At 41.0% G+C, this 72,089-nt stretch overlaps 1 protein-coding gene across 1 annotated transcript; it reads right to left on the bottom strand.

The window, feature by feature from the left end:
- Nucleotides 1–27,057: 27,057 nt before the first annotated feature.
- Nucleotides 27,058–71,522, bottom strand: LOC122799839 (colipase-like). The gene is made up of 3 exons (XM_044069167.1): nucleotides 71,205–71,522; nucleotides 59,502–59,624; nucleotides 27,058–27,384 (listed from the first exon to the last, which is right to left on the bottom strand). Exons 1-3 carry the CDS (start codon nucleotides 71,310–71,312, stop codon nucleotides 27,154–27,156), a joined length of 462 nt encoding a protein of 153 aa, XP_043925102.1. The 5' UTR covers nucleotides 71,313–71,522; the 3' UTR covers nucleotides 27,058–27,153.
- Between the last annotated feature and the right edge of the window lie 567 nt (nucleotides 71,523–72,089).

Genomic DNA, 72,089 nt, shown 5'->3' with positions numbered 1-72,089 from the left:
TGATTCTCAAGGAAAGGGGGAATCTGTATACTGAGACAAAGGGTTACTATACAGAGAGTGGACCCCTGAGGGAGGGCTAGAAGGTGAGAGAGTACAGCAGTTGGTAGTGCCTAGAGCCTACCATCTGGCACTTCTAGCCATAGCCCATGATATTCCCTTTGCAGGTCATATGGGCATAAAATGTACAAAGAGGCGTATTATGAAGAACTTCTATTGGCCTGGAATTTCCAGAGATGTAACAGGGTACTGCAGGACCTGTGAGCAGTGCCAAGAGGTAGGCAAGGCAAGAGACAAGGTGAGAGCCCCTTTGATGCCTTTGCCTGTGACTGAGGAGCCATTTCAGAGGGTAGCTATGGATATTGTGGGTCCTTTGAGTACCCCAAGTTCCACAGGGAATAAGTATATCCTAGTGGTAGTGGATTATGCTACACGATACCTTGAGGCAGTGGCTTTGTCCTCCATTGAGTCAGAGAAGGTGGCAAATGCATTGTTAGAGATTTTCAGCAGGGTAGGTTTCCCAAAAGAAATACTGACTGACAGAGGTGCCAATTTCATGCCAGACCTTCTGGCTTGTCTGTGGAAGTCCTGTGGGGTGAAGCACATGAAGACCACCCCCTACCATCCCCAGACTAATGGTCTTGTTGAGAGGTTAAACTCTACAATCAAGTCCATGCTACAGGCATTTGCAGATCAGTTTAAGAGGGAGTGGGACAAATATTTGCCCCATCTGTTTGCTTACAGAGAAGTTCCCCAGGAATCCAAAGGTTTTTCACCCTTTTTTCTGTTGTTGTATGGGCATAGGGTGGGGGGACCTCTAGATTTAATTTGAGAAGAGTGGGAAGGTGAGTGCAAGTCTCACAAGGAGTCTGTTGTGGCATACATCCTAAACCTCAGGACAAGGCTCAGGGATCTCACGGGCTTGGCCCAGGAGAACCTGGCAGAAGCCCAACAACCAAAAAAGGTGTGGTATGACAGGAATGCTTGAGCTAGAGAGTAAGCTGTGGAGCAGCAGGTAATGGTTCTCATTCCTGTCAGCCACAACAAGTTGCAAGCAGCTTGGGAGGGTCCCTACAAGGTGGTAAGAAAGGTAAGTGATGTTTACTACATGGTGTAACTGCTAGGTAGAAGGCAGTGGCACAAATTGTACTATGTTAACATGATGAAACCTTACCATGATAGGGTGGCCCTTGTGCTGAGCATTTGCAGTGGATTGCAGGAGGAGTCTGAGGGAGATCTGGGGACTGATCTCCTCAGTGAGGCTTGGGCTGACACCTCAATGGAAGGAGTAGCAATGTCCCAGCAGCCATCTCCTACCCAGGTTTGAGAAATCCGAGCAATGCTGCAGGAATGTGAGGAATGTTCACTGGGAAACCAGGGTCCACCCACCTGGGGCAGCACCAGGTGGATACAGGACCCCAAAGGCCTATTTGGCAGGCCCCTTATAGAGTGCCTGAGAGAGTCAAGCAGACTCTGAGAAAGGAGGTACAAGAGATGTTGGAACTAGGGTGATTCAAGAGTCCAACTGTCCCTGGGCCTCCCCAGTGGTGCTGGTGGCAAAGAAGGATGGCAGCACCAGGTTCTGTATGGATTACAGGAAATTAAATAGTCACACAGAGTCAGATGTTTACCCCATACCTAGGACAGATGAGGCCCTAGAGCAGCTGGGTGGGGCTAAGTATCTAAAAACCATTGATCTTACCAAGGTTTATTGGCAGGTGCCCTTGACTCCCAGTGCTAGAGAGAAGTCAGCCTATGTGACTCCATTTGGCTTGTATGAGTTCACAAAGATGTCCTTTGGGATGAAGAATTCCCCAGCAACTTTCCAGAGGCTGGTAGATCATATCCTAGCAGGAGGGTTTGCTCTTGCTTAACTAGATGATATTGCCATCTACATCCATTTCTGGCCAGAGCACCTTCAGCATGTCAGGGAGGTGCTGGGCAGACTACAAAGGACGGGGTTGACCATTACACCGAGCAAATACCAGGTGGGTATGTCAGAGGTCTCCTACTTTTGGACATAGAGTGGGGAGTGGTAAGATAAGGCCAGAACCTGCCAAAGCAGAAGTCATTCAGGCATGGCCTGCACCTGTTACTAAAAAGCAGGTGAGGGCATTGTTAGGGACAGCAGGGTACTACAGAAAGTTCGTCCCCAGTTATAGTTCCATAGCTGCTCCCCTCACAGACCTGACAAGGAATAACAGGTCAGATAAGGTAGTGTAAACCCCAGTATGTGAGCAGGCATTCCAGAAGCTAAAAGAAGCTTTGGGTGGACCCCCTGTGTTAGCCAGTCCAGATTACAGCAAAGAATTTGTTGTGCAGGTGGATGCTTCAAACCATGGGGTGGCGGCTGTACATAGCCAGATTTCTTCAGAGGGAAAAGAGCACCCAGTGGTTTATCTCAGTAATAGGCTCCAACCCAGGGAGGAATGGTATGCAGCTGTAGAAAAGGAATGTCTAGCCATAGTGTGGGCACTGCAGAAACTTCAGCCTTATCTGTATGGAAGGAAATTCACTGTTATGACAGATCACAACACCCTAACATGGTTAAACAGAGCCAGCCAGCAAAATGCCAAGTTGCTAAGATGAAGCCTGGAGTTGCAAGCATATGATATGTCCATGCAGCACCGTAGTGGGATTAGCAATGTCATTGCAGATGGGCTGTCAAGACAGGGAACGGGGTAAGGTATACTCAGATAGACCTAACTCCCTCAAGCAGCATTTCTCAAGGGTCACTTGAAAAACTAGCTTGAGTTCTCCGGGTTGGGGGGGGCAGATATGTGAAGACTGGGTGAAGATAGGTGAAGGCTGCCAGCCTAGCCAGATAGAATTTTGGAGATAATTTTGTCATCTGTAAATATTAATGTAAACCACAGACCTGTTGTCTTAAAATGGTAAAACTAGTGCTACATGTGGAACTGGAAAAAATGTAATAACAGTGCACTCTACTGACAAAATAAAGCATATTGTGACCCTTTGATGTTAAAACTCAGAGCCAGTAAGTCTAGAGTGAGACATCCTGCCTATTGTTTTAAGGTCAGAGATACTGGACAGAATTTACATGCATAAATGTCCTTTATTGCTCTGGTTTCTGCCCAGAGCTGAAGAATGTAAATGTAGTTTATGTTAGCCTGGGATCCCAGGGAAGTGTGAAGAATGATGTAATGTGAACCAGGAATGTGATTTTAAAAATAGAGAGAATCAGAGAGCATTAAGCACTTTTGTCTTGACCATCCAACTCACCAGCACTGTCTTGCTCTATATGTATCTATGTATTCTATCTTGATCCTGAGCATCCTTAATTACCATGCCGCCATAAGACTTTCCAGAATCAAAGCACAACCCTCCCCATGGCTACAGAAAACCACTAAGTCAGAAATGAAAAACAGGGATAAAGCCTGGGAGCACTGGCGCAAAACCAAAACCCTCTCAACTTGACAAATTCCTAGAACTATGCAATAGAGTCAAAAAGTTAATAAAACAGGACAAATTCCAATACTACCAGTCTGCCCTAGACTCCTCCCAACACAGCCCCAAACAATTCTGATCCTCCATAAACTCCATCCTCCACCCAGGTAAAGTCAGTACCCCTCCTCCTAACATCCCTCACTCCTCAGAAAATATTGCTACCTCATTCAACACACACTTCACACAAACCATACTATCACTAGCTAAACAACACAATCCCTTCCCCTCCAACCCACACCTTCAACTAGTAATCTCCCCACTACCTTCTCTTTTTCTCCTGTATCTACCTCCAACATAAAAAAAAAACTCTTAACTAAACTTAAGCCCACCAAATTAGCAGCAGACAACCTCCCAAGTGAATACCTACAAATCGCAGCTGATGCCATAGCTCTCAACCATCGATCTCCAAAATGAGGAACACCAGCCCTCATAATGTGGAACAAATGGGAAAAATGTGGAACACATGCTAATGGCTTACTAACAACTTCAACTAGGAAGGCCATAGGATGGTTAAAATATGTTGGTTTTACTTATAAAGAAGATATTTTAATGAATTAATATGATTCATTTCTATTTACCATGGACTTCACATTAAAAAAATTCCCAACACTGAATGTGCGACAGAGTATTTCAATGTGGAACATTGAGGAACTTTGAGGAACATGAACTTTTTAAGACCCCAAATGAGGTACGTTCCTCGTAATGAGGTACACTTGAGAGGTATGGCTGATGCTCTGGCCTACCCAGTATCCATATTGATTAACCGATCTCTGTCAGAAAGTTACATTCCCACACTGGAATGTATCACATATAATTCCCCTCCACAAAGGCGGACCCTCCACAGAACTAACCAATTACCGCCCCATAGCTATTCTCTCTCCACTCTCCAAAATACTAGAGAGATGCATACACTCTCAGGTCTCAGACTACCTCCTTACCAACAACCTCCTTTCCAATACTCAGCATGGTTTCCGACCAACCCATAGCACCACCACTGCCTTACTCTCTTTTACTAACATTATCCTTCAGCATAAAAACAATGGCTATCTCTCCTCTGCTACTTTCCTAGACCTATCTAAAGCATTTGACATGGTCCCACACAAACAACTTATCTCTGTCATCAATAACCTATCCTTCTCACAATCAGTCACCAACTGGTTTCAGAGTTACCTGTCTGACTGCCAACAATCCATTGTATGGCAGAATGACATATCTCCCCAACTACCTGTCTCCATAGGGGTTCCCCAAGGATCCATCCTTGGACCCCTACTCTTCTCTGTTTTCACCAATAATCTAGCCTCTGCCACCAAACATGGCACACTCATACAACACGCAGATGACTCAACCATCATCTGCTCAGCCCAGTCCCTACCCAAACTGCAAAAGGTCACACAGGAAGCCTTTTCCTCTGTTGAAACTTGGTTATCCGATGCCCAATTAATACTCAACCCAAACAAAACTAAACTACTCATCTTCCAATCCACCAAACATACTCAAAACAACTCTCACTTTAACATCACAGCAAAAGACAGCAGCACTATATACCCAACTGAACACACCAAATTACTAGGAGTAGAAATAGACAATAAACTAAAATTTGACATTCACATATCCATGACCATAAAAAAAGTCCACAAAAAACTAGGAGCATTATACAGAAATAAGCAACTTCTTACCAAAGCAGCAAAGATTTCAATAGCAAATTCCCACCTTATCTCCACCCTACTTTATGTCTCTCCAATATATACCAACCTAAGGCAATGCGATCTAAACAAGCTAGAGACCTGCTACAACAAAATCGCCAAATTCGCCACAGGGGCATCCTACCATAGTCACCACTGTCTCTCACTTGCTGAACTGGGCTGGCTTGAACTCCCTCACCTCCTTCAATGGTATCAACTCTCACTCACCCACAAACTAGTAAACCATCCACTAAATGTCCCATCCCTCCAGAATCTACTCCAACCCTATCGCACCACCAGACCACTAAGATCCAGCAACAAAAATCACTTGCAGATCACTAAAGCCAATAACTCTGCTGGTGAAGCACTATTATCTTGCACCATAGCCAAATTATGGAACTCCCTCCCACCCACAATCACCTCCATACCATCATGCACCCACTTCAAAACTTTACTAAAAGCGCACCTAAAAACATGCTGGCTATGCCCTTGCAACTCCCACTTTAATATCACCCACCCCATCCAACCACTACCTTTCTTTCCACTCCACTAACTACCTTGATTATAGCAAGCTCAGATGCTCATAAGCCTAGTACTTATTATACAGCAGGAACTTCTTATTGTAACATTTGTTAATGTCTGTTATGTACTTCACAGATAAAGATTCTAGTTGTCTACTGATGTACTATGTTCTTCATCTGTAAATATGTTGTAAGTAATTGCTATGTAAATTGTTAATCGCTATGTAATCCAATGTAACTACTGTCTGTTTATTTTAACTGTGGAGCTTTTCTCCCCGGGCCTCCGCTGAAAATGGACCTACGTCCAGTTGGACACTCCCGGTCAACAAATATAAATAAATAAATAAATAATGTAAGTTTATCTTAGACTTGTGTTTTCTCTTAGAAATAGCTAGAAACTAGAAAGATTAGACTGTGTTTTTCTGTGATGTCAGAACTGTACTACTGAATTATTTTAAGTATTTCTCTGTGATCTCTGAACTCTTGACTAGCACTGTGTAGTAAAAATATTGTCTTGTGTTTTGACTATTTGTTATTAAATAATTTTAAACCCTTTCAGCTGTGGCTGTTTTTGTAGAAATAATTTAAGCTTTTTAGAGTAATTGCATGCCTTTGGTAAAACTGTACAAAACCACTCCAATAGCTTTAGCCCTGGGCTATACTACCAATTGGATAATAATATTGCACAGTAATAATTGAACACCCTTTTAAGGGCTTTTGAGTAGCTGATAAATGTTAATGGGTGGTGGCAGCTGGTACTATCATATAGTCTGGGAAAAAGGGGCACAGCTGGAAAACCTGTGCCAGCCTTCCCCATGAGTGTCTATGTGGTTCTATAAACTCTTCTCAAAGTGCGTGTGTGTGTGTGTGTGTGTGTGTGTGTGTGTGTGTGTGTCAGCTACTTGGGCAGGGACATGAAGCACTGGTTGGACAGAGAGGGTGCTGGAGGTTTTAGCTTGCCCACTAGGATGAGATCTGGACCCTATAGCTGTGCCAGTGGGGAGTCTTATTGGGGACCTGGAGAGCAAGGGAGCAACCAGCCCCAGACTGACTGTGATCTCTGTGTGCTCTTAAGGGAAATTGCATTTTACTGTGTGTATTTGTTATTCTTTCCTCCTATATGAGATGCCCCTCACTGGTGTAAGTGATGAAGATTGAGGCTCCTTGACTGCTGGGCCAGGGGATGGGCGTCACAACTGTCTCCACTTTTTCTCCATCTGTTTGTAAAGAATTGATAGGGACAGATGACATAATCGTAGGGTTGTGAAGTTGTGTAGCAAGCCACATTTTTCTTTTTAAACTTTCACCTTCATCAACAAGATATTCATCTCCTCCTCACTTTAACTTCACTTTCAGCCATCAGAGCAGCTGAAAATAAGTGAAAGGAATGGTGATGGAATCAAACTTTATTTCATGTTTGCAGGCCAATTTCTTGCCTTCATACTGTTAATATTTTTCCTGGCAAGTCTGATACCAGTCTCTGATTCATTTTGCATTATATATTTAGTTATAAATTAAGTACGTAGGGAGACATTATTTAGTCTTGTTATACTAATTTCCCGATCTTGAAGCAGTCGTTTTTCCCATATTCATTTTCAACTGCTGCTTCTTGTTCTGACTACAGATTCCTCAGGAGACAAATAAGGTTACTTGGTATCTCCATTCCTGTAAGAACTTAAAACAGTTTGTTATAGTTCACAGAGTGAAACATGTTCGATTAGCAAATAAAGCAGAAGTAAATATTTACTGGAACAACATTGCTTTCTCTACTACCGAGTCAGATGTTGGCCATTTAATCTCTAGCTCCCCTTAACTTTCTAAAACCAACTTGTACATCTGTCAGTTCTTTGTCCATCTGTTGCTAGGGTCTAGCTTTTAGGATCTTCGGCATTACTTTGGTAGCATGTGAAGCAGGTGTAATTGTTCAATAATTCAGGTTATCTTTAGGATTGACATTTATTGTGTCAGGAATGTAAACTGACTTTTTCAGTCCAATTGTCTCTTATACATTTTCCATTTTTGCTGGCAAACTATGAATAATTCTAAACATTGTGATATGAAGCTAATGGTCTAAGCCATAGCTAAGTCCATGTCAAGTTTTTGCAGACTGTATAGAGCTTTTCCATCTCTGATTGCAAAGTATATACTCTATATGATCTGATTTTGGTATTGCAATGTCTTCAACTTTTCCCGGTTAAGGGTCGCCACAGCAGATTACCGGTCTGCTAATGATTGACAGTGGATTTTTACAGTGCCAAGGTGCCAGCCCGATACCCAACCTTCATGGAAGGCAGACCCACACACACCTAACTTCATGTCTTTATCGTTTACACAGCCACAGGGAGGACATGCAGACTCCACACAGAAGGAACTCCAGCTGAGAATCGAACCAAAGAACCTCTTGCTGTGAGGCAGCAATGCTAACCGTTGCACCACCGCCGCCATCTACTGAGTTTGGTATTGCCCATCTGGTAATATCTATGTGTAAAGACATTTCTTATCCTGATGAAAGAGATTGTTTGCTATGACCAAGGAATTATCTTGGCAGAATTCCTGTGTATTTCATTTGTACTCCAAGGTCAAACTTGCCTTTGTCTTTATCAAAAATATCTTAGCCTTTATTTTTTTTTATCCTTATGGTATTAACTGCACCTTAAGAATGCAAGTTTTCATTTTTTAAGCAGCAATTGGTTTATCATAATTAGCATGTTTTGTCTGTTTTGAAATCCGCCGATGTAAATGCTCTGTTTAATGTACAGTTGCTATGAATTATACTGAGCCTAGCCTGATTAGTAATTTATTAACTAATATGATAAGTTATGCAGCCTAGTCTAATTAATAATTTGCTAATTAGTATGATAAGCTATGTAATTTGTATACAGTTAAAATGTTTAGTCATTTATAGTGTAATATTTTTTTCATTTTCAGCTTGCTGTGAGTTGTAAGTAAAGCTGTTTCTTACCGTTCTCATTTATTTAATGTATATTTTATTTCTTAGATACATTATGATCCACCTATCAGTGTAAAAATACATGTTCAGTTAATGAGCTCTTTTGTCTGTATTATATACTGCTAACATATTTACATTGTTGAAGTCCAAGCTTCCCTAGTTGTATGATACTAGCAAGGGAGGATGGACCATGATTCCCTTACACCAGTCATTATATGAACATTAGATAATGACATCTCACAAAGATTACTGTGCAAGACCTATTTGTCAGATCAGAGGAGTCTTGACTGTTATGACTTTTATTGGACATTGTTATTTTGCATTATAAGCTGGGATTCAAGAAGCCATGTCAATGTTATTGTGAAGACATGTACCATGGACATGTGTATTAACAACAGGCTGCTGGAGCTGGCAGGGAGGAGGAGGAGTATGGCATGGGACAGTACTGAGGTACACAGCTGATTCAGCACTCTGAGACACCCTCCCAAATGGTGCTATTAAGGGGGACAGTAATACACCTTATCTGCACATGCACTTTGCAGTACCGTGTAGATAGAGCACTACACCAGACCACACCTCTCAACATCTAAGTGTACAAAAACTTGGACAAAGCCCAAAATAATGGTGGAGGGAGGCCCAAAAACCAGGGACAAATTTTACGTATTGCACATATAAACATAAAAAGTTGCTAGAATAATAGATTTTGCTTCAGCGTGCATTTTCTGAAGGATGTCAAGGTTGAAACTCAAGTGTATGTCATTATTTATGATTTTGATCCTCAAAGATTTGCCAAAAAGCCACACATTTATGAGGAACAGACCAACAATATGAGGCAAAAATCTAATTTAGACATTCTGGAAAAATCTAGACATTTAAGAGGTATGACCAGGACTGTTCTTGGAAGGAACAGTATATGGAATATATGGGTCAGTGTAAAGACTACCAATTTCATTGACCTGTTTAGTAGATAGCTGGAGGGGCAACTGATCATTCTTTCATCAATCTGTAGTCTGGGAAAATTAAAGCTAATCAAATGATAGAAGGGTTTCGTTACTAACAGTCTACTATTTTTGGTGGTGGTGAGGGTTAATTATGTACAGGATGGGCACACTGATAAAGAGATAATGATTATCTCTCGGAGGGGTAAAATGGGGACAGAAGCTTACTGACCTCCAATAAGTAAGGATGGAGAATGTGACTGCAAACACCTTGCAAGAAAGTTTGTTTTCAAAGCATGACTGATGCTTTTTGGAGGGATAGGGCTTCTGGTATTATACCTCACGAACAGGACTAAGACTCTTGTCACTACCAAGCTGCATGAGAAGTTTGGCAGAGAAGTCCACCAGCTACCAGTCTGAATAGGAGCTGGAGACAGATTCTGATAGGTGTCAGGGACATATACCTTTCAAGGACTGATTTACATTGCATTATTAACAATTAAATGGCCAGTATTCCTTAAGCTAGTAAGTTACTTAGTCACTTATTTTTCCTGACAGGAAACAACAAAATTAACATCCAAAACTGTTTTTTTTTTTCTGGTGAGATGTGCGTCCACACTGTTTGACACGGACGTGGAGGCTGAAACTTGAAACCTCATAACTAAAAATCATCTCCAAGGTCATTCCATACCCTAGGGAAGAGGTATCCCAAAAGAAAAGAAAAGTTACTAACAGTTAATAGGCTGGCTGAGTCTATGACTTATCACAAATCCTACCTGTTATTTTCACCTCAGAAACAAACACACCTGCATAGTTACAGTATCTAAATCTGTTTTTTGAGCACATAACTTGCAGAATAGTTTGGTGTTTTTATTTTATTTTATTTTACATTTCTTTACTGTGATAGTGTACTGATCACAACTGACCACTTGCAGGTACTGCCTGAGTACTGGTTGCTTACTCTTAAATGTGGTGATATTATTGCTAGTTGAATGTAGATGCTTCCATTAAATACTCTTCCTTGCACTGGAAACCATGTACTTACTGTTCCTGCATTGGTTGAATGAAGATCATTCCTTGGGTACTTTTCTACTGCACTGGTTGAATAAAGATCATCCACTAACTACTCAGATGCATCAATGGTAAAATTCATGTAAACCATTAGCTACTATCCCTTATGCTGGTGGAATGCAGATAATCCATTAGCTACTTCACTGCTGAAGTTATGGAACTCGGGCCATCCATTGGCTACTCTTTGCACTGACTGGCTGCAGACCATCGATTGAATATTCTTCCTTGAACTTACTAGATTCTGACACAAACTTGGTTTACCAGTACTCCTGAGATCTTAATAGTATGAGGTCCATATGGTAAGCAGACCATACTTCAGACAGCAGAGTCTGAGAGAGTTTACTTTAAATTGGATACTGTCCCTAGCACTGCTGGAATGCAGATCACCCATTTGCAACTGTGCTGCTGCACTGATGGAATTCATTGTCATCCATTTGCCCTTTTATTGCACTGATGGAATGCAGACCATTGGCTACTTTCCCTTGCACTGGTGGAATGCAGATCTTCTACCGGTTAACTGTAGAACATGCAAACTGCTTACATTATCACTGCAATGGTTAAATGGAAATCAACTCAATTCCAGTGGTGGCTGTAGGATAATTTTGGATTATCTGTCATTGTGCTACTTGAAGGCAAATCATTCACTGGTTACTCTGTTTTAGTTTATTAAATGCTGATAATCCACTGACTACTCTATACTGCACTGCTTATATGCTGAAATTCCATTAGAATTTTAACTCTTAAACTATATGAATGCAGATCATACTTGTGTTACTCTGTACTTGCAATGGTTGAATACAGATCCTTCACTCTCTGTTAATAAACTATCTGAATGCTAATTACTTCCTGGGTATGTAAGAAATAAAAAATAATGCTCTTGCAGAGCATCAGAATTATTAATTGTTCAGATTATGCACAACACAGAAGTGCTGATGGATTACTTTTTATTTTATTTGATTAGTCGCAGAGTGTACATTCAGTTTGTAAATGTTGAACAACACAATAAAGGGACAGTGATTATATACACCATATGACACAGCACAAAGGATACCTACAGAGCTATACCCTGTTCATGCTATTTGGCGATGAGACAAAATTAGTACAGTGTACACTGATACATATTGTTGAAAACTACTACTGCTGTTGGACATTATCAAAATATATTGACAGTGTAATTTGGTATACTGTAATTGAGAAGACCATTAAGTTAAAAAAAAAAATATTTTGCACAACTGCACTGTACTGAATTAATAATTCTTGCTGGGCTGAAATGTATGATCAGAAGACAGTGTGAAGTTATGGGGGTGACTGGATTAACTTCCTTTAGGAAAGCAATTATAATGTGCTGTTTTAGTGATATGAGTGTCAAAAGCTGCTCTGAAGTTTGTCAGGCCAGAAGGTTTCTTATATCTGCTTTAATGCATGTTCCAACAGCTGGGGCTAATTTAGTGAAATCTCTTTCAGGCATAGCTGTTCAAAGTCTACTTATACGTAGCTCTTCCTGTGAAAATCTCAGGGGTATTGATGAACCAAGTGTGTGAGTTTACTTGCTACCAAGTAAACTCACAAACTTGGAAATTTAGAGTGAGTATGTTTTAGACAGTTGTGGGAAATAGAAGTCTTGCCCTCTTAGTAATTGTTGGAGTATTTGTACATTATGGTAGCATGTAATAACAGAGCCTATCATCAGCAAGTTAATGACCCTGCACATTTCCTTAAGCATTCTCTGAAAAGTTTTTGAGTTTTGTGGGCAACATAAGTCAATAATGAGGGCAATATATTTAAGTTTCAGGATAAAGACAATTTTAGATATAGTATGTACCCTCTAGTAAAACTGTCATAAACTTATAGAATACAGTATAGGTTCATAAGTTCATAGGAGGTTGCTAGGCTAGCAGCAGAGCCATATTAAGCATAGCAATGTTCTCCCCAAATCTACCAAGATATTGCTGATGTGTCAATACCCCCAGGAATTTTATGGTTACAGTATAGGCTTGTGCACATCAAGCATTCACAGGCTACCTCTGTTCATTATGCTGAGTTAGGAGTTTATCTCTTTTTTGGTCTATGTGATTGGTTCAGTTGTTCCCCATCCTCCACCCCATTGACCTATCTGTTCCTCCACTGCACTGAGTTCCCTCTTGCCCATTCACTCCTGGTGGCGGTAAATGTCGGGTGTTGGAGAGTGGGACAAAGTCAAATCTTGCAGATATTCTTATTCTCCCTACTCAGCAGCCTGTGAGCACTGCTATAGCTGCCTTGGAAGGTGCATGTGTGCTTCCAAGCATGTACAATTTCCTCACCAATGGGTATACTGCTTGCAGCATGAGCATGCTAGGCTATTCATACTGTAGCTGATACATCTGCATTCTTGTAGGTGTTGCCCATGCAGTGAGCCAAGATTCTTCCCTGCACCCAAGATAAGTAAGCTGCCACTGGTCATTCACTACCTTCTATCCCTACCTGGATGCTCAAGCACCCGTGGATCAAGTTGAGCATGGGTCACCTGCAATACAGTCAAGGCTTTATCCCTTTACACCACAGGACTAAGGTAGTAGTTTATTGTGCTGTTGACATACATATGAAGACAAAGAGCAGGTCTACTTTAATGCCTAAGTATCTCATGAATGTAACAAAGTGGATATAGTTCTCTGGGGATTGAAAATGCTGACTGTAGATGCAGAAGCTATGCTCTGGATTGTGCCAGATAACATAAAGTATGCTATTTTGAGTTAACCAAATGACAACTTTCAAGAAAAAAATGAGTAAACGTCGAGTAAAAGGGAAATGTTCAACCTTGAATTAAAATGGGATGATATTTTGTTTTTTAAATACCCAGTGAGAATAGAGGGGACATAGGTTACACCAGATGGATACAAAACATCCTGGGCTGTCTTATTTCTGTCATGTGGTGGACCCAGTAATTAAAAAAAAACAATTTATGGGAGTACAAGTGTACTCTGCTGTTGGCTTGACCAGTTTTAACCATAAATGGCATTACTACCAATCCCAAAGACATCAGGAACGTTTTTATGTAATCCAATTTCATCTGCATGCTTTTAAAGTGGCTTAATCTGTTAATAGTGGTTATTGTGCCAGAGTTTTGTCCATATCAGACTTTTTTTGCCTTTCTTTCTACTGAGTGTAAGACATTTTGGTAGTGGTTTGGGAGTTATGCTCACGCTAAGATTAATTTGGCATTGTTTTTCTAACTGTCTATGACTCTTAAGTGTAGCAACTCTTTTATTTGACCTGTTTTGTGATGCATTTCCTTGCTATGCACACTATTCATTTGATAATATTTCTTATCAGATTTCACTTCCTTGCTACCATTTCTAAGGGCATCAAGAAAATGTATTTTTATTTAATTCAGTTATATCACTAAACTTTTAAAGTGAAGTTTCTTCTAATCTGTTAATACAGTTTATTGTGCCAGAGTTTGATTGGTACATTTTTGACAGTTGTGGGGGAGGGGGTTGCTGGTGTTGTAGGCATTTTGCTTGATCCAGAATTAATTTACAGCTGTTTTTTCTGACTGCATAGTTATTATTGATGAATTGCTGACAGAAATACTGAAGATCAAAAACACACGAACTCAACTGTGTTCGTGTGTTTTTGATTTTCTGACTGCATGTCACTTTTAAGTCTAGCTTTTAAATTGTGCATCAGAACCTATTGATATACTTGGCTAGTTTGCTTTGTTTTGCAGTTTCTTGCTATATACTGCTAATGCAATATTACATTCTTAAGTGGATTTGTCCTTGCTACACTCTGAGTAAAAGTTGTGTGTGTGACATTGTACAGAAGCATTTTTAAAGCGTTTATAACTGCTGCCTAATATTCCTTATATTCATCTGGTCTAATGACTACTTTTCAAGGTACCTAAAGATTGCTATTGGAAGAACAGTTTGCCGTTAAGCGGTGGTATGTCACTTGCTGCTGTTGCTGCTGTTTGTTTATAAGAACTCACCCCCAGTTTGGCTGTTGTTGCTTATGGTAATTTTTTGTTGCCTGCAGGAAACTTGCTCAAGTTGTTGTTGCTGCTGTTGTTATAGAAGCTCCTTGATGCTCCCAGGCCAGTTTATAACCACTGTCAACAGCTATTGATATCTACATTTCCTTTTCTACTTCAGTTAGTTATTGACAGTAACTATATTTGGCTGTATCAAAACATATAGCAAATTAGTCCAATAAATCCTAGAAGGAAACATTTTGGACACCTGACCCTGCTGATTCTTTGAAACATGGGTTATGTGGCATTCTAGAATCAATCATTGTGCAACATTGTAATCTATTAACTCTTTGAAACATATGTTTTGCAGCATTTGAGCCAACATCTCTTCATTTTATTGGTGGCAATCAGTACGTACAGTCAAACATCTGACCTAGTGTCCAGTGATACAGTTGGTTGCGTCTGAGCCTGATGTTGTACAGTATACTGTGTACAATTTTTACTGCCTGCTCAACCCTCATTATATAGCTTTTATACAGAATTCACATACGGCTCTCTTAGTATTAGTAGGTGTTCTGTACCAAACTATATTTGTACTGTTCTGTCAGATTTTACAATTGTTAATGTCTTCATACGAGTGTTATGTGCTGTATTGAGCTATAGCAGTGTAGTATTACTGTTGAATTAGTCTATATTACACCATTTCTTCTCTATAGATTCAAGTAGATATTGCATCATTGTTAGCACTTCTTCACATCCCCTAGTATATCTCCTCCAAGCACAGTTAATCTACTCATCACTTCTTCTCTGACTATTGAATAAACTGGTTCAGTATACAATTCCAGCTCTCATAGGTTCATGGGCAAATACTAGGTTAGATGCCCTTGTGGGCCATTTTATGCCTAGCCAGTTTCCCTTTCAAAGGTGAGAATCAAACCCTGTATCTTGTGTCTGCAGGGTAAACACCTTAATCATTATATAAACCCTCCAGCCCCAAATACTCAGTAATTTAACCCATAAGGCAAATAAAGAAACCCAGTCTACATTTACCCTTTCTGTTGCCAACCTCATTGCAGTGAGATAGTTTAGGAACAGACTAACATGATATAATCTGTGAGAGCCCTAATTACTTGTGTATCTTGGAAGCCACCCTATTACTTCTTACAGAGATGGTCTGTAAGCAACACATAAACTCACTCGTATCTCCACAAGAACACACTAAACTAACGTACAGTAAAGTAGTGAAAAAACTCACTACCCATACCCTCAAGAATGTGGGTTAAAGGGCCCCAGAAGCAGTCCACTAACACAACCTTGCAATGCTCACATAACTAATTGAGTTACCAGGCAGCAGACTGCAAACCATCCACTTTCACTAAGTCTGTGCATGCAAGTAAAAATGCCCCAGTAATTTGTGACTCCTTGATAAGGCACACTAACTCTATGCTCACTAAGCTGGACATAGACAGGGTGATAGTTCCCAGGACAAATATGACTGTGACATGATGCTGGCTCATGTAGGTGGGAATGATTTGGGACATTCAACCCAGAAGGACATGCAGAAAGACATATTGGAGCTTGTAAACATGTAGCAAGTGCATATAAGTCACTGGCCCTGAGTAGAAAATCTAACTCAGAATGATGCCCATATATACAAAGGGAAGATAATTGACTTTAAAAATTGTCTAAGTTGCTGTTGTCATTCTAGGAAAATCCAGTATCTGTCAGCCTGGGATGAAATGATTGATAGCCCAACTTACTTTGCCAAGGATATCTTTTACCTTCTGTTCCATGCCTTCTGAACACAGGCCAAAACATATGCTGTCCCATAGTGCCATTTTTAGGCAAAGTCCAACTCCAGGACATTCCAGCATAAGAAAAAGGCTTGCAGTAAATGCCAGTGCAGACCACATCGAGGTTGTTCTGCTCAGTGTTAGAAGTCATAACAATAAACTGCCAGCTGTTGAGGATCTCCTACAACTTTGAGCACACCCATATCTGTGCTGTAATAGATATTTCATTTTAGTGTAAAGACAGTACTCTCCTTTTACTGAGTTTCCTTTCTTATTATGCACTTAGACCAGCTGAAGACTGTGAAGGGAGTATCAATATTTGTCAGAGACCCAATTATCTCTAGCCAGACCTCCCACAAGTCACAAACTGAATTTATTCAACGACAACTCACCCTAAATAAGACAAATTTTTAATTTATAGCCTACTACATGTTACTGTCCATGTTCCAGGAACATGACAAATTTCTAAACTGCTTCCTGACCTTCCTATAAATAAATATATAACTTTACATTTTTGGGTTCCTATTAGAACCACGAACACTTGAAATTTTGAATGGCATATGGTCGACACCATATGATTGAAATTTCAAGTGTTTGAAGGTTAGATGTAATGGTGCCATTCAATGCAGAATGGGAGAATTTCCCTTTTCTGCACTGAAGTGCGATCTCGGAGTTGGTATATTTAAGTGGGGGGGGGGTGCAGGGGGGCTTGCGCCCCTGCCTGCACTGTTAAGGTAAGTTTTTTTTTGTTTTGTTTTATTATATATTCGAACTGTTAAACTTCGATCATATGTTGTCAAACATATGTGATTCCAAGTTTAGAAAGTTCGAATATATAATATAGACCCACATTTTTGCTGGGTGAGTTGAACTATCCAACAATTAACCGCATCACTTATACCACAAAGTTTGGGTATGACCAAAGATTCTCAGAATTAGTAAATGTTAACGCTCTTATATACACTAATCCCATCTTCTCCTTTATGGCATCTAAAATTACAACAAACATCTCTACAGTCAAGAACTTTTAAAAGACAAATTCATTAAAGTATAGGATGAGCTCTCAATTTTCAACTGCAATATTTTTAATCCCCATGTAGTCTTAGCTATAACTTATCGGTAGTTACTAGGCTTACTGTCTAGGTTACTATTGATGAGTCTAGACCATATTCACAGTTGTCTTCAAGCACTGGTGAGTTAAATGACTTGCATATGATCATACAATAGCAAATGAGGGCTGAAGGAATCAAACCCTGTACAACAGGACCTACAGCTCACAGCCTTAACCTTCTGTCACATATCAAACATATTATAGCAATGGATTTTGCTCCTTTCTAACACCTAGCTTCAATCAAATGGTCCTAGAACTAGATATATTAGGAAAAATAAGAATAAACCACCTTGATGGAATGCAAGCATTAATAACATGAATAGTTAAGGAAAAAATAGCTAATTAAGGATTATAATAAATTAGAATTGGCTCACAAACTTATCAAAACATAAAAAAAAAGAAAAAAAAAAAGCGAAATCAGTAAAAAAACTGAAAATTACTGTAAGGAAGATCAAAGCAGAATGCAAATTAAAATTAGCATTTGAAGACAAGGATAATCATAAATACTTCTTTACTTCAAATGATTAAGAAATAGCAGTCAGTAATGTTCTAAATTTCCAAATTAATTCATAATGGTTTTACCCATTTCTACCCTAAAGATATTGTTGCAGATAAAGATAATGTTTATATACTTGCAGAAGATTCAGGAATTCCCCAAGTGCCTTCCTCACCATTATTATTATTACTATGGGTCATACCCCAGTCGCACTCTATTTTTTAAAGTACTAATTATATGAGCACTGACAACATATCTGGTTGCTTAATGAGCTGGACCAAACACACCATCTGTGAACATGTGCAAATGCTGTTCAGTTTAAGCATCACTATGGGGTGTGTGTTTGAGATCTGGAAAACCAATATCATTATGCTACTCCATAAAGGGGGGTCCATTTCAGATCCTGGAGCTACAGATTCATCAGCTTAAAAGTCTAATTTGCAAAGCCATGGAATGTACTGTGTTTGATTTCATAAGCTCTGTTATATAAAAAAATAATACAGCTTTAGACCTGCAACAATGTGATTTTCTCAAATTGAGGTCATGTCTACCTAATTTGGCGAACTTCTTCAAGAAAGTCACTGACGTTGTAGCTATAGGGATGGCCATGCTCTTTGTACAGTATATCTGTATATAGCCAAGTTGTTTAACATTGTTCCCAATGCTGGACTATAAGCTTTAAGACATGAAAGCAGACCATTATGCTGTAAGATGGATAGCAAAATGGCTGATAGATTATGGCCACTAAGTTAAAGCAACAGATGTCACCTTGGAAAGCTAAATAGTGAGAGTGGCACTCCTCAGGGCTCAGTGCTGGGACTGCTGCTATTTGGCAGTGTCTCCTCAAATCTCCAGATCACTAACCCAGACATATAGCTAACAAAATTTGCCAGTTATTAGATGCTGCGTATTGTTGCTCACTCACCAATCTATATTATGTTGCTACAGCAAGAGCTAAACCACCTAGGTTAATAGTGCATTAGAAACTATATAAATGAAGTACAAATAAATGCAGCTTTGTCATCTCTGTTAAACACATCTTGACAGTAGCTTATGCTACAAGCAGCACCTGAGTCCTGACTGATAGTTGTCAGAGATCTCAGCTCCTTTGCAGACGAGTCATTATTCACTGGCCACCACATACCAGCAGTAACCAGAAACTTATTTTATCTAACCCAATTCAAATTTAAACTTACCTCATCCAGGTCAAAAGAAATTGTTCTTTCTCTGATCAGACCAACTATACAATTCCCCTTTTGGTCTATGTCTGTATAAACACATCACACAGCTAAAGGTACAGCACAGGTTCCTAAATGAAAGGCTCGCTGGACTAAAGACCTTCATCTACCAGGACAGGCTTGATGCTTTATTCCTAAACTCTGTCTCTTATAAACTGCTACACAGTGATTTATGTCTAGCATTCTGCACTTATACAGAACCAACTCTCCTTGAATGTCTACATCTCCACAAAACAAATGGCTCCCAAACACTCTTACTAAAAACATTTGAATCTCCATCAGCAAATAAATAAGATGTGATTCATAATGCAATGCTTCCACCATCTCTGAAATTACATATACAGGAAGAGTGATACTCTCGTGTGCATTCAGGCAAAACCTGAAATTTGGATGGGGTCTGTAAATTCATCCTGGGCCTGAATTGTTTGGTCTTCTAGAGGAAGAAGGTGTTCAGTGGGGGTATTTCCAAGGTGATTATGGCCTGTGAACTCACTCTGCCTTGTAAAGGCCATGACTCTATCAATATTCCCTGTAGCTGATTTACATGAGTTTCCTCTTTTGCATGTTGTTATGCTCTTGTTTGCATGTTCAACGCATATTGTTGTTTCCACCATTGAACAGTAGTGCAACCTACGTATTTACATGTTACCTATGTATGGCTGTTTGCAGCAGTATTTTATGCTGGACGCTGTGCTAATGCTCAATAAATTGCAACCTTAAGTACTGGATTATATAGTAACTATCACAATGACCCTGCACTGATAGCCCTATTTTATATACTTAGTCTGTATTGCCCTGATAAGTCCTTCCAATCATTAATTCCAGGTTTTCTGGGTACCATGGGAACTTTGGTATAGTTAATCGATATGCAGAAGCACATAATACAAAACTGAAGGTTGTGAAAATTAAAGTGGTCAGTATGATGTATCTCATTTAAACTTAAAGCCTGGTATTTGTGGGGATTAAAGCCATCTCTAGGATGTCTTGGTTACATTTAAGGACAATCACAGTTCAGAATGTAGATAGCAGAATATCAATGCTGAAAGTTCAGAACACATACAGTACAGAATGCAGATACAGGTTAAGTGTGTTTGTGCAAGTGTTGGAAGGTTACAGTTACAGTAAGGGTTAAGTAAGGTGACAGCTTTAGTATTGTGCATGTTTATTGGTGCATGTTTCAGTGCCTGAGCCTGTCTGGCATACTTGTAGTGTTATGGAAAGAGTTTTTTCTAAAGTAAGATGCAGGGTTAGGATTAGGGGAGGGCTAGTGTTCGGGTTACGGTTATCACACATTAATAACATGCTGCAGGTGGGCAAAGCTGAATTATTTTTTGCCTTTCATTATCAAAACATATAAATAGAAACATTATTCTAACAGTTTATTGACTTAAATGTTTAGACAATTATGACATCTACTATTTTCCCCTAGCAGCTACTTTGACTGCCCTACATAGATTTCTCAATTTCTCTGTATATGCCATACAGAGAACAATGTTTCTCTTCTAATCCAAATTATTTCTCCACAACTGAAGGTCATTCTATTTTCTTTTGAGATCCTCTGTTTTTCATGTTTACCTTTTTGTACTAGAGTATATTTTTACATCTTTGTATATAATCATAGGTTCATAGGTTCATAGGTAGGTACTAGGCTATCGGCCCTATGGCCTATACAAGCCTAGCCAAAAAGGTACCCTGGCTTTTGCCACCCAATAAAATTATTTTCCTGTGCCACTGTCGAGCACAGCCACAGACGTGATCCCTGGGGTGAGTTTCCTATTTCCCATCCAATCATCAAGATTTTTCTTGAAGAGTACTAATGAGGAGCTTTGTTTGATATAGATAGGTAGTTTATTCCAGAGTATGGGAAGTCTGTGGGACAGGAATCTATCCCTCTGGCATGTTCTGTTTATTCTGGTGACAAGGTTTAGGTCCCTAGAAAGTGCAGCTCAGAGGGATTGGGACTTTTTTAAGTGGAGCATGTCCAACAGCTCTGGGTTTGACATAGCTTTGTATGTTAGGCAGAGATCACCTCTGAGTAGGCGATATGCGACGGAGTAAAGCTGGAGTTTTTTGAGACGGTCTGCGTAGGGCATCTGTTTGAGGCTGGTAATCCTCTTTGTGAGGTATTTATGCAGCCTTTCCAGTTGTTGTAGATGTCTTGTGAGGTACATACCAAAAGGGGCGTTGTACTGTATAATGGGTCTAATGAGTGATGAGTAGAGGGGAACAATGACCTCTTTTTTCCTGGATGAGAAACCTTTTGTGATGAGGTGCACCACATAGAAGGATTTCCTGACTACTGTGGCGATGTGATTATCAAAGGAGAGACTACTGTTCACCTGTGTCCCAAGGTCTTTTATCACACTTTCAGTGTTAAGTATACTACCGCCTATGTTGTAGTTCATGGGCACAGAGATTTTACCAAAGGGGGTGACAATGCACTTTTTGGCATTGAGCTTAAGGCCATGGCTTTGACACCAGGCATCTGTCTCAGTGAGGCCCTTTTGTAGGATGTCTACATCGTTAGGAGTTTCAATTATGGCTCCTAATTTGCAGTCATCTGCGAACTTTGTTAGCCAAAGACCTTCTGTGTTAGCCTGTACTTCACTCCACTTGTCACTGGGATGAAGTCAGATTTGGAGTCTGCTACTTTCACAGTGTGGGTTCTGTCAGTGAGCCATTTGGCAACCCATCTTGTGACATAGGGATTTATACCAAGTTTAGTGAGTTTATCTATAATTCCAGAGTGGGGGATGGTGTCGAAAGCCTTGGCAAGATCTAGATAGGCTGTGTGAACCACCTTATCCTCGACTACGGCTTTGGTGACTGCTTCAAAGAAGTCCATCAGGTTTAGGAGACATGATCTGCCTTTTACAAACCCGAACTGGGTGAGGTCCAGGGTTTGGAGTTTACCAATGTCTTTGTTTATAAGTTCCATGATGATACATTCCATGGCCTTGCAGACCAGGCTCGTTAGGCTAATGGGGCAGTAGTTCCTGGGGTCCGTGGTGGCTCCCCCCTTGTGGAGTGTGATAACTGTCACTGTGCGCCATTCAACGGGCACAAAGCCTGAGGTGAGACTATGATTGAACATGGTACTTAGGTGGGGTGGCAGTTCATTCTGTCGTTCATGTAGAACGCAGCCTGGGATGTTGTCTGGTCCAATGGATGCTGTGTTCTTGGCTTTGGAGAGTGTGTTTTTTACCTCTGCAGATGTGATTACAGGAACTTTGCATTCTTCCGGTATAGAGATGGGTTCTTTAGGGGGTAAGAGGGGGGCAAAGTTAGCACTGTACCTATCTGCCAGGATGTTGGCAATATCAGTTGGGTCTGTATATTTAGTGCCATTGTGCTGTAACTCAGAGCAGATCTGAGTGTTGCCATTGAGATTCTTGACATAGCTATAGAATGCTTTGTGGTTGTCTTTAGAATCAGTGGCGATTTTGTTTTTGTAACTAGCTTTGGAGGATTTTACCAGGGATCACAGCTTCTTACTGAGGCTGACCAGGGAGCTCCTCCACTCATGGGATTTTACTCTCTTTTGCAACAGTTTCTTCCTTCTGTTGTACAGTTTGTTTATGGTAAGGGACCACCAGATTGGCTTCCTTTTTTTGGAGGATAGTGTCTTGGTTCTGTTTGGGATAGCACGATCCATGCACTTGTGTAAGTGCTTATAAAGTGCATTTGTGTAGGATTCAGTAGTCATAACTGTATTGTCCATCTGCATGGGTGTCATGAAGTTCACCACTTCTGTCTTAGGAAGCATGAAGTTGGCTTTGGAGAAATGTTTTACCATGGTTTCCTTAATGGGGGGTGGGGGCAGGATGTGGATATCTAGGGTAATTAGCTTATGGTTAGATCGGACCAATGAGCCATTGACTTCAGGTGTGGAACACCGGTCACTCATGTTGGTAATGACTAGATCTCGGATATTGTTGCCCCTGGTGGGGGTGTGGATAAGTTGATCCAGGGCATTGGAGTTTATGAATTCCAGAAAGCGTTGACTGAAGGAGTTGGTACATGAGTAGTTTTCCCAGTTAATGGTGGGGTAGTTGAAATCGCCCATTATTAGAGTGTTTGGTTGAACCCTAATATTTTCTAGTATATCAAGAAAAGAGGAGGGGGAATCCTGGGGCATGGTGGGGGATCTGTTGCAAGCTACAATTTGGATTGCAGTTTTGCCCAGAGTTAGTTGCACTTGGATAACCTCGACTGCATTATGCTGAGCAACTAGCCTGGAGGTGTGGATATCCTTAATGAATATGGGCACACCTCTGCCTTTGGTGTTCAGGATCAGGTTACATGGCTGAAATGTGTGGTATGAGTTATAGCCTGGTAGTGCAGGGGTGCTCTCTAGAGCCTTGAACCAGGTCTCAGTCACTGCACAAATATCGATGTTCCCCATTTTAAGGAGTGCCTCGAGTGAGTGCATTTTGAGATTTAGAGTGCTAGCATTGAGTAGCATCACCCTCAATTATGCTTGCCTGTTCCTGCTATGGTGGTGAATTTGTCATTTGAACCTTGCCTAAAAAAGGCACTATAGGGGAGGCAAGAACCTTAGCCATATCCGGAATCCCAGGGGTGACAGGTGCAAGCCATCTCTGGCAAAGCATCATGGTTTGTCGTCCATGTCATCCCAGGCAGACAGATACTGGATCCCTTTAGAATGACACCAGAAGCTTAGCCAGTTGTTGAAGTCAATCATTTTGTGCTTGCACTGCAGTATCATTCTGTGTGATGGCAGGATGCTACTCAGAGCTAGGGTCATACCCGCCTGGGCTACAAGATCAGAGCTCTTCCATGTCTCTTTTCATGTAGTGCAGGGAGGTACATCTCAGGTCATTCACACCAACATGGACAATGACAGAGTCATATTTGTACTTGTTGTGGAGTGACCTGAGTGCGTGGGTTATGTGGTGGATCCTGGCCCCTGACAGGCAGCTGACAGTAACATTCTCCTTGTTTAGCCTGGTGAGTGGGACATCAGTGTGCCTGACTATAGAGTCACCTATAGCTAGTGTGTTGGGTACATTGTTTTGCCTTATTGGCTGTGGTTGAGTGGCACACTGAGTCTGGGGACTATGTCATTTGGGTTGTGTTGGGGGGTGGAGGTTGCTTGCATTTCTGCTTTGGAGGTCTCTGTTGCTTGTGCAGATTATTATTGAGAGCCTCCGCTAATGTTTTTGTGTTTCTATGTGTGGATTTTGATGGTGTAGATTTAGTGAGACTATGTGATGAGTGTGGTGCAGTGCAAATGTTTACCTTCTCATCTTGACTGTCAAGTTCAGTCTTGCTTGGAGAGAGCTTTACCTCCAGTTTGGCTAGATAAGTGCATCTCTCACAGGCTGTAGTGTTGGGTGGTAGGAGGAGACTGTTGTCTGTGTACATGAGGCAATTTCTACATTGCCTCAAGATGCCCAGATTCATCAGATAGACAGGAGAGAATACTGTGAGCTGACCCTTGGACATTCCTGAATAAAAAACTATTTTTCTCTAGATAAGTGAGGAAAGTGAGCACAAGAACTGTTTTTCTCTAAGCAAGTGAGGAAAGTAAGTACCAAAACTGTTTTCCTCTAGGTAATAAGGAAGGTTGAGTGCTGTAGTAATTAGTAGGTTATTTAGTGCTTACAAGTTCTGAACAAGTGCTGATCACGAATAAGTAAATTCAAGTGCTAAAACTAAGAATCTGTATTTGGACTAAACTAGTTACAGGAAAGGGAGAAAACAAGTGCAAATGCGGGCTTTTAAATCAGAAAGTTGAGAGAGATGGAAAAACTGCCCAAACGGCCAATAACTACAATTTCTGGGCCAGAACCACTCCTTATGTGGTTGATAGGTTACCTAGTGCTTACCACTCCCACTGATAAGCTAGAAGGCTTCCCTCCAACACAGAAAGCTTGGGGGGCTCAGAAGCGTAAAGACAGTCCTGGATACAGCAAATCTAAACCTAGACTACACTAGTTACAGGAAAGGTAGGAAACAGGCTTAGATTTTTTTTAATACAGAAAAGTAGCTAAAACAGCAATAAAAACAACTCAAATGCAGTGCAAGCTAGCACACTTGAGTATGTAGCAATGTTAGACCAAACAGTTTAAAAAATGCAATTCAATTAAAAATGACTAAAAACAAGTGCATAAGGAGTCTATTAGGCAGAATGAGGTAAAGAGATGGGACTGGGGGGAGTGTCCCAGATCAAATCTACAGTGGGGGTGGGCAACTGCAAAAGCCCCCAAATTTAAACAACAAGACAGGAATAGGGAGGGTGGGTAGAGGAAAACCAACATCTTCAGCAGAAATCTTAGAAACTATACAGTGAAGCAAAAATAACAGTGCACAACTCTGAAGTCAGCCAGCAATTATATAAAATTAGTCAAGCAACAATTAACAGTACACAACTCTGAAGTGCCAAAAAATATACTTAGCACTGTATACCTCCAGATAGTTTGAAGAGCACTCTGTCAGGACACAGGAAGGCTCCAGCAATGATATGCAGGCTGTTACTAAGAGGCTTCTAAATTTATGCAAGTAATCCTAGAGATAGATAACACATATATTATTATCACATTATTATTATCATATTATTCTAATGTGTAATAAATACATTTTGATGTTATCTTGTTATTAATTGTTTAGTTGTTAGTTGTTTCAATGTATAAAGTTATTTTTTTGGTTATTTTTTAATGGCTTATTTGTTTCATTTTCTGTTTTCTTGTGCACCTGGACTGAACTTTAGATATTCCACAACAATCAGGGTTCTATCACAGTTATCAAAATGAAAATAAACCCAATAAATAAATAAAAATACATAGCGTATCCTAATCAGGTCTTCCATGTCCTCAGCTTTGCACATGAAAGCACAATGAAAAAGCAGAAAAAATATGAAAGCAAAAACAAATACAGGTACCAGGTGCACTTTTATTTTTATTTCACATTACTTCACGGCACATTGCATTATTAGAACTTGACTTTGTGATGTATATGATTATATTTCTATACTAGCAGCATGAGATAAAATAAGTGGGTATCGGTTTTATCATAAAGCAAAGCATTTACTAAGCAAGTGGCTCCCGCAGCAGTGTTAGACAAGGTATTGTGTCATTTGGCAGCTTCTAAAATGGTTAGCACATTGTTATTCATTATCCATCAGCACTGCTGAGATGTCACATGGCAGATGACTCACCCACTACCTGTGTTCATCTGGCTTTAGAAAATGCCATTATTTACAAGTGTGACAGATAACTAAATACCATGCAAGTAGAATAAATGCTCTTGTGTAGGGGCATTAGCAAACCTGCTTACTTATATAGATTTAAGAAGAAGATTTAGATGGTGGAAAAGGTGTTGATGGCAAGGAAGGTTCCATGTTACAAGAGCTGTCATCCCAAATACAACTGTGCTCTCTTGGGCTGCAGAGAGCTCCATTTACCTTGTTCTGACAACTGTGCAAATCTCATAAACACACACATTGCATTGAACAGTGTGATCCCCATCCAAGCACTTATTAGACCATTTAGCTGCCCTTGTCACACTTCTTGTAATTTGCACGTGTAGCACTACCAAAAAGAAGGCACCACATCTGTACTGTACAAACAAGATCCCGATTATGGGTCACATGGCTAGGCTTATAAAGGCCAGGGTGGTTGTTAGCCTAGTATATATGTATGAACCTATATAAAGACAACTGTCTGAAGATATTTCAGATATTGTCACTTATAAGAGGTATGAGACTGTTTGAAAATTCAAGAAATCAAAACATGAAACAAACACCACAAAAAAGCAAAATAAAGGAATAACAGTGCACTATATTTACAGAAAAAAACATGTAATAAAAATCAAATTATGACTTTGAATCTTTTATTGGATTATACAGGAAACCAAGGCAAAAGTAAGCATTCCCAATGCATGAGGGTTTAAAGTATTGACCAGGTCTTTGCCATTAATTTTTCACAACATTACTTGACTTTTCAAGTTCTGCTTGGACTTCAGATTCCTGGATTTCTGTTTTCTGCTCCTGTATGACTTGTTTTTCAGGTTGCTGTTGTTTGGAATCACGTGGGTCCAGGCAAATTCCAAAGTCTGTGTGAGTTACACCCCCAGTGATGGTTCTGTCAGTTTCACATTTCAGCCCAGCCTCACAAGGACAACGGTAGTACACATCCCAGATGTACTAAAAATAAACACATTTCTTTTAGAATTCTATAAACTGACTGAAAAAAACATTGCCTTTGCAAATGGTACAATTTACTTAGCTGGGTATACAAACAGAATTAGGCACTAGGCGGTCAATTGTTTTTCAAGAGAAATGCAAATTAACTTCACCCCACTAAAACATTGTTAAAATTCTATATTTAGTTAACAAATCAAACTGTTTATTTATTTAGTTAACTAGCTAAGCTAAGAATAAATAATCTCATTTTATTATTGACCAGAATGCAAAGGTAGAAGTGAGAAGACATTACAACAAGAACATCATAAGCAAACGTATTAACATGCAAGTAAAAAAATGCTTATGCAGTTCAAGAAAAAATGTATTTCAGGGAAAATAATAAAGAATATAATAAAGCAGGAATACATTCTGAATAAAGTACTTATTCTGACAAAAAGCAGTGTGTAAAATAAATGATTTGAGTTCGGCAATGTTTTTTTTAGTTTCCATGAGGAAAAATAAGTTTAGGGAAAGGTACACTGGTATGGGGAGAAGAAATGGCACTTTGTCCCAATGTGGATTGTTGTCAGTTTGTAGAGGACTGGTACCGTTCAGAAAATGTACTGTTAAGAAGCATACATATAAACTTAGGTACAAGATCAGTGTTTGAGCCTTGGAACCTCAAGGAAGTGTCAGCTCAAGGATCTGTGTAACTGAAATGTGGACTTCTTCCTGCTGCTGATCATGGGTAGAACAGAGGTACACTCAAATTTAGGTAAGAAGACCAGTATGATATATTTCAGTGCCTTGTAACACAATGACAATTTATTTTATGGAGGGCCATAATGAGGTGGACCTCTTTTGGGGAGGGAGCAGAGAGGAATCAAATGACAGCACTGTAGTGCTATTCTGTATTTTTTGCCAGAAATGATTAATCAGTGGTTAATGCAATGATAGCAATGTCATACTTGTTAAAAAAACATTTATATTAACATTATGTGTATACCTTACCAGTTTTACATTAACTGCCTTATGAAAAATGAAGATATGTGCATGAAATGTTATGAAGCTGTTAAAGAGATTGCAGTGATAATGCATAGGTTTAATCCACTTGGCTGGGAGTATCATTACTTAACAGGATTTAGAACATGAGAGGTGAAAGTTCCTTGCTGTGTTGGCAGATCATCTAATTTTAGGGTCTGTGCTGATCTTGCAGCTGAATGAGTTTTATGACTAAGCACTGGAGAAGGACAGTAAGGTATGTAGCAAAAAATATTATCCAAAATCAGCTGTATTGCTTCATTTAATAATATCTGATAGAACTGTTGACCGGAGGCAAGATGGTCAAAAGTCCTTAAAGAGATGATTCCATTTACAATATATATAAAGGCTGTTTTCTGACAGTTTTATATGTGTGTGTGTGTGTGTGTGTGTGTGTGTGTGTGTGTGTGTGTGTGTGTGTGTGTCTGCATGTGTGATCATGCATCATTGCATGTGTATGCACGTGCGCGCACATGTGGGTGTGTACGCTGAGGAATGGGCTACTGCCATCACTTATCACAGCATTCCTCACAGACTGTGATCTCTGCATCTGACTCCATAACAACAGCCTTGTGCAGTCATGACAGGGGCCCTTGTCTTTGCTGAGTGACCCTGTTATGCAAAATATATGAAGCATCATAATGACCAGTGGCCCACCCTGTTAAGTGTGCTACAGACAGCTACCATCCTGTGATGGAGTGATCTTTATCCCACCCAACCTAGTTTATTTCATCAATGTGTAGCCCATACTACAGAGTGACCCTCCCCCATTATGTAAAATATATGAGGTGTCATAATGAGCTATGGCCTATCCTGTTTAATCCATTGTAGTAAACTGTAATCCAGCTTGGCCAGTGTACCATAGTGAACTGTGACTCCACCCTGTGTAATCCACCATTGTAAACTGTCTTCAAACTCACCTAGTGTTCCATAGTGAGCTTTTACTAATGATTATTGTAACAACTAAAATTGTAATGTTATATTTCCTCTACTCAGTCAAGATACTAGCTGACTAGCAATTCATTATGTATATCCCTTTCTCTGCTGTCACACTAATGACTAGAAAATTATTCTACAATAGCATTGTTCATTATGTATATCCCTTTGTCTGTCGTGACACTGCTTGAGTAGAAAATGATTGTACAATAGCACTGTATTTTGATTGCCTTTGCCTTTTGGCCTAGGATATGACTGAAAAGGGTCTGGACCAATCCATTCCCCTGTAAACAAACTTAAGTAAGTAAATAAATAAAGAAGTAAATAAATAGAACTGTGGCTGTGCTCCAGCATGCCAGTGTGCCATAGTTACCTGTGGACAAACCTGGCTAGTCCACCATAGTGAGCTGTGGTCTAGCTGCTCAGTGTGCCATAGTAAATGGTGACTTGCCTTGTTTAATCCTTTAAAGTAAGCTGTGGTCCATCTTCATCAATGTGCCATACTGAACTGCGGCTTACTGTGCTGTGGTGGTTTATGGCTCAGTCAGGCTAGTGCACCACAGTGAAGTGAAGCTCTCCCTATCCAGTGAAACATCATTAGCTTTAGCCCACCTGTACACAGTGAGCTTCAGCCCACCTTATTCAGTGTGACATAATCAGGCTGTGGACCACCACGACCTGTATGGCATTGTGAGCTGCATCCTGCTCTGTCCACTAAGACATGGTAAGTTTTAAAAATCAGTAGGCCTTCCTTTCTCATATAGTATAAGGAGGACTTAGTTTAGATAATGTATCCAGAGCCTTCTCTATACAGAGTTCACGTGTCTTGTTCTCTACATATAGACCCATATATTTCATATGTCGAGCAGTTGTAGAAGAGAAAGACACCTTACATACTTCGTCTAAATGTATGAAAAGCAATGGCAATTTAGAGCTAACAGTTAGTAGGATCATTGTGCAAGATTTTAAGTTAAGAACACTGTAGCTCAGAACACTGGTTTGACTTGTTCCCAGGTTGGGGAGAGAGGGAATTTATTCCAATCTTCCTTTTTAAAACTCTAAATCTCTAAAAACATAAGGTGTGTTTCTGTAAGGGGGGAAGAAAGTACAACACATGAAAATTGTACTCTGTTTCTTCAATTTTTTTTTTTACTGGTTGCTTGAGAGTGCCAGTTGCTTCAGTTCTGGTTAACTGAGAGTTTACTGTACTCACATTTTAAAAAAGGTCCCACCTGGTGAACTGAGAAGAAGGTAGGTGACCCACAAAAGTATAATTTCATCAACTGCCAAGTAGTCTGCAATGTACAGGGTATCATCTACAATGTGTATACAACACTATCCAGTCAGTTATCATGACTCCCATATATAACACTCCTGTAACCTGTACTAACAGTTTGCAAGGGGTGACTTTCCACAGTGGCATTTTGTCGGGGATGCTTGATATGCTCTGGAACCCTGTCTCATGACAACCAAAAGAAATCCACAAAGTCAAACAGACAATGATTACAACTGCAGAGTCACAAACGAGAAACATTACTGAACATATGTTTGAGCTGCTAAAGACACACTTTTGCTGTCTGGATTTATTCAGTGGTGCCCTGCAGTATGACCCTACCACATGTGCAGTTTTACACAATATTATACTTAGGAAGCAGTTAGGGCAGGGTGTGCTGATACTGGGGCAGCAGTTTCCACACAACAGATAGGCTGAGTCAGAAGAGTAGTTGGTAGAAGAGCCAGAATATGGGGATGATCATGTTAGCTAGAGGTTGGCACAGAACTCCTTGTACAAGCAAAGAAGTGACTTCCATATAGCTTCAGAACATAGTATACAAAAGATAATCAGATGCACTACATTAAAAATGTACCTTAAAAATAATGCATGCATAGCCAACATTAAGCTGTGCCTACCCACACATAAGCTGGCAATGCTCTGAGTTAGACATAGGTAGGCAACCAAACTAACAATTTACAAAGGCCAGGGCAGAGTTGTCATCATTTTCACAGGTGGAGGAGGGATTACAGAAGTACACGTCTTTCACAGTGAGGTGCATTTGTATGTGTGTGTGAGTGCTGAGGAGTCTGAAAGTAAAAGGTGCTTTTCTGTGAAACATCAGTAATGGGGACCATTGATGTTGAGAAATGCTGATGTTAGTTGAGGCATATAATATACTGGGGGATGTGGTGGTGTGAGTGTTGGTCTGCAGGGACATAACCTCAGCACTAGTTGTAGTACAACAACTTGGTCTACTCATCAGTTCCATGGCATGCATGGCAGAGGGTTCAATATCCTATGCACTCTCCCACCCATGACACCTGGTTCTACCTGGAGTTACGCTGTATGTACCATAACCTTGGCTACATGCTGGTGTACTTTGTGACCTTGAGTGACATCTGCCATGAGAAGTGCTACTGTGATGGCATCCATGACCATGATGTTGGCCTTTCCTGGGATTAGATACCTCCACAGCAGATGTTGCTTTGGAAATAATAGCAGTGCAGAAGCAGGATCTCAACTGCCCATGGCCATGTTGGCTAAAACCTGGGGAGAGAGCAGATGACTCGCTCCAAGAATCACCCCTCACGTCAGGTGAGCCAAAGAAGACATTGCACGTTCCAGTGTGTGATTCAGTCTACCCAAGAAATCACACATATGGGACATGCACTCCCATAGGTCATCACCTGTACACTGCATCATTCTCGATGTCTCTGCAATGGCTGTGGTCATGAGAGCCTGGGCTTCATATTGGTCCTGTACATACATTGGTTTGCAGTCCCTGACACACCAACCTCAGGTGGAAGGTAGTGAACACGTCTTCAGCAAGCACCATTACTAACCCCACTGTGTAGACCTTCAGTTTACTGGGGTCACAGCTCACTTCCTTGATTGATAGTGCCCCCATTAACCTGTCCTCTGTGACACGTGGGAGAGCTTGGGTATCTATAGACATAGTGACTGTTTCCACAGTCTGTGCTGTGGATGCAGTGGTCACATTTCCTGTGACCTACACATACTCTCTGTACCCCCTGATTGTACCAGTTCATCCCCATATTCATTATCAGAGCCTGTAGATACTCCAACATTAGTGGGGTAGAGTTCCACACTGCTAATGTTTGATAAAGAATCACCTGTGAATACACCAGAGTACAAAATATCCATTGTAAGTATGACATAGCACCAGACGTATATGTGCAGCTGAGAATTTTACAAATATAAATACAATAAAAAGTAAACTTTTATATGCATACCTTCTGCACTTGGTTCATAGGCTGGTACTAGTCTAATGTCCACAAGGATCTTTACAAGTCTAGCTATGCAACCAGGCCCAGTTTTGTCCCAGAGTTTCTTGGAGACATATATGGTACAGTAAGTTAGTAAAGACATAGCTAAGGGTTATGTGGGAGGTATGTTAGTTGGGGATTAATTTACCTACTGTTGACTTCTGCCCATCATACACATGGGGGCCAGACTGGGGGTGAATGTCTGATTTCTCATCCAATGATAAAGGTTTTTTTGAATAGGGTCAGGGATGAGGTCTGCTTTACATAGATAGGGAGTTTATTCCATAGCACTGTGGATATTGAATCCCTGATTTACCATAAGGCAGACAGTGCCCAGTGGTGACAATACCCAGGGTGATGAGTAATATCCCACTGGGTCTAAGCTGTCAGAGACTGCAAGTTGCAAACAGCCCATCCTATCCCCAAGCAACTGATCACATCCCTTTTCTGCCCATGTCTATTCCTGTTGATTGTTCATTTCTATCCTTACCATTGTCTCCCCTCTGTTTGCCTGATGTCTCCTTCACCATTGTGTTCCATTATCTCATGCTGTTTTACTATACACTCAGTCAGTGTCAATAATAGATAAACACACTTCACAAATGTCCATGTAGGTCCTCAAAATAACATAATTTGTGATTGTACCATGAGCAATGGGTTGCAAACAGTAATGCTGATGCCTATGTATAACAAATAAGGACTAGCACTGAACATTGTACAGCAATGAAGTAGAACCACTATTGTATACTATGTCTATTGATCCCAGATGGCATCGATGTATACATCAATGTAACTAAATGAAAATTTGTACACACAAATTAGCTGAGCATTGTTGTGCACCAGTCTGCATGTATAACATGGGTAAAAACTGATGTCTATAGTGTGGCAACTACCATAGGTCTACATTTAAATTAAGTGTTTTGTGAAGTTTAAAGGGAGAGAGTTGATGGTTGAAGTCCCCTTGGACTGAATACTTTTTTGTCTTTTATTCTATCACTCTGCAAGAGTATAACAATTGCCTGCTATGTGCTTCTCTGACACCTTTAGTGTGACTGCCCCAATTGCTCAGCCTGTACATTATGTACTTTCTAGAGTCTGGGTAGAGAGTGTTGGAGTTGAAGTTCCCTCAGGATTGATTGCCTTTTTGTATTTTTATTCTGTCATTCTGCACTTAGGTTCATAGGTAGGTACTAGGCTATTGGCCCAAGGGCCTAAGTAAGCCTAGCCAACAAAGTTTCCTAGCTTATGCCAACCCAAGAAAGTTAATTGCCTGTGCCCCTGTCGAGCAGAGCCACAGAAGTGATCCCCGGGGTGTATTTCCTATTTCCCATCTACTCATCAAGATTTTTCATGAAGAGTGCTAATGAAGAACTTTGCTTGACATAGATGGGTAGCCTGTTCCAGAGTATGGGAAGTCTCTGGGACAGGAATCTATCTCTCCAGCAAGTCCTGTTTATTGTGGTGACAAGGTTTAGGTCCCTAGAGCATGTAGCTCGGAGGGATTGGGATTTCTTTAGGTGTAGCATGCCCAACAGCTCTGGGTTTGACACAGCTTTATATGTTAGGTAGAGATCACCTCGGAGTAGGCGATATGCTACAGAGTAAAGCTGGAGTTTTTTGAGACCATCAGTGTAGGGCATCTGTTTGAGGCCAGTAATTCTCTTTGTGAGGTACTTCTGTGGCCTTTCCAGCTGCTGCAGTTGTCTTGTGAGGTACATTCCAAAAGGGGCGTTGTGCTCTATAATGGGTCTAATGAGTGCTGAGTAGAGGGGAACAATGACCTCTTTTTTCCTGGATGAGAACCCTTTTGTAATGAGGTGTGTCATGTAGAAGGATTTCCTGACCACTGTGGCAATGTGATTATCAAAGGAGAGACTACTGTCCACCTGGGTCCCAAGGTCTCGTATCACACATTCAGTGTTAAGAAGACTGCCACCTATGTGGTAGTTCATGGGTACAGAGTTTTTACCAAAGGGAATAACAATGCACTTTTTGGCATTGAGCTTGAGGCCATGTCTCTGACACCAGGCATCTGTCTCAGTGAGGCCCTTCTGTAGGATGTTCACATCATTTGGGGAGTTGATTATAGCTCCTAGTTTGCAGTCATCTGCAAACTTCATTAGCCAGAGGCCTTCTGTGTTAGCCTGTACTTCACAGAAGTAGATACCAAACAGGAGAGGTCCCAGGACTGAACCCTGTGGTACTCCACTTGTCACTGGTTTGAAGTCAGATTTGGAGTCTGCAACTTTTACAGTGTGGGTTCTGTCAGTGAGCCAGTTGGCAACCCATCTTGTGACATAGGAATTTATACCTAGTTTAGTGAGTTTAGCTATAATTCCAGAATGGGGGATGGTGTTGAAAGCCTTGGAGAGGTCATGTTAGGCTGTGTGAACCACCTTACCCTTGTCTACGGCTTTGGTAACTACCTCAAAGAAGTCTACCAGGTTCAGGAGGCAAGATCTGCCTTCCACAAACCCAAACTGGGTGGGGTCCAGAGTTTGGAGGTTACCAATATCTTTGTTTATGAATTCCATGATGATATGTTTCATGGCCTTGCAGACCAGGCTTATCAGGCTAATAGGGCGATAGTTCCCAGGATCAGTGGTGGCTCCCCCTTTGTGGAGTGGGATAACTGTTGCTGTGTGTCATTCAGTGGGCACAAAGCCTGACGTGAGGCTATGATTGAACATGGTGCTTAGGTGGGGAGCCAGTTCATTCTGAAGTTCCTGTAAAATGCAGTGTGAGATGTTGTCCAGTCCCATGGATGCTGTGTTTTTGGCTTTAGAGAGAGCTGCTTTTACCTGTGAAGTTGTGATTACAGGGACTCTGCATTCTTCCTGTATAGATATGGGTCCTTTAGGGGGTGAGAGGGGGGTAAAGTTAGTACTGAACCTATCTGCCAGGATGTTGGCAATATCAGTTGGTTCTGTAATTTTTGTGCCATTGTGCTGTAACTCAGAGAAGATCTGGGTGTTGCCATTGAGATTCTTGACATCACTATAGAATGCGTTGTGGTTGTCCTTAGAATCAATGGAAATCTTATTTTCATAGCTAGCTTTGGAAGATCTTATAATGGATCTCAGCTTCTTGCTGAGGGTGACCAGGGAGCTCCTCCACTCATGGGAATTTTCTCTCTTTTGCAACAATTTCTTCCTTCTGTTGTAGAGTTTGTTTATGGCAGGGGACCACCAGATTGGCTTCCTTTTTTTGGAGGATAGTGTCTTGGTTCTGTTTGGGATAGCATGATCTATGTACTCGTATAAATGCTTATTTAAATATTTATTATTTATTTATTTTCAGTTTGATTACCGGGGAAGTCCACTGGGCCAAAATGACCCATTTTCAGTGGAGGCCTGGGAAGAAAAGCTCCGAGTTGCATAAAACGTTTACAATACAAGTGGTACACAGGTATAACAGATACATTATACAACAGTAAGAATTAACATATATGGAGTCATGGTATTTAACAGAGTTCAGGGTTTTACAATTTCATTTAAGGAGCACTCTAATGTGCGGAGTTTGACAACAATATATGTGTGAACATGAGTAGAGAGAGAGAGAGAGATGACAAGATAAAAGACATAGAGAATACACACTGCTTATGCACAATTAAACATGGATGCTATTTACACTATTTACAAGGGTGGGTTGAGTCAGAGTAGCTATAGGTGTTATCAAAAGCATAGAGAGCCCAGGAGAAAGAGAGAGCACACTGGGAGCAGAAGGTTTAACTAGGATTAGGTAGGGTGAAGGCAGGTACATTTTCACTTAGAGGACAGGTGTTTGAAAAGCAGGTTTTTAAAGTTTTCAGAGTTTGGCATGAATCTTAGAGTAGACGGAAGGGAATTTCATTTTTTGCCAAGTGAGTAAGAGAGAAGAAGTTGTCCAGCAGTGTGTTTAGGTTTATTGATAACTATTAGGTTCTGATGTTCAGATCTTAGTGTTCCTTTGGGCATGTAGGGGGGAGGAGATTAGTTAGGGCAGGGCATTTTGTTGGGTGAAATATGATTCTGTGAGTAGAGGTGAGTTGGAGATAGTCTAGGTAGTTAGGGAGTTCAAGCCAGTTCAGGGATTGTAGGGTGAGGCAGTGATGGGTATAGTTTTTGGAGTTAGTGGCGAATTTAGAGATTTTGTTATAGCAGGTTTCTAGTTTGGAGGAGATAGTGGAGGACAGATTGATTAGGAGAGGGGCACCATATAATAAGGAATGGAGAAGATAAGTTGTGGCCAGAGTATGCCTAGTAGAGAAAGCGATTGTTCCTGTACAGCATGCCTAGCTTTTGGTGGGTTTTCTTGATATTTTGTTGAATATGTATGTCAAATTTGAGGTGTTCATCAATGGTAATGCCAAGTAATTTAGCAAAGGGAACTACTTCTGTAGGTGAATTGGCATGGCTATAGACTTTTGAAGTTGTTTTTGTCATAGGAGAAGGACTCTGTAGGAGGGAATAGTAGAATCTTTGATTTATTAGCATTTAGAGAGAGGTGGTTTTGGCACATCCAGTTTTCGGTTGTTGAAAATGCAATTTGGGTTTTGTTTAGAAGTTCAGAGAGGTTTGAGGCAGAGCAGACCAAGGTAGAAATGTCTGCGTATTGAATGATTTTGGTGTCAGGAATAGCAGAGTTAAAGTTATTGATGAAGATATTAAAAAGCATGGGGCCGAGAATAGATCCCTGTGGTACTCCACTTGGGGTGGGTAGGAAGGAAGAGATGGAGCTCTTCCATTTGACTGCCTGTGATCTATTGGATAGATAACTGGAGAACCAGGATATAGTGTTGGGTGAGAGATGGAGGCTGCAGAGTTGAAAGAGAAGGTGCTTGTGTGATACAGTATTGAAAGCTTTGGACAGATCATGTAAAATGGTAGAAACTAAATGTCCTGAATCACGGGCTTGGTTGACAGTTTTAAAGAAAGAGAGGAGAGCAGTGATAGTGCTATGGCCTGGGCGGAAGCCATGTTGGGTGGGAGTGAGAAGGTTGCTTAGAGTCAGAAAAGGAATGAGTTGGAGGTGGATGCATTTTTCTAGGATTCTGGAGATTGGTGACAGCAGAGCGATTGGGTGAAAGTTTGAGATGGTGGTGTTTTTGCCTCCTCTGTGATGTGAAAGAAGGCTGAGCTCCAGAGTTTAGGGACATAAGATTCCTTTATGGATCTGTTAATAATGATGCTGATTGGAAGAGCAATACCTTCAGCAGCACATTTCAGGAATGAGGAAGGGATATTGTCAGGAGCTTTAGAACAAGGTTTAAGTTTGGGCAAAAGTTTTTGTATGAAGTTAGTGGAGATGGGTTTGAGCTCAAACAGAGAGGGAGGGCTGCTAGGTGAGTTGGAAAGTGGTGAGTATAAGGAAGTTGGGTTATTGTTAGGAAATGTCTTGGTGAGGTTTGAAATGGTTTCTATGAAAAATGAGTTAAATTCAGAGCTTAGTTCGAGGTCAGATTTACTTGGAGCCTGGCTTGAGAAGAGAATTTAGTGAATTCCAGAAACATTTGGGATTTTTATTATTATTTGTGGACTGGAGTTTGATGTAGTAGGACTTTTTGTCCTTGGTGATTAGTTTTTTTGTAAGGTTACATAGCCGTTGATATTGGAGGAGTGTAATGGGCAGCTTATTATTTTGGTAAAGTTTCCATATTTTGTCTCTTTGGTGCATGATTTGTTTTGTTTCTTTGGATAGCCAAGTAACAGTTTTGGCTTTTATCCTTTTGTGTCTTAGAGGGGCAGGGGAGTTTAGGGTATCTAAGAAGACAGAGTTAAGTATTCTATAGCTCTGTCAAGTGGAAGGGTGTTTAGAATTTGCCAGTTCAGCTGTTTAAAAATGTTTGAGAAAGTAGTGGGGTTGAAGTTAGTGAGGTTGCGAGTGTGGATATATTGATGCTGGTATGGAGTAGAGCTGGTTGAGCAATGTATGAAGGCTGGAAGGTGGTCGCTAATGGTATCAAGAATAGTGTCAGAGTTAGTTATTTTAGTTGGGTCTGAGACTAGGATCCAGTCTAAGGTGGATCCGCGTGGATTTGTTTTGTTTGGTCGGGTGATGGGGATGATTAACTGAGAGAAGTTGTAGAGGTTAATTGTTAGGGAGGGAAAGTCGCAACTGATTTTGTTCCAATCAATATTTACATCTCCTAGAATGTAAGTTTCGTAGTGAATTCTAGTAGAAGCCCATAAGAGAATTTCTTCGAGTGTAGAGATGTTATTACCAGGTGTGATATATAGGGCAATAATACAGATATTTTTGTGTTTATTTAATTTTAGTAGTCCAGCAGTTAGTTCCGTATTCTGGAATTGGGGAATTGAAATTTGGAGGGAAATTATGGTGAGGAGGTTAGAAAAGACTGAGGCAGAGTTGCCACCTTTTTTTGTTAAGACAGTCACTTCTGAGAGCATGAAATCCTGGGGGCAGGATCTCAGAGTCAGAAATGGAGAGTTTAAGCCATGTTTCGGAGATGGCTAAGATGTCTGTTGGTTATGGCTTAACCAAGCTTGAAATTAGTGAATTTTGTTATTGAGACTTTGTGCATTTAAAGTAAAAAGTTTTAGGGTGTTGTGGTAGGAGGTGGATGATAGAAGGTGGGTGTTGGTGAAGGAAGGGTTAGGATGAATATCACCAGCTTGGACTAAGTTATTAAAGGTATTATCCTTTAGCCTTTTGGGTTTACTAAGTATGAGAATTGATGGTTTTAAGGTTAAAGTGGGTGACAATGTCTTAACTTTATAGGAGAGAATTTTAGGGTGGAATAAGTGAAGCGTGTTAGGCTGGATGAGAGATGAGGAGATGGAGTGGAAATGGGAGTAGGACTGAGTGTGAGGGTGTGTCTGTATGCTAGTTGTTTTAGTGGGTAATTTTGGGCAAGTATTATAGTTGTATGAGCTAGCAAAATAAAGAGGAATTAGGATAAGGGAGAGAAGGCAGGGTACTAAGAGGGTATGATGCCTTGATAAGAGCATATTGGGTAAAAGGGAGAAAGAAAGAAGTAGTGGTAAGGAAAGGAGAAGGTTGAATGGGAAGGGAGGTATTAGAATGTACTGAAGGTTTTAATGGGATCTTAGTGTGGGAGTAATATGGGAATGCAAAAAAAAAAGAGGAGGGGATTGTAATTATAAGGGTGGTGTGCAGGTGGTGTGCAGATGGAAAAGTGTGAAAGGGAAGTAGAAGGGAGGGCCTTGGTGGGGGGAACAGCTATTGGGTGAATAGGTCATGGGAGAGGTTAAGGAGGAATAAAAGTAGGAGTGCTGGGGCAAGTGGGAATTGGGAGCAGGGTAGGGGAGCGGAGTGGATTTGTGTAGGATTCAGCAGTCGTAACTGTATTGTCCATCTGCATGGGTGTCATGAAATTTGCCACTTCTGTCTTAAGAAGCATGAAGTTGGCTTTGGAGAAATTATTTACCGTGGTTTCCTTGATGGGAGGGGTGGGGTGGGATGTGGATATCTAGGGTGATTAGCTTACGGTTGGATCTGGCCAACGAGGAGTTGACTTCAGGTGTGGTTCACCGGTCACTCATGATGGTAATGACTAGGTCTAGGATATTGTTGCCCCTAGTGAGGGTGTGGATAAGTTGATCCAGGGCATTGGAATTTATGAATTCCAGAAAGCACTGAGCAAAGGAGTTGGTACATGAGTAGTTTTCCCAGTTAATGGTGGGGTAGTTGAAATCGCCCAATATTAGGGTATTTGGTTGAACCCTAATATTTTCCAGTATATCAAGAAAAGAGGAGTGGAAATCCTAGGGCATGGTGGGGGATCTGTAGCAAGCTACAATTTGGATTGCAGTTTTGCCCAGAGTTAGTTGCACTTGGATAAACTTGGCTGCATTATGCTGACAAACTAGCCTGAAGGTGTGGATATCTTTAATGAATATGGACACACCTCCACTTTTGGTGTTCCAGTCCCGGTTAGATGGCCGAAAAGTGTGGTATGAGTTGTAGCCTGGTAATGCAGGGGTGTTTTCTGGAGCCTTGAACCAGGTCTCAGTCACTGCACAGACATCGATGTTCTCCACTTTAAGGATTGCCTCAAGTGAGTGCATTTTAAGATTTAGACTTCTAGCAGTTTTTGCTTGCCTGTTCCTGTTATGGTGGTGAATTTGTCATATGAATCTTGCCTAAAAAGGGCACTACAGAGGCGGCAAGAGCCTTTGCCACTATCTGGAATCCCAGGGGTAACAAGTGCAAGCCATCTCTGGCAAAGCATCGTGGTCTGTCGACTATGTCGTCCCAGGCAGACAGATACTGGATCCCCTTAGAATGACACCAGAAGCTTAGCCAATTGTTGAAGTCAATCATTTTGTCCTTGTACTGCAGTATCATTCTGGGTGATGGCAGAATGCTACTCAGGACTAAGGTCATACCTGCCTGGGCTACAAGATCATAGAGTTCTTACATGTCTCTTTTCATGTAGTCCAGGGAGGTACGTCTTAGGTTGTTCACACCAACATGGACAATGACAGAGTCATATTTGTACTTGTTGTGGAGTGACCTGAGTGCGTGGGTTATGTGGCAGATCCTGGCACCCGATAGGTAGCTAACAGTGACCTTCTCCTTGTTTAGCCTAGTGAGTGGGACATCAGTGTGCCTGACTATAGAGTAACCTATGAGTAGTGTGTTGGGTACGTTGTTTTGCCTTAATGGCTGTGGTTGAGTGGCACACTGAGTCTGTGGTCTATGTGTCATTTGGGTTGTGTTGGTGGTGGGAGGTTGCTTGCATTTCTGATTTGGAGGTCCCTGTTGCTTGAGCAGATTATTACTGAGAGCCTCCATGAATGTTTTTGTGTTTCTATGTGTGGATTTTGGTGGTGTAGGTTTAGTGGGACTATGTGATGAATGTGGTGTGGTGCAAGTATTTACCTTCTCCTCTTGACTATCAAGTTCAGTCTTAGTTGGAGAGAGCTTTACCTCCAGTTTGGCTAAATAAGTGCATCTCTCACAGGTTGTAGTGTTGGGTTGTAGGAGGAGAGGGTTGTCTGTGTACATGAGGCAATTGCTATATTGCCCCAAGATGCCCAGATTCATCAGATAGACAGGAAAGAACATAGGGAGCTGACCCTTGGACATGCCTGAATAAAAAAAACATTTTCCTCTAGACAAATGAGGAAAGTGAGTACAAGAGCTGTTTTTTTCTAAGCAAGTGAGGAAAGTAAGTACCAAAACTGCTTTCCTCTAGGTAATGAGGAAGGGTGAGTGCTGTAGTAATTTGCAGTTTATTTAGTGCTTACATCAAGTTCTGAACAAGTGCTGAGCATGCATAAGCAAATTCAAGTGCCTAAACTAAGAATCTGTATCAGGATCTTGTAGCTAGGCTACCTAGTGCTTACCACTCCCAATGATAAGATAGAAGGCTTCCCTCCAACACAGAAAGGTTTGGGGACACAGAAGCTTACAAACAGTCCTGGATACAGCAAACCTATATCTGGACTAAACTAGTTACAGGGAAGGTGAGAAACAAGCGCAAATGCAGGCTTTTAAACCAGAAAGTTGAAAGAGATGGAAAAACTGCCCAAATGGCCAATAAACTACAATTGTATAACAATTACCTGCTATGCTCTACACTGACAACATTAGTGTGTTTGCTTCCATAGCATAGTTCAGTCTTTAAATGAAGTTTGTTGTGTAACAGTCACTTGATATAACTGTTAGCTTTAGTCTGACTGGTTCTGTAGCTCAGCCTGTAAATTAAGTACTTGTTATAGTTTAAGTGAGAGGTTTGAGGAATTAAATTCCCAGAGGGTGGAATACTTTTTTATAGCTTTTATTCTGTCATTCTGCATTTTGTCACAATTACCTGCTATGTGCTTCACTGGCAACATTAGTGGGATTGCTTCCATAGCATAGCTCAGTCTTTAAATGATGCTTGTTGTTCTACTAAAGTGGAGAGGGTTTAAGTCCCCCCAGGGTTCAATGCTTTTTTTTTTGTATGTTCTTCTTTCAGCTTTTCCCGGTTAGGGGTTGCCACAGTGGAACTCTGGTCCGCTAATGATTGGCAGTAGATTTTTACGGTGCCGAGGTGCCAGCTCAACGCCCAACCTTCAACAAAGGCACGCCCATTCTACGCATGTCTTTCGAATGCCACTCGACCACAGGGAGGACATTCAGACTCCACACAGAAGGCGCTCCAGCCAAGAATCAAATGGGAGAACGTCTTGCTGTGAGGCAACAACGCTACCGCTGTACCACTGTGGCTTCAGTCTATATATAGCCTCAAATAAGGTGTCATAATCCAAGCATTCAGGATCTTCAGACAAGCTTCTGCTTACCTCTGTGAACCTCAGATGGCAATCTAATTTCCTGAATTCCTCTTTATAAGTACCCTTCTATTATGTAGCAATAATTGCCAATTTACTAGCAAGTATAAATCAATTTCTTTATTAACCTTGTGAGAGAATATATTCCCACACACTAGATGCTTAGCCTTGTACAATGCACAATACACGTTTACTGCACATGAGATGCCACAGCCATGTATACTACTGTGGAAGCCTGCCACTGAAAGGCTATGTCCACTTTGTTTCCACTGCTTAATGTCTGTTACACTGTCTTTAGGTCTTCTACTGCCACCATTGTTCTCTTTATACCACTTCTCCCTCCTTGTACTCTCGGTCTTCTCCAATACAACTCTTAGCATCTTCATACCCTTTTCATCATACTCATCAACCCCCCCCCCCCCCATTTTCTACATGGGGTTGGGATGTCGTGTCAACTTCAGCAATTTCTCTCTATTCAATGCCACTCTCCTGCCTTATTCTACACTCGTGCTTGACTGTCGCAGGTCTTCTCTCATACAATCCATCCACCTCTGTTGGATGTCCTCGCTACCTCTTTTCATCCTGCATATCTGTTCTGTAGTAATCACACATGCTGTTTTGAGGCTCTGCCATTCTTCTTCGACTACATCTATTTCCTCTTTTGCTTGAGGTGCTAGAGCCCTGTGCAATTTCTTGAACTGTTGTGTTTTTTGTTCAGTCAACTTCCACGTCTTCAGCCTGGTTTCTGTTTACCTTAGAGCCTCAGCCTTTACTGTCCACTGCTTGCAGCTGAATGTGACAACCAGCGTTTTATGCTGTAGGCCAAACGTCACATTGGGGATAACTATGCAATCACTAATTCTACACCACTGGCCTTTCCTTACTAGGAGGAAGTCTATCTGAGTTGCATGATGACAGTCTTGTGTCTCTCTAGCTGAACCATGTGCTGGTCACGATCAAGCCACTGACAAGACAGAAGTCTAGAATGGCCTCTTTATTCCTGTTGCTCCACTCTTGTGGATTCAGGAAGTCCTCATATCCTGTACTGTCTGTCCCAATATGTGCATTCAGATCACCCATTATCAACACAAATTCACATTTTTCTGCATTATCTAGCAGGCCCTGCAAATGCTGTATGAATGCACTCTTTTCCTCACCTTGCTGTGGGGCACCAGCTGAAATTATGAATGCTGCATTATCGTTACACTGGAATCTGACTGCCATGACTCAGTCACTAATTAGGACATCCCTCAATGTTGTCTGAAGCCTCTCCCTCACCACATTTTCCACACCATTTCTAGCCTGTCCTCCTCCTGAGTAGTAGACTCTGGATCCCAAGCCCAGTGGCTTTGCTGCACTACTCTTGTCTTGTGGATACATAGGATGTCAAGCCTTCCCCTTACCATGATGTCATACACTTTCAAGATCCATCCCATCAGCGAACGTACATTGAGTGTAGCAATTCTTACTTTATGTTTGGTAGGTCAATTTGTTTTTCATCCAGCTTTCACTCAACAGTTCCAGCTAATCCAAGCTGGACGCTGGCTGGCCAGCAGTTTACTGGCCCGCTGAGCTTTTTGGCAGGCACACACTGGCCAATAGGGGCACATACATCCCTCCAACTGTTAGCATAGGTCCCCGGCATAGGTTGGAGTAGGCCAGTTCCTCAACCCACTTAACATCAGCAAATAACGGTGTTTTTGGCGACATTACTTAACATGACTGAATTACCTAGAGCCATATTTTACAGTCAGCTGGCTAGCTTGCCAAGATTCATACTCTTTTCATTCTTCACTGTTCCCAGCCTGCTTGCAAAGTTGCCTCCTTATTTTACTTCAACATCTGCATCACTGCCCCAACCTACATCCATAGAATCCTTCCCCTTCTATATAAATGCACTTTCCTCACAGCTTTATATCTTAGTCCTGCATGTGGTTTTTGTATGTGTTTTATTTTATCTTTCTGCAAGTGTTTAACAATCATCTGTTGTGCGCTTCATTGAGCGGTTTAGTGTGACTACTTCAATAGCTCAGGCTGTGAATAAAGTGCTTTGTGCAGTCATAGAGAGAAGGTTTGAGGGTTCATGTCACTCATGCTTGAATAGTTTTTGTGTCCTTTATTTTGTCATTCTGCAAGTGTGTAACAGTCACCTGCTATGTACTTGACAGCCTTAGCATGACTCCTTCCATAGCTCAGCTTTTTAAGTGTTTTGTAAAATCTAAGTGGAGAGGGTTGATGGCTCAAGTCCCCTCAGAGCTGTATAGAGGCAGAGGCACATCATTGTTACAGAATGGTTCCTGTTGTAGCTCACCCATGTTTTTTTGTTTTTTTTTACTTTTGTAACATCAGTTACTTGAGATTGATGTGTGTGTGTGTGTGTGTGTGTGTGTGTGTGTGTGTGTGTGTGTGTGTGTGTGTGTGTGTGTGTGGGGGTTCATAACATCTTCTCCATTCTCCATTTATCTGTGGCCCTACTACTGCTACCCTCCTGCATTAACCATGCTTCCTTTACTACCTTCCAAAAGTATCTTCCACACATATATGTATCCTTGGGTTTAAAAAAATTGATCAGTACACAAGCTTGAGGACTATGTATGGTAGACACAAATATTTTTTCTCTTACTGCAATTGTGTGCATGGGTTTACGTCATGTACTTTTAAGACTTGCACTCCACAGATGACTACTACTACTACGGCTTGTACTTCCCTGTGGCAGCTCCATAGTCCCGCATGGTCTTCTTGCTGGTTCCTGCTGCAGCCTTGGTGAGGAGCTGCTCATCATGCATACCTGCATGGCTGCATACGTGGTTAAAGAGCATCAGTTTTTGCCAGTCAGACACAGTAAACAGGAATTGGCTGTGATCATGGACATGACATTTCTGAATACTTGCATGTGTTTGGATCTACTAGCAATGAACAAAAGTACGATCCATCGAAACTTACTTACCTGCTCACTAGCCACTGAAATGTCTTTTAAATGAAACAACGAACTGCGGAATTCCTTTCTCAGGGCAAGGAACCACTGGACCACCATGGTGAACTGTGCCCTCTCCCCATGTAGTGCGATCTCAGAGTTGGTATACTAAAGTAGGGGTGTGTATGTGTGGGCTCTGTGTGTTTCCATTGTGTTTTGTTTGCATGGTGGTCCAGTGGTTCCTTTCCCTGGGAAAGGAATTCGACAATCCATTGTTTTGTTTAAAAGACATTTCAGTGAATAGTGAGCGGGTAAGTAAGATTCGATGGATCGTACTTTCATTCATTGAAAGTACATCCATGTGTTTACATACAAAAGGATTAGCACTGGGTGATAGACACTAAACATAGGTGTGGCTGTTTATCTGAAAACAGTTTTATGTAACTGTAAAATCTATGCAAGTCTGACTAGTATCTTTTTCATATTAGGCTGGTTAAGGAATAAATATCTTCAAGGAATAACTTTATTAGATTGTAGTAACTAGAGTTTATAGGGAATAATAGCCACCTGAAAACATGCTTTATTAAAGTTGGGAGTAGAGAACTCGGGGGGGGGGGCAATCCATTAATGAGTACACTGTTTAGACTCCTGCAGAAATAACACCATGGAATTGGAATGCTCAGATAGGAGTGATAATCAGTAGCTGAGAACAGGGCTGACTGGAAGCCAACAGGCCACTGAGCACCATGAAGGTGCAATTTGTATGGTGGATTATGTGGTTGTTTAATGAGGGATTACTAATAGGTTCATAGGTTCATTTTCATACTAGGCTATCTGCCCTAGGGCATTTATAAGCCTAGCCAGAGTGTGTTTGGCTTTCGCCACCCATTTTAAGTTAATTTTGCTATGCCCTTTTTCGAGGTTAGTATACTGTGCCTCTGTCTAACAGTGACACAGAAGTGATACCCGGGGTAAACCTACGATCTCCAATCCACTCATCAAGATTCCTCTTGAAGAGAGTCAATGAGGGACTCTGCCTAACCTGGACTGGGATTTTATTCCAGAGTGAAGGGAGCCTCTAGGTTATGAATCTGTCCCTCCAGCATGTTCTATTTATTTCAGTGCTGAGGTTCAAGTCTCTCGAGCGCATAGCTCTCGAGCGCATAGCTCGATGGGATTTGGATTTTCTGAGGTGCAGCATGTCCATTAATTCCGGGTTGGAAATGGCTTTATACGTCAGGCACAGATCGACTCTGAGCAGGCGGTATGCCACTGAGTAGAGCTGGAGTTTCTTTAACCGGGCAGCATATGGCATCTGTTTGAGCCTTTTGATCCTCTTGGTGAGGTACTTTTGGGGTCTTTCCAGTTGCTGCAGGTGTCTGGTAAGGTACATCCCAAAAGGGGCATTGTACTCAATTATGGGCCTGATGAGGGATGAGTAAATAGGCACGATGACCTCCCCTGATCTAGATGTGAATCCCTTCATGATTAGGTGGGCTATATAAAATGTTTTTCTAACCACTTTGGCCATGTGGTTGTCAAATGAGAGATTGCTATCAACTTGGGTCCCCAGGTCCCTAATTACTTCTTCTGTACTTAATGGATTACCACCTATGTGGTAATTTGTGGGCACTTTGTTTTTGCCAAAGGGGATGACTATACACTTTTTGGCATTTAGCTTGAGGCCATGGCTCTGGCACCAGTTGTCTGTTTCTATGAGGCCCTTTTGGAGGATGCTTGTGTCGGCTGGAGAGTTGATTATGGTGCCCAGTTTGCAGTCATCTTCGAACTTGGTCAGCCACAGTCCTTCCGTGTTAGCCTGTACCTCCGAGAAATATATACTGAACAAGAAAGGTCCCAGGACTGAACCTTGTGGGATGCCACTTGTAACTGGTTTGGAGTCTGACATGGCTCCAGCAATTCTAACCATGTGGGTTCTGTCCTTGAGCCAGTTTGCAACCCATCTAGTGATATAGGGGTTTATATTTAAGCTGGTGAGCTTATCTATAATGCCCGAGTGGGGTATTGTATCGAAGGCTTTTGCGAGGTCCAGGTAGGCTGTGTGGACCACCTTCCCCTCATCAAAGGCCTTGGTGACTGTTTCAAAGAAATCAACCAGGTTTAAGAGGCAGGATCTGCCCTTAACAAAGCCGAACTGGGTAGGATCCAGTGTCTGTAGGTCCCCAATATCTTTATTTATGAGGTCCATGATGATCCTTTCCATAGCTTTGCAGACCAAGCTAGTCACGCTTATGGGGCGATAGTTTCCAGGATCCGATGAGGCACCACCTTTGTGGAGAGGGACCACTGTTGCTGTACGCCACTCTTTGGGTACATATCCTGTAGTAAGGCTGAGATTGAACAGTAGTTTTATGTTTGGGTTTAGCTCTTCTTGGAGTTCATGTAGGACGCAGCCCGGGACACTGTCTGGTCCCATTGATGCTGTGTTTTTTGCTTTGGAGGGGGCAGCTCTTACCTGAGCATCTGAGATGTCAGGGGCAGCACTCTGCTGGGATAGATATTTGCCCTTTGGTGGGGAGGGGAGAAGTTTGCTGAACCTGTCAGCTAGGATGTTGGCAATGTCTGTGGGTTCGGTGTATTTTTGTCATTTTGGACTAATTCTGAGCATATCTGGGAATTCCCACCCAGGTTCCTAACATAACTAAAGAAAGCCTTGTGATTATCCTTAGTGTCCTGTGCAATTTTTCTCTCGAAGCTGGCCTTAGACGATTTTATGAGTGCCCATAGTTTTTTGCTAATACTGATCAGAGATGCCTTCCTTTTTGGGATTTTGCTCTATCATGTAGTAGCTTCCTCCTTCTATTGTATAGTTTGTTTATGGCTGGGGTCCACCAGACAGGACGTCTGCCTTTGGAGGATTGGGTCTTGGTTTTATTTGGGATTGCATGATCCATGCATTCCTGAAGGTGTTCATAGAATGCGTTTATAAAGGATTCTGAGGTCTGGGCCATATTTTCCACAGGCCCGGGGGCTTTGAAGGATTCCACCTCGGTTTTGAGGAGTGTGAAATTTGCTTTAGAGAAGTTTTTCACTGTGGTTTTCAGGGCAGGGGGTGGAGTCGGGATGTGAATATCCAGTGAGATTAGTTTATGGTCTGATCATACCAGTGAGGGATACACTTCTGGTCTGGAGCATAGAGTCCCCATGTTGGTGATGATCAGGTCCAGTATGTTTTCCCCTCTTGTGGGAGTGGTAACAAGTTCATAGGTTCATAGGTTCATACTAGGCTATCTGCCCTGGGGCAATTATAAGCCTAGCCCGATTCCGTATGGCTTACGCCACCCCTTGATTTGAGTATACTGTGCTCTTTTTAGGTTTAGTTTACTGTGCCTATGTCTAATAGTGACACGGGAGTAATCCCTGGGACAAACCTACGATCCCCCATCCACCTATTGAGATTCTTCTTGAAGAGATTCAGTGAGGTGCTCTGCCTCACATGAACTGGAATTCTATTCCAGAGCGAAGGGAGCCTCTGGGTTATGAACCTGTCCCTCCAGCAAGTTCTATTTATTTCTGTGCTGAGGTTCAAGTCCCTCGAGCGTGTGGCTCTAAGGGATTTAGATTTACTGAGGTGGAGCATGTCCATTAATTCTGGATTTGACATAGCTTTGTATGTCAGGCATAGATCGCCTCGAAGTAGGCGGTATGCAACTGAGTAGAGCTTGAGTTTTTTTAACCGAGCAGCATATGGCATCTGTTTGAGACCCTTGATCCTCTTGGTGAGATACTTTCTAATTGCTGCAGGTGTCGGGTAAGGTACATCCCAAAAGGGGCATTGTATTCTATGATGGGCCTGATGAGGGATGAATAAAGGGGCACGATTACCTCTCTTGATCTAGATGTGAAACCCTTCGTGATGAGGTGGGCTATGTAGAAGGTTTTTCTAACCACTTTGGCAATGTGGTTTTCAAAGGAGAGATTGCTATCAACTTGGGTCCCCAGGTCCCTAATAACTTTCTCTGTACTTAATGGGTTTCCGCCTATGTGGTAATTTGTGGGCACATTGTTTTTGCCAAAGGGTATGACTATACATTTTTTGGCATTTAGCTTTAAACCATGGCGCTGGCACCAGTTATCTGTCTCTGTGAGACCTTTTTGAAGGATGTTTGTGTCAGCTGGAGAGTCGATTATGGCACCCAGTTTGCAGTCATATGTGAACTTGGTGAGCCATAGTCCTCCCACGTTTACCTGTACCTCGGAAAAGTATATACCAAACAAGAGTGGTCCCAGGACAGAACCCTGTGGGACGCCACTTGTGACCGGTTTCAAGTCTGACATGGCTCCAGCAACTCTCACTCTGTGGGTTCTGTCTTTGAGCCAGTTTGCAACCCATCTTGTGACATAGGGGTTTATATTTAAGCTGGATAGCTTATCTATGATGCCCGAGTGGGGAATTGTGTCAAATGCCTTTGCAAGGTCCAGATAGGCTGTGTGGACTACCTTCCATTCATCTATGGCTTTGGTGACTGTTTCGAAGAAGTCAACCAGGTTCAAAAGGCAGAATCTACCCTTGACAAAGCTGAACTGGGTAGGATCTAGTGTCTGTAGGTCCCCAATGTCTTTGTTTATGAGCTCCATGATGATCCTCTCCATAGCCTTGCAGACTAAGCTAGTCAGGCTTATGGGCGATAGTTTCAGGGTCGTAGAGGCTCCACCTTTGTGGAGTGGGACCACTGTTGCTGTACGCCATTCTGTGGGCACATATCCTGTAGTGAGGCTGAGATTGTATAGCTGTTTTATTTGAGGGGATTAGTTCCTCTTGGAGTTCATGTAGGATGCAACCTGGGACGCCATCTGGTCCCATGGAAGCAGTGTTTTTTGCTTTGGAGAGGGCAGCCTTCACCTGAGCATCAGAGATGTTTGGGAGGCAGCCCTCTGCTGGGATAGATACTTGCTCTTCTGGGGGGAGGGGGTGGAGAAGTTTGCACTGAACCTGTCTGCCAGGATACTGGCGATGTCTGTGGGTTCAGTGTATTTTTTGTCGTTTAGAATAAACTCAGAACAAGTCTGGGAGTTGCATCCCAGGTTCCTAACATAACTGAAAAAAGCCTTATGATTGTCTTTGGTGTCCTGTGCAATCTTTCTCTCGAAGCTGGCCTTGGAGGATTTTATGAGGGATCGTAATTTTTTGCTAGTACTGATCAGAGATGCCTTCCCTATTAGGGATTTTGCTCTATCATGTAGTAGCTTCCTCCTTCTGTTGTACAGTTAATTTATGGCAGGGGTCCACCAGACTGGACGCCTGCCTTTGGATGATTGGGTCTTGGTTTTGTTTGGGATGGCATGATCCATGCATTCCTGGAGATGTCTGTAGAATGCGTTTATATAGGATTCTGCAGTTTGGGCCGTAGTTTCCACTGGCCCTGGGGCCTTGAAGGATTCCACTTCGGTTTTGAGAAGTGAGAAGTTTGCTTTTGAGAAGTTTTTCACTGTGGTTTTCTGGGCCGGGGGTGGGATCGGGATGTGGACATCCAGTGAAATTAATTTATGGTCTGATCTTACCAATGAGGGATATACTTCTGGTGTGGAGCATAGAGTCCCCATGTTGGTAATGATCAGGTCTAGTATGTTGTCCCCTCTTGTGGGAGTGGTGACTAGTTGTTCCATAGCATTTGAGTTTATAATTTCCAGGAACCTTTGGGCTAAGGTGCTGGGGCTTGAGTAGTGCTCCCAGTCAATGTTAGGGTAGTTGAAGTCGCCCAATATAATGGTGTTCGGAGAGATCTTCATGTTCTCCAATGTTTTCAGGAAAGCCGAGTGGGATTCCTGACTTTGAGAGGGTGGTCTGTAGGATGCTATAAACTGAAAAGCAGTCTTGCCCACTGTTAGTTGCACATGGATGGTCTCTGTTACTTCATGCAATGCCACTAACCTGGAGGTGTGGATATCCTTAATAAATATGGAAACTCCCCCTCTTTCTGTGGTTCGGTCCGGGTTTTGGGGCCGAAAAGCATGATATGAGGTATAGCCTGGTAGTGCTGGGGTGCTCTCTGGAGCCTTGCACCAGGTTTCTGTCACTGCACAGATATCGATGTTCTCCATACTGAGGAGAGCTTCGAGTGCGTGCATCTTGAGGTTAAGACTTCTGGCGTTAAGCAGCATTACCCTTAGTTTCTTGTTCTTTGTGCTGTCTATGGGGGTGGGTTTGACTTTTGAGCCTTGCCTAAAAAGGCACTATGGGGTGGCAAGAGCCTTTTCCAATATCCGAAACCCAGTGGTGACAGGTGCAAGCCATCCCAACGAAGCAATGTGGCTTGTCGAGCATGTCATCCCAGGCTGACAGACACTGGATCCCCTTTGAATGACACCAAATTTTAGCCAATTGTTAAAATTGATCATTTTGTCTTTGTACTGTGGCATCATTCTAGGTGAGGGTAAGATGCTGCTCAAGGTCAGGATCATACCAGCCTGGGCTACATGATCAGAGAGCTCCTCTATGTCTCTTTTCATGTAGTCCAGGGAGGTATATCTCAGGTCATTCACACCAGCATGTACAATGACTGAGTCATATTTGTATTTGCTTTGGAGTGACCTGAGTGCTTGCGTTATGTGGCGGATCCTAGCATCCAACAGGCAGCTCACCGTGACCTTCTCTTTATTCAGCCTGGTGAGCGGGACATCAGTGTGTCTGACAATAGAGTCACCTATTACAAGAGTATCAGGTGTGTTATTCAGCCTTAAGGGCTGTGGCTGCTTTGCACACTGACTTTGTGGGCTATGTGTTGTGCATGTTTTGTTTTGATGTAGCATTTCCTTGGATGTCTGCTTTGGAGGTCTCTGTTGCTTAGGTAGATTTTTATTTAGAGCCTCCGAGTATGTTTTTGTGTATTTATGTGTTTGGTTTGCTGATGTGGTGGGACTATGTGATACTGGAATTGTGTTGTGTGAGGTTACCTTCTCCTCCTGACTGGTTACACCAGTTTTGAGATGAGAGAGCTCAGCCTCCAGTTTGGCTAAATAGTTGCATCTCTCACATATATTTGAACCTGTTTGGAGGAGGAGAGGGTTGTCCGTGTACATGAGACAGTTGTAACATTGCCTCAAAATTCCCAGATTCACCAGCTGGACTGGAGAGGAAACCATTGACTGACCTTTGGACATGCTAGAGTAATATAGGGAAACTGAATTTAAGACGGACCAATAGAGGACAGGGTAATCGTAGAGAGTATAAGAGTAAGTAGTGCTTATGGTTTAATAGTGCTAACTTGTAGGATTACTTAATTGGACCAGTGAAGGGCCTTAGAATAAGAATATGGTGTTTAAATTGAGAGATAGAGCAGTTCTAAGGGAAAAAGTGAAGAGCAGACTTTGTGGAGCCAGGAATAGTTTAAACCCAATTAGGTGGCGCTGCCCGCTTGTTGCACTATGCACAAAAATGTGCAAAACCGCACAAAAGAGGGTTTTAAGAGAGGAAGATGAAGGAGTTTGGAATTGACCCAAAATGGCCAATAAAACTACAGTTTCAAGTCAGTAACCACTCCCACAGGGGCAGGCAGGCTGCTCAATGTTTTTCACTGCCACTGATCAACAGAGAGACTTCCCTTTAGCCTAAGCAAAAAATGGCCTCCAAGAAACTTACAGTTTAAGAACAGCAAGCCTGTAACTGAACTTTTTTAAATCTCAGAAAAGTGGGAAAAAAGCAAGATTTTTTTTTTTTTTTTTTTTTTCAGAGATAGCAGAGGTTCACAAGTATCAACAAGTTATAACAGTGCAGTAAATGACCTCACACAAGAGTGCTAGGCCAAAGACAGATAAAATGCAAGTTTTGAGAAAAAAACAATTTTAAAAATAAGTGCAAACAGGAAATTCAGTAAACAGCTCTAGGTTGTGCTCTAAATACAGTTACTAATGCAGAAATCAAGTTTAACAAGCCAGAAAATGCTCAAAATAGGCGGCTATGCAGAAAAACTTAGCAAATAAACAGAGGAAAAATACTTAAAATCTCAAAAGTGGCTCCTTTCTTCTCTCAGCATTTTCTCCTCTTGGTGGGTGCTTCACCAACAGCCAACAAGCCTGAAAAGATGCCAAAACCACGAGGCAACCAGGTTTTAAGACAGGAAGATGAAGGAGTTTGGAATTGACCCAAAATGGCCAATAAAACTACAGTTTCAAGTCGGTAACCACTCCCACAGGGGCAGGCAGGCTGCTCAATGTTTTTCACTGCCACTGATCAACAGAGAGACTTCCCTTTAGCCCAGGCAAAAAATGGCCTCCAAGAAACTTACAAACAGTTCGAGAACAGCAAGCCTGTAACTGAACTTTTTTAAATCTCAGAAAAGTGGGAAAAAAACAAGATTTTTTTTGTTTTTTTTCAGAGATAGCAGAGGTTGACAAGTATCAACAAGTTATAACAGTGCAGTAAATGACCCCACACAAGAGTGCTAGGCCAAAGACAGATAAAATGCAAGTTTTGAGAAAAAAACGATTTTAAAAATAAGTGCAAACAGGAAATTCAGTAAACAGCTCTAGGTTGTGCTCTAAATACAGTTACTAATGCAGAAATCAAGTTTAACAAGCCAGAAAATGCTCAAAATAGGCGGCTATGCAGAAAAACTTAGCAAATAAACAGAGGAAAAATACTTAAAATCTCAAAAGTGGCTACTTTCTTCTCTCAGCGTTTTCTCCTCTTGGTGGGTGCTTCACCAACAGCCAACAAGCCTGAAAAGACGCCAAAACCACGTTCCATAGCATTTGAGTTTATAAATTCTAGGAACCTTTGGGCTAGGGTGTTGGAGCTAGAGTAATGCTCCCAGTCTATGTTTGGGTAGTTGAAGTCACCCAATATAATGGTGTTTGGAGAGACCTTCATATTTTCCAGTGTTCTCAGGAAGGCCGAGTGGGGTTCCTGGGTTTGGGAGGGTGGTCTGTAGCAGGCTATAATCTGGAAGGCAGTTTTACCCACTGTTAGTTGCACATGGATAGTCTCTGATGCTTTGTGCTGTGCCACCAACCTGGAGGTGTGGGTATCTTTGACGAATATTGATACTCCCCCTCCTTTTGTGGTTCGGTCCAAGTTTTGAGGCCGGAAAGCATGGTGTGAGGTATAACCTGGTAGTGCTGGGGTGCTCTCGGGAGCCTTGAACCAGGTTTCTGTTACTGCACAGATATCGATGTTCTCCATGCTAAGGAGAGTTTCGAGTGCGTGCATCTTGAGGTTTAGACTTCTGGCGTTGAGTAGCATTACTCTTAGTTTCTTATCCCTTGTGATACCTATGGAGGTGGGTTTGTCTTTTGAGCCTTGCCTAAAAAAGGCACTGTGGGGGTAGCAAGAGCAGAATAATACAGAAAAATATACTCAGCTCTATATATTTGCAGATAGTCTTATAAGGCTGTCTCTCAACACTTTAAATGCAGACTGCTACTATTAACAGCTCAAATTAAGGGAACCTTGAGTTAACAACACACAAGCAATAGAAACCAAAATGAGGGGTGGGGGTGGGGAAGAAAGTTTCAACAGAGATGTGAGGAATCAGAGTGCAAATTATAAAACCAAAAAAATATATACTGATCTCTGTATATTTGCAGAACACTAAGACAACATATATCTAAGCAGCAATTTAGCTCTATAATACAGAATAATACAGAAAAATATACTCAGCTCTATATATTTGCAGATAGTCTTGTAAGGCTGTCTCTCAACACTTTAAATGCAGACTGCTGCTATTAACAGCTCAAATTAAGGGAACCTTGAGTTAACAACACACAAGCAATAGAAACCAAAATGAGGGGTGGGGTGGGGAAGAAAGTTTCAACAGGGATGTGAGGAATCAGAGTGCAAATTATAAAACCAAAAAAATATATACTGATCTCTGTATATTTGCAGAACACTAAGACAACAGATATCTAAGCAACAATTTAGCTCTATAATACAGAATAATACAGAAAAATATACTCAGCTCTATATATTTGCAGATAGTCTTGTAAGGCTGTCTCCCAACACTTTAAATGCAGACTGCTGCTATTAACAGTTCAAATTAAGGGAACCTTGAGTTAACAACACACAAGCAATAGAAACCACAATGAGGGGGGTGGGGAAGAAAGTTTCAACAGAGATTTGAGGAATCAGAGTGCAAATTATAAAACCAAAAAATATATACTGATCTCTGTATATTTACAGAACATTAAGACAACAGATATCTAAGCAGCAATTTAGCTCTATAATACAGAATAATACAGAAAAATATACTCAGCTCTATATATTTGCAGATAGTCTTGTAAGGCTGTCTCTCAACACTTTAAATGCAGACTGCTGCTATTAACAGATCAAATTAAGGGAACCTTGAGTTAACAACACACAAGCAATAGAAACCAAAATGAGGGGTGGGGTGGGGAAGAAAGTTTCAACAGAGATGTGAGGAATCAGAGTGCAAATTATAAAACCCAAAAAATATATACTGATCTCTGTATATTTGCAGAACACTAAGACAACAGATATCTAAGCAACAATTTAGCTCTATAATACAGAATAATACAGAAAAATATACTCAGCTCTATATATTTGCAGATAGTCTTGTAAGGCTGTCTCCCAACACTTTAAATGCAGACTGCTGCTATTAACAGTTCAAATTAAGGGAACCTTGAGTTAACAACACACAAGCAATAGAAACCAAAATGAGGGGTGTGGGGAAGAAAGTTTCAACAGAGATGTGAGGAATCAGAGTGCAAATTATAAAACCAAAAAAATATATACTGATCTCTGTATATTTGCAGAACACTAAGACAACAGATATCTAAGCAACAATTTAGCTCTATAATACAGAATAATACAAAAAAATATACTCAGCTCTATATATTTGCAGATAGTCTTGTAAGGCTGTCTCTCAACACTTTTGGATATGTAATTTATATAGAAGAGTATACGTATAAAGAGTTACGAGGAAGGTACAGATAACAAGATCATATCAATTTCATTGTCTGAGACAAGAATAATAGCTTGTAGGTTCAGAAACTGACCCACCCTATTATGACTACAGTGGAGTTTGAAAGTTGTCCAGTGAGACTAGAGAAAAACTATAATCTATAGCCAAAATGGTTGCTGTCAGTAGGGCTGCAGCATAAATCCCATGCTTCTGTAGAATAATTCAAGCTTTGCTGGCAGGTGTCTCTGCAGTGATGAGTGTTCTGTGTGGCCTTCCTTATGTAGCTATGTGATTGCTGTACAGCACTGTTATTCCTACATCTGTTTTTCCATTTGTCCAACTGCATAGCTTGCATTTTTTTCTTTTTTTGCAGAAGTGCTAATTCTTTTTCTTAAAAGCAAAAATTAATTTAAGTATTTTAATCCTGGGCATTTAAGTTGCAGACATTGAGTCTTTTAATTTGTAATTTTTATCAGACATGGAGCTACTGAAAGCCACCCATGCCCACACAACACCACTGTTTTATTCCTTGACATTCTAAATAAATCCATAGTTTAATGTTGTGCTTTAATTATTAAGGTCTGGTTTTCTTATTCCTGTTCTATATTTTATTGCTGTACAGACCCTATCACCCACTCCAAACATCCACAATCACACATACATATAAAATCAAAAAATGCTTGTCATACTGAATTACAGATCAGGAAGTAATACATCACTTATCATGGATAAGTGATCTTGCGCATAGAATAATGATAGGACAACGTACGCCAATGTACGGTTGGAATTCTCTTTTACTATCTATTCATTAGCCTTATAATGTAAAAGACATTGACATGATATCACCCTCCCCCCAAAAATTACCATCCCTTTGCACATGTGAAGTGTTATTAACTTCTAGGCGGCAATGTACATTGTCTCTAGAAAATGGGTACTAGTACCTAAACTAAAACTAAGTAATCTGTAATCTTACATAGAATTAAGCCAGTAATAAATTCCTGCTTGGCTTATCTTGAGTAATAATATATCAAGCAATATACGGATAATTTTAACAACGTTCTAGGGGGGTACACTTCAACCAGTGACTTTGAAAATGACTGATTTACTGACTAGACAGCTGCAATGTTTCTTTCAACTTACAAATGCCCTCAAAGAGATAAGTATGTCCTAAATGTATGATATGCATAAAAGTTAAACAGAAAAGCCTGCTAACTTAATTATGGGGATATCAGCTGATGGTTGTTAGAAAAACTATCTAGATACGGGGCAGGGGGTGGAGGGTGGAAACATTTTACAAGTGGATATACTGCTTTGCACTGTGACAAAAGCTATTTTAATCAGTACAAACAATAACACTGCAGTTTACTAATTTGACTATGGTGCCATACCTATCAGCTGCCTCCGATTTTGTAGAATGCTCCTGATTTTGACTGCTATTTTTCCCTTTTGGTCCAGTCAAAATTGATGTTAGTGTGGGGAACAAGAGGACTGGTAGGCCTGGCTCTGGATGTAATCACTGAGGATTACAGTCAGTTAATTATGGCAGACATTAACGTTTCATACTTCTTACTGTTCAGAAAATGCACATTGATGCAAAATATATCATTCCATTAACTTTTAAGTGAATTCTTGCAATATTAGCAAAAAGAATAAGTGAATTCTTGCAATATTAACAAAAAGAACTGTCCTCAGTTTTGGGCCTTTGTCATTCCATTATTGTTAGCTTTGTCTCTGAGACTTGAGCAAAGACGTTGAGAGGTATGCATGGTGCAGTGAATTACTGGCAAACTGTGAAACCCTGTCAATCAAATTAGTGTTAAGCAAAGTTCTTGTTTTACTTTTAACCCATTCACTTGTCTTCATTTCTGCTGTATCCCCACCAGACCAAAATGGATCCCGAGGGTGTCCTGGGGAGGGTGCTGTCTTATATCTGCCAAGGTGTTTTCACTTTCCCCTTCCTCCCTTGATCACATCGTTTGCATTCTGGGGCAGGTATGTAATGGGAGCTTGGAATGTCTTGCACTGCCTCTACAGAAACTAAGGCTTCCTCCCACCTTACCCCCTCTTAAACTACACCCACCACTATACAAACCCTAGTAGCCACTAGGGACATTGTGGTGAAAACCCACATAGCTGCCTTCCACCCTGGGATGGGTACACTCTATTCCTTCCTACCACTCCAATAAATCTTGAGCTTTTAATCTAAACCAGATCTCCCAAGCCATAGTCAGGGCTGTATCCTTTTATGCCAACAAGAGGGGCTTTTGTCTTGATGACTTACGACTTAGTGCATGAGCTGTTAAGTTGCTTGTTAAAATACTTTCTTTTACATGTAACATATTTTAGAGCCTTGACCTAGCTACTATTTTTTTCTCTGCAGTCATACTTTTCAGACAATCCAATAAAAGACTGTCTTGTTTCAGCTGGACCTCTGCCATCAGCAAAAATACAATAAATAATAATGAATACACTATACAGATGACTCTGTCACAGTCTGATATGTTTCTTTCCAAAAGATGTAAGTGTATGGGAGACTTCTACCACACAGTGTTGTAGCACTTCTTAAGTCCAAAGGTAACATTTATGATTTTTAGTGAAAATAAGATTCAAGTAAAAGTCAGGAAATTATGAGATTCTTTATAAGGAATATACTAAACAATAGCTTAAAATAGATATGTATTAGATGACAGGCATAGTAGGATAAAGCATCAGTGAAGTATTATAAATTTATAGTAATATACATACATGCATATGGACATATCAAAATATATGTTGTATGAGAGAATTCTTGGCATTTGCTTAACTTAGGCACATCAAATGTCAAAATACAAGCTTTGCACTTACATCAGGAGAACATTCCTCATTTTCCTTGGAGAGTGGGGCACATCTGGCCAGGTCAAGGAGATTTCGCTTGTAACAACACCCACTTTTACACTGGATACCTTCAATGCACAACTCTCCATTTTCCTTAAAAAATAGACAAAAAGAAGTCTTTTGTGAATACAATTGTACACAGTGGTAAATATGATGAATATTTAGTTGCATGTACCTGAACATACAAAGATGATGCAGCAAAGATCAGACTCTTCAAAAGCCATAACTTATAGCTGCACGGGTCTTTTTCTCCTTACCACATCAGTTCCTTCCTCTGTCCCAAATAACTTTGAATAATACTTTTGCATCAGTAAATAGATTTCAAGACTATACAGCCCCCTCTGTGAAGTAATATTTTCAGTAGCCATTTGAAATGTTGGAACCATCTAGATTGAGTCTAAATAGCTGAAAAATTAATTTATATATACTGAGTCTGAGATGGTCATTTCTGGTATTCATTTACTGGTGGCCTCAGAGTTGGTGTATATAAGTTTGTGGGGGGTTGGGGTTTTTCAAAGAAAAAAATTAAAGGAGAAAAGAGATCTTTGAGATTCGCTCTTTTCCTGAGTTTTTGGTCTTTTATTGGCTTATTGGCACTCGGCATTTCGAGTGCCGACATTTCAGTAGGGAAACAATATTTTCAAATATCTCTATTGAACCATCTTCCTTCAAGTTGCCACTTGTCACTTGCATCTGTTCCCTAACCCATCCTTCCCTTTAAACTCTTTCTTTGACATTTGCTCCCAAACAGTTCAGTTTGTACACAGATTATATCCCTCTTTTCTTTTCAATTTCTCAGTACACCCAAGCCCAGATCTCTGTCTTTCTTTGTAATTGCAGCCCCTTGACACCTTATACATTCTCTTAATTTTGAGCTGCACGTTTTCTGCCACACTAAGTTCTATTGTTCTTGTGTCCTCCAAAAGTGGACACATTGTTCTTGTGTCCCCCAGACGGGATACACCATTGCTGATGTAGCAATCTTAGTGCTCTGTACAATGAAAGGTTTGCTTAGTAAATTTTGAATTCACTTTTGTATTATGAAAACTGTCATATGATTGACCTTCACCTCTACTCTTTCATATTACATAGTGTGTGTGTGATGTCCTTGTGGCAACCAGTGCCACTAAATGTGAAGTAGATGCTGTTAACCAGTCTGTTTTAAAGAATGATCAACAAAGCACAACCTTGACACTAAGAGCCTAGAGGGATTGCGTGCTACTGTCCTGGGTATGGGTCCCCAACCTGCACAGCCATATTAGACTGCACACTGTTCTCTTACAGAGCTACACCACTGTCTCCATGAAACAATGTCTCCCAGTATCTCTCTATCCACAGTAAATGCTTTTCACTCAAAGTATTATTTTTCACATTCACACATATTCACACAATTTCCAAGGAAGGCTGTTGAATCATCCAATTCTATACAGCTTTCTTCCTGGGCCTGGTAGTACTGCCACCACTCTGAAGAAAGTCAGAGATTTCCAGTTACTGGTATGCTCTGATTGTGCCAGTTGATATCTCTTTTACAGGTAGTTGGCTGAAGCAGTTTCAAAGGTGTGGCCCTTACAGTGTGTTATTTCTCTGTGTAAATGGTTACCCTTTTCTCAGTTAAGCAATAGTGCATAAATACTGTTGTAATAAATAAATACTAGCTACAATAGCTTAAAGATAATTAAAATGGGTTTTACTTAAAAAATAAAGAAAATAGCATGGATACCAAACAAACTATACATAGGTTGGCACACAAAGAAGATTAAAGTAAAGTACAATAAACAGAGATAGAATGCATACAGTAAAATCTAACTCCGGCTATCTTAAGTCCTAGCTAGGTGCACAAGGAGCACTGTACCTTAAAATGACTAGCTAATTTCCACAGATAGGATATTCTCACAGCAACTTCACACTAGTCCCTCAGCATTTCATTAAGTCACAATTATATAGCCTTGTGTGACTTCATTGTTACTATGGAGACTGGTCATAAACCACCTAGCCCCATACCTATCACAACAGTAAGAGTTTGTCCCAATACCTTCATATCTTTCTATTTACTTGTATCCCAAATGAGTCTTAAAAAAATTCAGTGAGCATTGCACTCCATTGCTGTTTCATCCTCATCTGTTATGTCAGGAGAAGGTGCCATCCTGTCTGTGATCTAGCCCCTCACACTGTCCTTTAACATCTGGACAAACAAAACGGTTTGCTAGGTAACATCTACATTGCAAATCAACATGTCAGAGACTGAAGAGAAAAAACAACATACAAAGATAAATACATCTGTTTATTTCAGCCTAGCATAGGCACATTTCACAAGCATTCACATTCAGCCTGGCATCACGTCTGGCTTTAGTGTGATTCAGCTTAGTGGCAATTATTATTCATCAGATTATTTTCCTCTTCTCCTTTGCTTATAGTCAGACCAACAACACTAAATGTTTTCAGTCATATATTTTCTCTAAAGAACAAGGCTTTACCAGTTTCATCATTAATGTACAGCTAGAATTCATGAAGTTTAATCATACCCTGACTTAGGTTATTTATACCCATCATGGTATAAAAACCCCGTAAGCCTTGGAGAAGTTAAGTTGAGACAGACCACCACAGTTCTCTCTAGAGACCAGATCTCCATTAATGGCCACCACATTAGAGTTTACATTACTGACATACAAGCTGATCTCATACTGAAAGACCAGTGGAGTACTAGACATAAACGTAGTAACCAAGACTGGTATAAATGCTAAACCTTATGGCACTCTACTGCTTACTGAATTTTTTTTCCTCGTAGTTTCTTATTTGATTATTTTCAGAATAACCCAGAAGCAGACCTGTCTACTGTCCCTATTTTGGAGGAACATACCCATTTTCAGGCCTGATTTATCCCTGCACGTGCCGTAAGTATTTCTGATGTCCCTATTTTTAGGTTTAATTTGCCCTTTCACACAATTTTCAGAATCCCCCTCATTAAATGTGGTTTTTGAAGCTGTCTACAGAAAAATATGCTACATGGCTAACATGCTGGTTTCAACAATAATTTAAAGCAAGAAGACACACATCTTACATCTCCATTTTTAAAGTGCAAAAAATAAATGACCTTTTGTGCAAGAATTTTGCAGTACATTTGATTACAATCTACAGATTTTACACCTTCTTTTTGAAAAATGTGTTTTTATTTTTCCATCATTTTTTATCACTCTCTATTTTTAAACATGTTTCTGAGTAATAGTCCACATTTCCACTGGAAATAGGAAGAGCTATGTGTTTGTTATTCAATTTTATGTTAATTAGATGTCCAGACTTTTAGCTGGATGCACCGACTTTTCAAGGGCTTTTGTACCTATTTTCAATGTCTTAAGGTTGTGAGGTATGGAAACAGTGTATAGCTAAATACATTGACTTCCTTTTTGCAGTAGTACAAAGCTTCAGTCTAAGTCATCTTTCTGGGCCACACTCTAAACACTCTCATTTCCCTCCTCACCACTTGTGATGCACATTATTAAAGGGGTCTATCTGAACTCCAGATACACTTGACTATATTCACAGCAAGGATCCTTCTGCATAAAGCCATGCTTTGACCCACAGACAAGAGATAGAGAATTCAGAAACACAGCAGTCTGCATCACAGCATTTTGGCTTCCACTGCAATAGCTTGAATTGCATCTCCTCAAACCACTTTTCCCACATTAGAGGAACTGGTGAGATGTTGAGGGCTGGGAGTGTGGGTCAGTAACCACTGTTGGCTTGTTTCACACCCATTGGGGGGTGGAGGCCATGTGATTTCAGCACTCTAATCTGTTTCTTTGAGCTCAGCACTTGTTCAGAACTCATTGTAAGCACTAAATAAGCTACAAATTACTACAGCACTCAACTTTCCTCACTTGTCTAGAGGAAAACAAATGTTAGTACTTAATAAATAAGCACCTATCCAGGCATGTCTAAGGGTCAGCTCCTGGTGTATTCTCCAGTCTACCTGATGCATCTGGGCATCTTGGGGTAATGCAGCAATTGCCTCATGTACGCAGACAACACTCTCCTCCTAACACCCAACACTACAACCTGTGAGAGATGCACTTATATAGCCAAACTGGAAGCAAAGCTCTCTTCACCCAAGACTGGAATAGACAGTCAATAGGAGAAGGTCAACACTTGCACCACACTAAACTCATCAATCACATAGTCCCTCAAAACCTACACCACCAAATCACACACATAGAAACACAAAACACATACCTACATTCGCGGAGGCACTCAAAAAAAATCTACCCAAGCAACAGGGACCTCCAAAGCAGAAATGCAAGCAACCTCCACCCCCCCCCAACACAACCCAAATGACACATAGCCCACAGACTCAGTGTGCCACTCAACCACAGCCCATAAGGCATAACAACGTACCCAACACTCTAGTCATAGGTGACTCTATAGTCAGGCACACTGATGTTCCACTCACCAGGATAAACAAGGAGAAAGTTACTGTCAGCTGCCTGTCAGGTGCCAGGATCTGCCACATAACACATGCACTCAGGTCACTCCACAACAAGTACAAATATGACTCTGTCATTGTCCATATTGGTGTGAATGACCTGAGATGTACCTCCCTGGACTACATGAAAAGAGACATGGAGGAGCTGTCTAATCTTATAGCCCAGGCAGGTATGACCCTAGCCTTGAGTGGCATCCTGCCATCACCCAGAATGACACCACAGTACAAGGACAAAATGATTGACTTCAACAATTGGCTAAGCTTCTGGTGTCATTCTAAGGGGATACAGTATCTGTCTGCCTGGGATGACTTGATCAACAAACCACGATGCTTTGCCAGAGATGGGCTGCACCTGTCGCCCTTGGGATTCCGGATACTGACTAAGGCACTTGCCACCCCTATAGTGCCTTTTTTAGGCAAGATTCAAATGACAAATTCACCACCGTAACAGGTACAAGCAAGCAAAATCTGAGGGTAATGCTACTTAATGCTAGAAGTCTAAACCTCAAAATGCACTCACTTGAGGCACTCCTTAAAATGGAGAACATCAACATCTGTGCAGTGACAGAGACCTGATTCAAGGCTCCAGAGAGCACCCCTGCATTACCAGGCTATAATTCATACCACACGTTTCGGCCACCTAACCTGGACCGAAGCACTAAAGGCTGAGGCGTGTCCATATTCATTAAGGATATCCTCACCTCCAGGCTAGTTGGTCAGCATAATGCATTTGAGATTATTCAAGTGTAACTAACTCCGGGCAAGACCGCAATCCAAATTATAGCTTGCTACAGATCCCCCACCGTGCCCCAGGATTCCCACTCCTCATTTCTTGATACACTGGAAAATATTAGGGTACAGCCTAACACCCTAATAATGGGCGAGTTCAACTACCCCACCATTAACTGGGAAAACTACTCATGTACCAACTCTTGTGCTCAACATTTTCTGGAATTCATAAATTCCAATGCCTTGGATCAACTTATCCACACCCCCACCAGGGGCAGCAATATACTATACCTGGTCATTACCAACATGGGCAACTGGTGTTCCACATCAGAGGTCAATTCCTTGTTGGTCAGATCCAACCACAAGCAAATCACCCTAGACATCCACATCCCACCACCACCCCCCATTAGGGAAACCACAGTAAAAAAGTTCTCCAAAGCCAACTTCATGCTTCTTAAGACAGAAGTGGCAAACTTTACGACACCCATGCTGACGGATAATAGAGGTATGACTGCTGAATCCTATACAATTGCACTTTATAAGCACTTACACGAGTGCATGGATCGTGCAATCCCTAACAGAACCAAGATGCTATCCTCCAAAAAAAGGAAGCCAATCTGGTAGTCCCCTGCCATAAACAAACTCTACAACAGAAGAAAGAAACTGTTGGAGAAAAGAGTAAAATCCCATGATTGGAGGAACTCCGTGGTCAGCCGCAGTAAGAAGCTGAAATCCCTCATAAAATCCTCCAAAGCTAGTTATGAAAACAAAAGTTCCACTGATTCTAAAGACAACCACAAAGCATTCTATAGCTATGTCAAGAATCTCAATGGCAACACTCAGATCTGCTCTGAGTTACAGCACAATAGCACTAAATATACAGAACCAACTGATATTGCCAACATCCTGGCAGATAGGTTCAGTGCTAACTTTACCCCTCTCTCATCCCCTAAAGGGCCCATCTCTATACCAGAAGAATGCAAAGTTCCTGTAATCACAGCTGCACAGGTAAAAACACACTCTCCAAAGCCATGAACAACACATCCATGGGACCTGACAACATTTCAGGCTGCGTTCTACATGAACTACAGAATGAACTGGCACCCCACCTAAGTACCATGTTCAATCATAGCCTCACCTCAGGCTTTGTGCCCACTGAATGTTGCACAGCAACGGTTATCCCACTCCACAAAGAGGGAGCCACCAGAGACCCCGGGAACTACCGCCCCATTAGCCTGACAAGCCTGGTCTGCAAGGCTATGCAACGTATCAACGTATCATCATGGAACTTGTAAAGAATGACACTGGTAATCTCCAAACTCTGGACTCTGCCCAGTTCAGGTTTGTAAAAGGCAGATCATGTCTCCTAAACCTGATAGACTTCTTTGAAGCGGTCACCAAAGCCGTAGATGAGGGTAAGGAGGTTCGCACAGCCTGTCTAGATCTCGCCAAGGCTTTTGACACCATCCTCCACTCTGGAATTATAGATAAACTCACTAAACTAGTTATAAATCCCTATGTCACAAGATGGGTTGCCAACTGGCTCACTGACAGAACCCAAACTGTGAAAGTAGCAGACTCTAAATCCAACTTCAGACCAGTGACAAGTGGAGTACCACAGGGTTCAGTCCTAGGTCCTCTCCTGTTTGGTATCTACTTTTCTGAAGTACGGGCTAACACAGAAAGTCTTTGGCTAACAAAGTTCGCAGATGACTGCAAACTAGGAGCCATAATCAAAACTCTTAAAGATGTGGACATCCTACAAAAGGGCTTCACTGAGACAGATTCCTGGTGTCAAAGCCATGGCTTCAAGCTCAATGCCAAAAAGTGCATTGTCATCCCTTTTGGTAAAAACTCTGTACCCATGAACTACCACATAGGCGGTAGTCTACCTAGCACCAAAAGTGTGATAAGAGACCTTGGGACACAGGTGGACAGTAGTCTCTCCTTTGATAATCACATTGCCACAGTAGTCAGGAAATACTTCCACGTGGCATACCTCATCACAAAAGGTTTCTCATCCAGGAAAAAAGAGGTCATTGTTCCCCTCTACTCATCACTCATTAGACCCATTATAGAGTACAATGCCCCTTTTGGTATGTACTTCACAAGACATCTACAACAACTGGAAAGGCCACAGAAATACCTCACAAAAAGGATTATCAGCCTCAAACAGATGCCCTACGTAGACCGACTCTAAAAACTCCAGATTTACTCTGTCGCATATCGCATACTCAGAGGCGATCTCTGCCTAACATGCAAAGCTATGTCAAACCAAGAGCTGTTGGAAATACCCCACTTAAAGAAATCCCAATCCCTCCGAGCTACACACTCAAGGGACCTAAACCTTGTCACCACAATAAAATAGAACATGCTGGAGGGATAGATTCCTGTCCCAGAGACTTCCCATACTCTGGAACAAACTACCTATCTATATCAAACAAAGCTCCTCATTAGCACTCTTCAAGAAAAATCTTGATGACTGGATGGGAGATAAGAAATTCACCCCGGGGATCACTTCTGTGGCTCTGCTTGACAGGGGCACAGGAAAATAATTTTCTTGGGTGGCAAAAGCCAGGGTACCGTTTGGCTAGGCTTATATAGGCCCTAGGGCTAATATCCTAGTACCTACCTATGAACCTATGAACCTATGCACCATTGGCCACAACTGTCAGTAGCAGGTACAAGGTCAAGTGGCTAAGGATGCCTGCTCTGTCAGAGTGCCTGCAGCCATGCAGATGGAGCTCCTCCCTAGGCAGTGGGTTCCAGTAAATTAATCAGTTATCACAGAGGGAGATAAGAAGGGAAGGAGAGGACCTTCACATGAGCAAGGGCTTGCTTGGTGCTTGTTTCACAACTCTGAAGGAGAAGGAATATGCTAATAGGGTTTTTGCTCCAGAGAGGGAATGAATGAGCCATAGTGCTCTTGTTGTAACTGGGGAAAGAATGGACAAGATATTATCTTGGAAGAAGAATGAATGTAATATTAGGGTGCTGGGTTGTGGGAGACATAAAGCCAAGGTAGTGAAGGCTTAGTAAAAAACATTTTCTCTGGCCTACTTTCTTGAAACTATTGTCTAAAGTACACATAACACTAAACTCATGTACTTAAAAGGGAACAGTCTCTCGCCACCCACAAAGTCAAACAAGAAATTTTCAGAAGGATCCCCTGAATCCCTCCACCACCACCTTTAGTTTACTATTTTCACTTTAAGTTTGGCCTGACTCTGAGAAAGATTATACAACAGGTTAACTGGATAAACAAAGAAAAACTGCATTGCTCTTCAATCAATCAGTCTGACCAAAGAGAAATAATATAGACTATTGTTCTGCAAATCTCATCTCTACAGCAAGTAGTGATCAAGCTTGTACAAGAAAAAGTAACACTAACAACCCAAGCTGGATGGGAAACCATATTTTTTCCACGCCCAACCTTGAAATGAAAGTGAGATTAGCCCAAGTGCAATAAGCTGGATCATTTCAGCAAATGTCTCTGTGCAGGATAACTGCCATAACAGAGCTGTGTTACTGTGTAATTGCATCACTGCGTGGATGGGTAAACCAAGATACAAAACTGGATGTTTTTGAATGATCCAGAGAGTGGAGCTACTTCTCACTAACATGCACTCTCCTAAAGTACCTTGCGGATCAGTACACTCTCATCTGCAGTAATAGCATTGCTATTTGTATGAAAGTCTAGAGCTCTGGACTCTGGTATGCAAACACATCACTATGTCATAGGCTTAGTGACCAATCAGTTCTCCTGAATTTCCATAACTCACTATGTCAGAGAGAGAGTGTAACCAATTAGGCCTCCCGAATTCCTATAACAACAACATAACGTCATTGTATCACACTGTGGGATTATATTGTAAAATACTATTTCAGTGAAGAAGGAGGTGAAGACAAGTGCAAAACACCTGAAGTGTGATATTTCAGAATAAAGCAAACCTCAAGGATATTTGTCCAAGTATGTCCTAAACTTATTGTGTAAAAAGAAAAGAAAAGTGATGCAGTGATTTATTTTAAACTGCTGTATTATTAAATGATACCAACACTGCCATGAAATATGGAAGACCAATTATTCTAAAAGATTTTTTTTGTACAGTGCATAATAAAAGCTACAAGATAAGCACTGAATTGCTGACCCATAATCCTGACTAGCTTGATATGCAAAGCTATGGAGAGAATAATCATGGATATGCTAAATGATGATATTAGTACCATACAAACATTGGACCCAAGTCAGTTTGGATTTGTCAAGGCCAGTTCTCACCTAATCAGCCTGGTCAACTTCTTCAGATGAGGGTAAAGTGGTGCATACTGCCTACCTCGACCCGACCAAGGCATTTGACACAATACCCCTCTTGGGCATTTTAGAAATGCACACTAAGTTAGGTATAAACTCTTACATCACCTGATGGATAGTCAGCTGGCTTACAGATAGGACTCAATATGTTAGAATAGGGGATTCTGCCTTCACAAAAAGGCCAGCTACTAGTGGGGTGCTTCAGGCATCACTAGTAGGGCCATTTCTGTTTGGCATCTACTTCTCTGTGGTCAAGGCTAAAGTCAAGGGCCTCTGTCTGACCAGTTTCACAGATAATTGCAAATTAGGTGTAGTCATTAAATTCCCCCAATTCACAAATATCCTCCAAGAAATTCTGATGCAGACTAATGGCTGGTGCCAGAGCCATGTACTAAAACTCAGTGCCAAAATGTGCATCATAGTATCTTTTGGAAAGATGGGCACCTCAGCAAACTACTTCATTGACAACGCACCCCTAAGAGTAGTCTCTACCGTCAGTCAGGGATTTGAGAATGCAGATAGACAGTGATTTGGACAGAGAGAGGAAGCTAGCAAATGTTCGGCCACCCATGTCGAAGCATATATACTGCCACAAAATCCTTGGGAACAATTACTTATGAAATGTTATTAGATAGCATTGCTAAGGTTAAAAAGGCCTTTGGGCTGATATCCTTATATGCTACTATGATACTATGAAAATTATCCGAAGCTTCCTGAATCCTGTCAACTATCACTTATTTCCTAATGATGTTTGTTAGGATGAATACATTTGTGTCATGTTTGAGCTACAGTGGACAATTTTAAGGTTTTGATCAAACCGTTTGCCTGAATGTACCATAAAAGTTCAATTGCACCACTGCTGGTAGACTGACTAATTAGCGCACAGATGGTATCTTTGGAAGACAAAAGTAATAGCATGTACTCCTACTCCTGCCATCTTCCAACACTGTCTTTATTCTTGAGGAAGAATACATTGGTTATTGTTGGGACATGAATGTGCATTACTCCTCATTACTACAGTAGAATGTGTCTACCGCTGTATAATACATGTTTAAGGGTGAGCATATCATAAATACTCCCTCAGCGCACACAACCTCACATATGAGTAAGCAGCAGCACAGGCACATGAGCACACACACACACACACACACACACACACACACACACACACACACACACACACACACACACACACACACACACACACACACACACACGTGCATGTATATAAATGGATATACAAAAGCCTGCAGAAACACAACACATGCTTTTTAAATAAACATACATGAGCACACATTTACTTGGCTTTCACTTATTATAAGGAGGGGATGTGTACTTCTCTGCTATACATCCATCACTAAATCTGTCACCAAGCAGTTAACATTTTTTATGTCTTGCAGTAAGATAAAACAGGCTAAAGAAAGGAAATTAACTGCTCAATGGAAATAAGAGGAAACTTTTTTAAGACAGAAAATAGCATGTTTAATTAACCTTCTTAAGAAGTTTGTAAGGCAAAAAAACAGCAAAATTATTTAGAAATCCACGGACAGCAACTTTGGTATGGAGATTAACTAGAGTATGAAGCTTAACCACTAGGTAAAGATGTTTTCTGGTGGTTTATTACAAAAATAGAATGTTTCTAAAATTTGTTCCTAACCAGAGGTTTGAATCGCTAAATTCTATTAAATTCCTTGTAACTTTCCACTTTGTCCTGATGTACACGGTTGTTTGCATGCTAATGCCTTTATTTAACATTTTCTGTACGTTTTAAGCATGCCCAGTTCAAAGAAATGAATATTTAATTAAACTGGCACAGTAAAACAAAGTCTTCTTGAAAACAAGGATCATTTCACGAGAGGACATTTTACTGGAATCCTTGAATTAGCTAGATACTGGATACTTCAGTGCCGCTAGATATTTTAGTATTGTAACAATTCGTAATGGTAGACTGCTTCTTGTAGCACAAGAGATAAATCAAACTAGTCATGCTGAGGTGATTTTAAAGGAAGAAGTATATGCTTAAAAAGGCATCTAATGAAACTCATTTAGAATATTTCTGAAGCTGGGGCACAACAAAGCTGTATTTTTAAATGTGTGCAAGTCAGGCACTAAAGCTGCTCAAAGCAAAGAACGTTTTACGAAAGCAGATGATTCTTACCAGATTAATGAATTTGGAGTCGTCTGGTTCAGGTTCCTCCTTGGGTAAGGCGATACCTTGTGCAACATAAAAGAGAAAACACAAGCACAGAATGCTAGTGGACTTCATGTTGTCAGTGAGTTCTGAGAATGCAAACACTACTAGGATCTGCCTGTTTTATATCCTTTCCATGATCACATCTATCTGATTATCTCTGCAAAATTCTGATAATTATAATTGCCCTCTTTATAGATAAGAAAAAATGATAGTGTAAAGTTCACAGTACAGGCCTTTCTGCTGATGTTTCCATTACTAGCGTAAAATACCAGGCCTATTAAATGATCCAAGATGGATTTTTAAAGTTATATTACAGGAATACTGCTGTGGTATTAGGCATACCTCTCAACCTCTTAGAGCAAGAAATCTGGACAAAGCCATCAACAAAAGTGGGATAAAGGCCCAAAAATAGGGACAATTTTTAAATACTGCTCTTACAAACTTAGAAAGTTGATAGAATAACAGGTTTTACATTGGCAAGAATTTTCAGGAGTATGAAGTTTGAAACCTAAATATTTGTCATTATTTTTTAACTTTGGTCTTTAATGATTCACTAATTTGCCAGAAAACCACAATTTCACATAAAACAGACCAAAAATATGAAAGGAAAATCTGGACATTCTGCAAAAATCTGTACAATTGAGAGGTACGTTAGCTCAAGGCTGTATCTGGTGACAGTTACTATGAAATCAGCATCAAAAACCATTTGCATCAGGACATAGTTCATATATGATGGCCATTCATCCCCTATTGATATTTAAGTATTGAAAAAGCATGTAAGCAATATATGATAAAAAATACTGCAATATTTGCTTTTTTCTTACTTTCCCCAGTGCCTAGTGACTCTTG

This window comes from Protopterus annectens, chromosome 4.part0 (assembly GCF_019279795.1).
Source record: "Protopterus annectens isolate FY-2018-M chromosome 4.part0, PAN1.0, whole genome shotgun sequence".
NCBI classification, from domain to species: Eukaryota; Metazoa; Chordata; order Ceratodontiformes; family Protopteridae; genus Protopterus; species Protopterus annectens.
This window is presented reverse-complemented; position numbering and strand designations above follow the sequence as displayed.

What these genes read in the sequence shown, in the direction of transcription:
- LOC122799839 (XM_044069167.1), bottom strand. Translation starts at nt 71,312, where the DNA reads ATGAAGTCCACTAGCATTCTGTGCTTGTGTTTTCTCTTTTATGTTGCA. An exon ending in ACTCCAAATTCATTAATCTG is followed by an intron (nt 59,625 to 71,204) that starts GTAAGAATCATC and finishes CTATTTTTTAAG; the next exon opens with GAAAATGGAGAGTTGTGCAT. An exon ending in ATGAGGAATGTTCTCCTGAT is followed by an intron (nt 27,385 to 59,501) that starts GTAAGTGCAAAG and finishes GTTTATTTTTAG; the next exon opens with TACATCTGGGATGTGTACTA.